This window comes from Camarhynchus parvulus, chromosome 10, assembly GCF_901933205.1.
Source record: "Camarhynchus parvulus chromosome 10, STF_HiC, whole genome shotgun sequence".
Taxonomy (NCBI): Eukaryota; Metazoa; Chordata; class Aves; order Passeriformes; family Thraupidae; genus Camarhynchus; species Camarhynchus parvulus.
This window is the reverse complement of record NC_044580.1, coordinates 1,573,490-1,626,220: the sequence shown is the minus strand read 5'-3', so window position 1 is coordinate 1,626,220 and position 52,731 is coordinate 1,573,490. Positions and strand designations below refer to the sequence as shown.

General features: G+C 52.3%; 2 protein-coding genes and 2 non-coding genes across 5 annotated transcripts; 2 read left to right on the top strand and 2 right to left on the bottom strand.

The window, feature by feature from the left end:
* The first annotated feature begins 5,592 nt into the window (after positions 1 to 5,592).
* Positions 5,593 to 38,529, top strand: ALPK3 (alpha kinase 3). 2 transcript variants are annotated; one of them, XM_030955229.1, is made up of 14 exons: positions 5,593 to 5,771; positions 15,329 to 15,367; positions 18,555 to 18,676; positions 25,231 to 25,348; positions 26,353 to 27,352; positions 31,118 to 32,960; positions 33,807 to 33,954; positions 35,024 to 35,151; positions 35,411 to 35,446; positions 35,564 to 35,838; positions 36,166 to 36,254; positions 36,490 to 36,707; positions 36,904 to 36,952; positions 37,103 to 38,529. In XM_030955229.1, the coding sequence occupies exons 1-14, from the start codon at positions 5,629 to 5,631 to the stop codon at positions 37,422 to 37,424; spliced, it is 4,530 nt and encodes a 1,509-aa protein (XP_030811089.1). In that variant the 5' UTR covers positions 5,593 to 5,628; the 3' UTR covers positions 37,425 to 38,529. The 2 variants fall into 2 exon arrangements, with proteins under 2 accessions (XP_030811089.1, XP_030811088.1); XM_030955228.1 differs by lacking the exon at positions 15,329 to 15,367 and having other exon boundaries at positions 5,606 to 5,771.
* Positions 38,530 to 39,119: 590 nt separating this feature from the next.
* Positions 39,120 to 49,425, bottom strand: LOC115907492 (sodium/nucleoside cotransporter 1-like). Its single transcript, XM_030955434.1, has 19 exons — positions 49,304 to 49,425; positions 48,423 to 48,545; positions 47,118 to 47,244; positions 46,894 to 46,988; positions 46,473 to 46,564; positions 45,898 to 46,087; positions 45,439 to 45,580; positions 44,595 to 44,708; positions 44,153 to 44,230; positions 43,749 to 43,829; positions 43,335 to 43,415; positions 43,069 to 43,194; positions 41,760 to 41,890; positions 41,403 to 41,571; positions 41,030 to 41,227; positions 40,459 to 40,540; positions 39,889 to 39,987; positions 39,337 to 39,448; positions 39,120 to 39,243 (listed from the first exon to the last, which is right to left on the bottom strand). Exons 1-19 carry the CDS (start codon positions 49,423 to 49,425, stop codon positions 39,120 to 39,122), a joined length of 2,286 nt encoding a protein of 761 aa, XP_030811294.1.
* Positions 49,426 to 50,700: 1,275 nt separating this feature from the next.
* TRNAH-GUG lies at positions 50,701 to 50,772 on the top strand. Its single transcript has one exon. It is a non-coding gene; the product is annotated as a tRNA-His (tRNA).
* An 895-nt stretch (positions 50,773 to 51,667) lies between these two features.
* TRNAH-GUG lies at positions 51,668 to 51,739 on the bottom strand. The gene has a single exon. It is a non-coding gene; the product is annotated as a tRNA-His (tRNA).
* Between the last annotated feature and the right edge of the window lie 992 nt (positions 51,740 to 52,731).

The window sequence follows — 52,731 nt, the reverse complement described above, 5'->3', positions numbered from 1 at the left end:
GCTCGCCACCATGCCGAGGCTGCCCGCAGCTCCAAGCCCACGAGTGACCTCTCCCCCTCCCCAGGGGTGTCCTCACGCCCACCCCCACCGGTGACCTCGCCCCTCTCCACCCTCCCTACACACGCGGCCTCCCCACCGCCACTGCTGACCTCAGCCTCATTCACACGGGCGTCCTTCCCTCCTCCCTACAGCGTGTCCTCGTCCCGTGCCCGTCCCCACCACCCCACTGCCCCGATACAGGTGTACTTGCCCATACCCCACAAATATCCTCACCCCTCCCCACGGGTGTTTTCACCCCCATCGCCACTGGTGACCTCACCCAATTCCCACAATAGTCCTTGTTCCTTTGCCACTGGTGTCCTTGTCCCCGTTCTGACTGGTGCCATTAATTACTTACCAGGAGTGTCCTCCCCACAGTCCCCCCTCCACTCCTTACAGGCATTCTTGCCCCTCTCCTCACTAGATGTCCTCCCCACACTGTCCTCCACCCCCTGATGGGTATACTCACCCATATCCCCACGGGTGTTCTCACCTCCCTCCCCACCAGTGTCCTCAGCCTCATCCCCACAGCCATCTTCACCCACATCCCCAGGGGTGTCCTCACCGTGTCCCCACAGGTGGCCCTGTCTGTCCCCCCATGATCACCCACGCTCTCATCCCCGCAGCCACTCTTGCCCCATGCCCACCGCCCTCACCCCCCGGCTCCACGGCCGCACTCACGTCTCTCCTGGGGAGCACGGCCCGAAAGGTTCATGGTGGAGCCAGCACTCCCAGGGGTGGGTGTGTAGACCCCCCTTCCTCCGAGAAGTCCCCGCCAGCTGGGCCGGGCATCGCGAACGGCCCAGGGGAAGTGGCGCCGGGCCAGCCCTCCGGAGGTTGCACAAGCCCCTCTGGGAAAGAAGGGAAGCGTGGAGGAGTCCACGGCGCTGTGCCGAGACTTGCACTGGCAAGGTTAGGGCAAGGTCAGGCTCATTAACCAATACTCATCACCTTTCCAGAGGCATCAGGACTACAAGGAAATTAGCTGGAAATGGTGGCTAGGAAGGACAGAGGTTGGCCAGGGAGTGACTGATTGTCATTCCCAAAGAACTTTGAAGTGACTGGGAAGGGAGTGTGACACAAAGCTCGGAGGAATGAACTCAGGGCAGACAAATTTGCATCTGGCTGGCTTCTCCCTATGTTAATAGTCCAAGGAAGCAGTCCCCGGAGACCAGGACTTCAGCATGGGCGGGACCATGGACCACTTAGAGAGGAAGCTGTGAGAGACTCTCTCTCTGCTACTGAAATTTCTCTATCCTGTAGCTATGGGCTGAGCAAGGAAAAGCGAGGCCATTAGGGATGTCTCTCCCAGGAGGCAGCACGGAATGGCACAAACAGGGGCATCAGGATGGCAGAGAGAAACAGTTGTGGCCAAGTGCTCGTGGATCCATGCCCTATGGAACCCAGGGCAAGGCTGAGCTGTGCCATAGGGTCAGAGGGACTAAGCAAGGCTGGAGGATGCATCTCTAACTGCTGCTTTTCTTTTATAACAGGTGGGGAAGAAGGTGGTAGGAAAAAGCCAAACCCAACACAACTGGTGGATCGAGGAAAGACTTTGTCCCTCCATGTCCTTTCCTTTGTGCAGAATGCGATGGTTACACTGCAATGGCAGGAAAACCTGCTGCACCCTGTCCTCTCAATCTGACCCAGAGAAATCCCTGCTCCAACAAGGACTGATCCTCTCTTTCCATGGATATAGGATAGGATAGGATAGGCTAGGCTAGGATAGGATAGGATAGGATAGGCTAGGCTAGGCTAGGCTAGGCTAGGCTAGGATAGGATAGGATAGGATAGGATAGGATAGGATAGGATAGGATAGGATAGGATAGGATAGGATAGGATAGGATAGGACCTTCTTTTGTGCTCATCTCCCCAGCTGTCTGAGATCACACAGACCCTTCTTTTTCCTATTTTCTCCAGGGTCCAGCTCCAGGCATTTGGAAATATGTCTATAAATGATTGAAAATGAAGGCTCTGGCTGAGTATGTGCCAGCAGCTCTGTGGCACATGTATCCTGCAGAGTTATTATCTATGCAACACACGTAGGTAATAAAAATGATCATTAAATTAACCCCAGCACTTTCCTATAGCTAAAGATGACACTTCTGCCTGATGCAGAATCTCTTCAAACAGCTGGAGGTTGCTGTGTTCCCTGTGGACTGTTTCTCCAGGCTTGAGAGAAAGAATCCTCCTCCAAATACCTCCTCAGGAAGCCCATTGTGCTCGTGCTCTGTCAGAGCCCTTCCCTGGCACTGCCTGTTAATATTTGGGGAAGAACCAGAGGTGAGAGCTTGTTGTAGGAGTGCAGGAAGAAGCCTGTCATTTTAGAAAGGGAGGAACTTAAGGGTGCAGGATGGGAAAGGGAAGGATTAATTGTGCAAGAGGAGTGAGAAAACATCTGTGACTGTGTGAGTCGGTGCTGGATTTGCAGGCAGAGGAAGAAAGCTTTGCTAACGAGGTCTGAAGCCTCGTTTCTGGCTGGCTCAGGCTCCAGCAGCTGAACGCATTTCCCCCGGAGCCAGGAGCAGAGGGCACTGTCACTCTCTGAGCAGACTGATGGGAGAGCAGATGCTGTGAGAGGAAGCTGTCTCAGCAGGCAACAGGCACAGGAACCATTCAGAGCTTGAAAGGGCAGAAAAGGAATATAAGCCCTGCATGTCAGGGGGAGGATCAAACACCACAGCAGGCTCTTTCTGTGCTCACCATGCAGGCTTCTCTCCACTGACGGGATGCAGCACCAAACCATGACATGACCAGGGTGGGAAGGGAGCTCTGGGGGTCTCTGATCCAGCCCCCCACTCTGAGCAGGATGTCAATCAGCTGCTCAGCACCCTGTCCCATCCACAGTCAACTGTCTCACAGAATGGAGAGTTCTCGTCTCTTGGGTCCCTGTGGTACTGCTTGATTCCCTTCACAGGGCAAGTAATTTTCCCAATATCTAATCAGAACTTTCCTCCTTGCCATTTGCGTTTTGGCCTCTCATTCCATCACTCTGCACCTCTGAGTCTGTGCCCTCCTCTGAGGTAGTGAAGAAAACAAGGAGGTCTCCATTTAGCCTTTCCCCAAAGCCTAAACCCCAGTTTGTCTCACCTTCTTCTCCTGTGTCAGGTGTCTGAGCTCCTTAGTCTTTTAGGTGGCCTTCACTGGACTTGATCGAGCATATTAGTGTCTTTCCTGTATTTGGGAATCTGAAATCAGACACAGTTCCAGGCCCAAAGCAGAAACCTACCTGTACTGGACACCCTTCTTAGCCGGTCTGGGCTCTGTTCTATCAGATCAATATGCCAAGACACTGGGCTCATGGTAAAATAATGTGTAATTCATATGTTGGGACTTCAGGTTTCCTGAAGTTATGGGACCTGAAAATCCTCTTTCTCTTTCCAGAGAAAGGGATGGGATCAGGAGAATGCCAGCTTGAGTCCTTCCAGCCCAGCATGCTACCTCTCACATTTGGGCAGCAGCCAGAGCAGAGCAAAGGGTGTGAGATCAGGGCATGCACACACTGAATATTCTTATGCAGTTCAAACATTTCTTGAACTGAAGGTTATATCTTCATACTGCATAAGCCTCAGGAGATTTTCTTTCCGCAGATTTGTCCTGTGGATTTTATTAATCCCTGTTGACATTGAACAGCCACAGCCATGTGTGGGAGTAGCCTAAAGCCAAGGGGAGGGGGGAAACATCTCCCTTTCACTATTTTACCTCCCGCTAATCTGACTTGTTCTCCTTGTCCCTCTCAGCTGTGTATTCCTCAGTCATGGGCACCTCAGTAGCTTCTTCCAGGCTGGAGAGTCTCAGTCCACACAGTTACCTTCATGCAGCAGCCAGCCTGGACCTTGGCTCATCCTTGCTGTCCTTCTCTGAGTTCTGCATTTGGGTTTTTTGGGCATCTGCTGTTTTCTGTTTGAGATGGATTATTTCTAAGTGACATTAGCTCACACAGAGTTCACTGCTGCCTATTGAAAATGGGTACTGTGGTTTCTCCCATGGATCATGTTCTGTTTGTTTTATGCAATTTCATCTGCTGTTTCACTGCCTGGTGAAGGTGAGGCCTTCAGTCAGCCCTCTGCGACCACCTTTCATATTTCCTAGGACCACATCCAAATGTCTTAGGAGGTCCACCTCCTTTGCATTTGCCAAGATCAAATATCCTCTCTGGTATCACAAATCCTGCAATTTACACACATGATAATGTGATCACCTGCCACTGTTGTGCATCCTGTATAGGTGATGCACACACTCTGGGTATCTGTGCATACCCTGGTGCCAGTCCCTAGCCAAAGTCACATTCCAAATCACAGTATTTGCTGAGGAAAAGGAATCAGGAATGTCCTGCACCAGCTGATCCATCACCTGTCCTGCTGCTTGCTGCCACATCTGCTGCCTCTCCTGCCCCAGGAGGATCAGCTCTAATCATGCTGTATTTCCTGGAATGGAGCAATTTGCCATAATTTCCCTGCTCCTGCTGCAGTCACTGCTGTGCAGCCATGGGCAGGCAGCTAATCCACAGTGAATCTGCTCCATCCATCATTCCAGTGCTGGAGGGATGCAGTGCCATCAGTGACATGTCTGCAGCACATGATGCAACAACTTGACAGGCAAGAGAAAGGTAGTACAAGAAAATAAGTCCATTTTATTACTCATTATATTTTCATTTGGTATTAAATCACTGCTAGTAATTGTTTGTGACATGTATCCACCTTTTACATCTCTCTTTTGTGCTGTATTTTATTACAGAGACTGAAGAAATACCATCACAGACTTTCTCTTGGGCATTCTGGGATAAAAAACTGGCTGCCAAGTCATGAGACCCTGCTGTGAGGATGTGACTGCCATGCCCATGCTGAGAGGTGCAGCCAGCCAGGCTGGGAGCAAGGAAGTGGAGGAGGTTGGAGCTGATCCTGAGAGATCACGGAATAACCTGGAAAGGACCCACAAGAACCATCAAGTCCAACTTCTGGCCCTGCACAGGACACCCCAACAACCACACATTGTGCCTGAGAATGTTGTCCAAAAGCTCCCGGCGCTCTGGCAGCCTTGGGGCCACAACCATTCCCTGGAGAGTGTGTTCAGTGCCAAACCATCCACTGGGGAAGAGCCTTTTCCTGATATCCAGTGAAAACCTGACACAACTTCAATGCTGTACCACTGGGTTCTATCAGTGGTCACCAGAGAGATCTTTGAGGTGTGAGAAATCCCCTGTGATGGGGCAGTTATTATAAGGAAAAGTTCACTTCTTCCAACCATCCTCTGGGGAAGAACCTTTTCCTGACATCCAGTGAAAACCTTACACAACTTCAGTGCGGTACTGTCGGGTTCTGTCAGTGGTCACCAGAGAGATCTTTGAGGTGTGAAAAATGCCCCGTGATGGGGCGGTTATTATGAGGAAAAGTTCACTTCTTCCTCAAAAGCTGGACTCGATGACAAGAGAGGAGAAGGAGGAGGAGGCCGGGCAGCCGGCCCGGGGAGGCCGGGCAGCGGCCGCCGCGTCACGATTGACAGCGGCATGTGCGGAGGGTCTATAAACGGCGGCCGTGAGTGACAGGGAGGGCAGCGACGGCCGCGGGGCACGGCAGCCGCACTCCGGCCATGAGCTCGACCCGCAGGGCCCTGGCGGGCCTCTACGGGCGGGGAGCGAGCCACATCGACGGGGCGGAGGAGGCCGAGAGCGCGGCCTGGGCCTCGCGGCCGGACCGACGGAGTTACCTGCTGGGCATCCGGCCCCAGAACAGGTGAGCCCCGGCCCGGGGGAAGGCGCTGCTCTGGGGCTGTCCCCGAGCTGGCCGCGGCCGCGGGTGCGGTGACGGCGGGCGCGGGGCTGGCGGGGCACGGAGCCGGGCCGGGCCGGGCCGGGGGGTGCAGCGGGGAGGCCGGGCTGGCCCTCACCCCAGCCGTGAGGTCTCGCAGGGGGCCGGCTGGAAGTGCCGTCGGCAAGGGGCCTGGCCGTCCCCGGGGAGCTGCTCCAGGGGAGAAAACCGAGCGGTGGCTCGGGCTCTCAGAGGAGCTGCTGTGTGCTGTAGCCCAGTCCCTCGCCTCCCCAGAGAGAGCTGGCAGTGTCGCAGCTATTGCCGGGCAGGGCCTGTGGACATGGCGCATTGCGTGTGGCTGAGCGAGTGTGTGAAGTGGTGGTGGAATCATAGAATAGAATCATGGAATGTCCTGTCCACAAGGATCATCGAGACCAGCTCCTGGCCGTGCCCAGGACACCCCAACAATCCCGTGCTGTGCCTGAGCTGGTTGTCCAAACACTCCTGGAGCTCCGGCAGCCTTGGGGCCATGACTGCTGTCCTGTGGAGCCTGTTCTGGTGACCCAACACCTTCTGAGTGAAGAACCCTTTCTGAATATCCAATAATCTAGTATATTTTATCCCCCTTTGTACAGCTTCATGCTGGCCCCTCAGGTCCGGTTGCTGGTCACCAGAGAGCAGAGATTGGTTGGTGCTGCCTCTCCTCTTCCCCTCATGAGAAAGCTGCAGACCCCAGTGAAGGCTCAGTCCAAGCTGTCCTTATGAAATCCTGACAAACACCAGTGCCTCCAGTTAAACTCAGGGAACAGCACTGACCTTCCTGCCTTCATTCTAGTGGAGTGCCTCGCCAGACAGAGCGAGGGGCCCGCTGGGTGCCTTATCTTATTGTCAAAAAGGCATTTCTGCACTGTAGATAGGGGCTGAGCAGCAATGAGATCAGCATTCCTGGGTCAGGGATGGCCTCCGGCGCGGGGTCTGGGGTAGGAATAAGGCTTTGTTTGCAGGGGGAAGGTATGACAAACATGCTGTCAGCTGAGCCTGACTGAGGTTAGCAAACACAGAATTACAGGGTGATATGCCAGCAGCGCCCAAGGTGTCGGTGATTGTGTGAGGCACTCAAAAAAGCCTTGAAATTGCTTTGAATTCGCTGGGAATGCTCTTCAGTCTATGAGCTCTCCAAATGAGTGTGCCTCTTCCCTGCTGATGGTTTATAAATAATCCATTTCCAGCGTGTCAAGCATTGATGCCTCAAGGAGTCAGACATTCATAAAAATAAATGCAGGACCAAAAGAGATAAAAAAGTGCTGCTTGGAAGTCAGGTGTTAAAACTGGGGTAACGCCAAAGTGAAGTTGCCTAAATTCAGTTCCTCTGTGGGGGTATCATGTCGTGCTGGGGTGTGAGCTAATCACAGACTGGCTGCACGCAGTGACATCTTCAGCACCACCAAATGTCCATAGAGGGTCTACAGCCTGTGGCCTCAGATCATACCAGGAACTGGAAATCTCTTAACTGAGCCCAGTGACTCCATTCTGCGGATTACAAGCAGAGAGGAGTTTTAATAAAGAAGATGTTGAGGTATATGGGTTGCCAACAGCTTAACTTTTATTTTCCTTGACTACTCTCAAATGGCAGCTTTAATCAGTTTAACCATAAAGGAGAGTTCATCCATCCAGCAAGAAATACCTTCAGTGCTCCCGGTTGGATTCCCAAAGTTTCCGCTGTTGGGGAAGGCAAGGAGCAGTGCAGCACCCATGCAGGCAGTGCTCCTGGTGTCTTCTGGCTGCAGCACCCCTTGAGGCTGTGCCTCAGGCATGGTAAATCCAGCCCATGGCTGCAGAGCTCTGAGCCCTGAACCTTTTGAGCTTTTCAACCTAATGCTGCTGTGGCTGCACCCCAATTTCCATCTGTGGGAGCCCAGTGCTGGCAAAGGGACTCTGCTGCCCCAGTTAAATCAGCAGCACATTCAATTTCCACAAATTCTCCAATCATTTTTCCAACCACTTATGTGCATGATCATCAAAGCCCGTGGTGAGGCAATTTAATTTTGTCTCATAAATCCACTGTCTGCCCCTTCTGTTGTAAGAAGCAGTGACTAAATAATGGCTAAATGGCAAAATTGACCTTTCCCTGAGTTCATGGCAACTTCGATGTTCTCTAATGAGTTAGGGAGGAGGCATATAAAAGTCTCGTTCCCTGCAGAGCCCTACAAATGCTGAAGACTTGAGCCAGGATTTTTGGAAACTGTTGCCTAAAATGCAGGGCAAGGGCTTGAATGAAGTGTGGCTTTTTATGTTGTAATTAAAAAATGTATCATAACAATTCTGGGAAGCAAATGAGTGGAATGGTGTGGCAAGGAGACTTTCAGAAAGCAATTATGACTTTAATTAAATCCAGGAACATCTGGAGAGCTTACCTGGGAGAACTTGAAAAGCACGATGAGCAACATGCAGAACAGCAGATAACACTGAGCAGCTCTCTAACACAACAGAATGGATTTGGATTTGTTGGTTTTGAATCTAACAAAGGCAATGAGACAAGTGATGCAGACACAGGATTGCTGTGGGAGGCTACTGTAGTGGTTAGGAAACAGAAATGGATATTCTGATCCAAAGAAAATGTGGGTTTTTTCAGGTTTCTCTGTTTCTGTCTTTATATGTATATATAGAGTATGTTTAACTAAAATATTTGCCTGTTCGCCACTTCTTAAAGCAGTAGAAAGTGTAGTAACGTGGTAGAGGTACACAAAGACGTGGAGAGATCTTTAAGAAAAGAAACTGAGGTTGGAAATTCCTGCTTCTGGGATGAGTTATAAACACCCTCTGCCCTGTGGATGCCAGCACAGGAATGGAGCAGTTGGAATGAGTCCAGAGGAGGCACCAAGATTGTCAGAGGGATGGAGCACCTCTGCCATGAGAAGAGGCTGGAATTGTTCATCCTGGAGAAGCTCCTGGGTAACCTGATTGTGGCCTTCCAGTACCTGAAGGCAGCCTACAAGAAGGATGGAGAGAGACTCTTTACAAGGGCTGGAGTGACAGGACAAGGGGGAATGGGTTCAAACTGACAGAGGGCAGGGTTAGATGGGATATTAGAATTCAGTTCTTCCTGTGAGGGTGGTGAGGCCCTGGCATAGGTTGCCCAGAGAAGCTGTGGCTGCCCCTGGATCCCTGGAAGTGTTCCAGGCCACGTTGGACAGGGCTTAGAGCAGCCTGGTCTAGGTCACCTGCCCATGGCCGGTGGTGGTACAAGATGAGCTTTAAGATCCCATCCAACCTAAACCATTCTGTGATTCTATGTTGAGGGCAGTTTGGATGTCTTACTTGGTCTCCCTAATCCTGTTGGAGGAAAGGGATATCATGTAAATTGAAGGATATGAATCAGGTAACCAGAACAGGATTTTTCTGGGTTTTAACTTGTAGAATTTTCCAGAGATGGTGCTAAGAAAGCCAGAAGAATAGAGGTGTTGAAAATGGCCATAGATAGAATATCATCCTTTTATTAAACAGAGTATTCAGGGTATTTACTCTTCATGCCCTTGGGAACTAGACTTTTGTAAGGATTTTCCATATGAGCAAACAGCTCAGTGTCTTTCCTTTGCTGTTCTTTTGACATACCTGATATTGGACAGTGTCACGAGCAGCTTATGGCCACAGTGACTTGCCCTCTGCTCTGGCTGCTGACAGGATTTTTTTTTATCTTGGGCTTGTTTTTTTTAAACAAACCTGTGATGTCTCAAAGCAATTATTTCAAGCAAGTAATTATTTCACTGTCAGTCCTGTTCAGGGTCTACCATAGCTGCATTCATGGGCCACAACCCTCAAGACATCTTTTTAGATGTCCTGTTTATAAGAACTAGCAAGTCTGGAGAGTGTATTGTGCAGAGAGATGCAATTTTATATAAAACCTTCATCTGAGTGCTAGGCAAACCTCTGCTGGAAGTGATCTGCACCTCTTACCTAATGCAGCTATCTGCTCCTCAGTCTCATTAGAGCCTTGCTTCCTTGCTTGAATGTCTTTCTTCTGTCACAGCTACATCATATACAGATATTTATAGAGTGTAGTGGCATTGCCTCTGAGCTTTTCTTGGATAACTCTGCTCGGGGTGGCACTTGAGCTCAGGAGAGGGCCTTGCCACCTGGCTCTTCTGGCTGGAAACCATTCCCAATCTTGTCCCTCTTGCTTTGCACATAATATCAAATGAAGGAGAAAGATCTGTTGCTATAATAAAGTGTGCTGAGGAAACTGAGGAGCCCTTGGTTCCTGAAAAGCAGGTTTAGTTCAGTGGCGTTCCCTCTTTGGCAGCTGGGTACCTGTAATGCCCAAGGGGACTTTGCTTTTGGCGAGGAATGGTGTAACCCCCTGGTCAGATGCCAGCTGAGGCAGCTGAGAGCACTCAGTCAGTCTGATTTGTGGGATGGAAGTGTCTCAAACTCTGGAAGGAGGGACAGCCAGTTCCTACAGGAAGGGCAGAGTTTAGGGCGTCAGTGAGTCATCTCCACACCCTGTGACCTGCAGGACAGAGGAGGCTGTTTCCCATTGCTGGAGGGATCTGCTTTGAGTGGGGCTCCTCAGCAGCTGTGCACTCTGAATAACAATCCCCAGCAATTCCAAAGGGAGAGTTTCAGCTCCCTTTCTATAGCCTCCTGTCCATATGTCCATATCCCCTAGGAAGCCAAGTGGAGCCGAGTGTGTAGGCTGATGAGCCCATGCCCTTCAGAGTCACCATAGAGATACAGAGTATATCACATGTGAGAGCTGTGCTCCTCTCAGGAAACCTCCTGAAAGGGGATGTTTCCCAGGCCAGGGATACCATTGTGTGGAGGGCAGAGTGTGGTCATCTCCAAACAAGGCACCTCTCATGCCACAGCAGAGGCAGTTCCCAGGAGATGGAATTAAAACCTGCTCTACCCTTGCTCTCTTTGGACAAGGGGAGGAAGATCTTGAGTGAGTGAGGTTATTATCTCACATTCACAGCATCGCCTGGTCCAAGAAGAGGAAGATGGAAGGGCTGTTGCAGGCAATTTTATTTTCGTTTTTTTTCTTTTCTCTGCATGGTGAGCTGCCAGGAGGATGTCACCTTTCCTGGGCATCTATTGTCCAATAGTTACTTTGCTTTTTTTTGGCCATTTCTCATCCCTTGGTGTGTTTCTAAGTTTAATTTGGACCATAGAGGCAGCAACAATTCAGAGTTAAAATACACAAATCTGAGCCATCTTCAGAGCATTACAGAGGCTGATACAGGAACGTGTAACTTAATTTATTGTTTTCCACCTTCTCTGTTAATGAAATCCAGCCTGAATTGTTACACACGAGTCCGTGTTCATTTCAGCAAAAAGTAAATTACCTGCAGAAAAAATTGTCACATTTCTGCATCTCTGACATCGATTCGGTCTGTGACCTTGACAAGCAAAGACTCAATACATCTGTTTTCCAGTCTGTGAAATAACAATGTGTCTTGTACAGCAACACAGCACCCAGAGCTGCTTTATCACGGGCCTGCTGATAGCTCCTGCCATGGTGTATGAACACCAGCACGCTCGTTCTGTGTGTGCAGGGAGTGCTTGATAAGGAGCAGGACACGTGGCAGGAAAGCAGCTGTGAGCACAGCCATGCCTACATGAAAGCCTCAGTATTTGCTTTTAAACCTTGAAAAGGGTTCACTGCTGACAGCCGAGTGGTTTGTGTTTGCCTCAAGTAGTATTAACCTTGAAGACAGGCAAGTTCATAGGAAACCTTACACTTGGAAGTCTGCATGTGCAAAACATGCCCAGTAATGTCAGGGATCAGAGAGCCAGCGAGAGGCAATGTCTGTAGGAAATTGCCAGTCCCTCTGTCCAGCTCCCAGGATGTTCAGGCTGCCAGGCTCTCCAAGGAGCTTTGGTGCAATGCTGATTCCCTCAAAACATAACCTGGACCTGTCAGCTTTGCTGTCATGGACACGTTTTCCTCTTTTTTTCCTTCACTGGACAGCTTGTGTGGGTCAATTTTCACGCTGTGGAAGAGCACTGAAAAATATTGATCACTGCTGCAGCTCGAACAGCTCGAGTCCAGGTGCTTGTCCGTATGAGGATGGAGCCACTGTTAAGCCTATTTCAGGGTCTCCTGAGCTCTTGCTCACTTCCATGTCAGGAGTGCACTGGAAGGAGAAAGATTTCTTTATCTCCATGATAAGAAATACAGAAAGAGAGTAATTTCATGGATAATTGCATGAGAGGGTTAAAAAAAGGTGTCAGACTGAAAATCTATGTTTTTCAAGCAGTTAACTTTTTGGTGCCAGTGGATGCCAGCCCAGACCATCAGCTTGAGTGGTTAAAAAAAGTGAGTGGTGTTGACAGTTCTGCCTCCTGCCCTTGCAAGACTGAAATTTGGCAAGAGCATGAAAAATGAGGAAGGCTGTCTTCACTTCCAGAGAAAATTAGGAGTAGTTGAAGGGCTAAAACCTTTAAGAGGATGATAAATGGCCAAAGGAGCTTGAAAGCATGTGATAAAATGCAATTTAACAAAGAACTGAGACTGGTAGAAGGGATGTGGTGGAGAGGTATAGTGCTGTGGTCCAACACTGTTGTGTATTTTCAGAACTAGCTTATAAAAAGCTGAGCTTCTCTTCATCAGTGGGAGGTGCCTGAGGAGGCTTCATCCCACCAGTGCTGGACATGCCTGGAGCAGATGTTTTTGAAGTCCACTTCCCCAGTAGGAGGAAGGGTTATACTGGAGGCCTTGATTCAATGCTTTAGATGTGTTCCTCAGGATAACATAAGCATTTGCCTTTATCCAGTAACTGCCGTGGCCCCGAGCTTGCTCGAGGGAGGCACATCCACTGCTGAGGCTGCACTTCATTAGCAGAGCCCTGTGCTGTGTGTGCTCTAAGTCCTTGGGGAGCCCAGGGCACAGACAGCCCAGTGCCAGAGAGGATCAGAGCAAGCACACTGGATATCTGCTGCCCTGCTCAGGAGCCCCACGTTTCCAGCAGGGTGGATTGGGTTCTGGTGGAGCTGTGCTGTCTCAGCTCTACATGGGTATGCTGGAACGTAATTGAAGTGAAGCGCCAGCTGCCTGCAGGCAGGGCACTGCTGGCTGCAGGATGCACAATTTGATCATGCTCTCTGGGGCTTAAATCTCTAGTCTGAAAAGCAAATTTAGCATATTGAGGTTAAACTTCAATTAATACATGATGGCCTTTTTCTTCTGATAATATGGAGAGACCCTCAGGAGACCCTCAGTTCAGTGTTCAGCACTGTCTCAGGATGTGCACTGAATAAAGCCCATGTTGTCTTAATACTGGGGATTAAAAAAAAGCACTGTCAGTGCTTACTGTTTGATCACATCCATGAGCACAATGGGTTCATGGCACAAGCAGCCTTTGTTCTGACTCCTGCTATTTTCTTTACATCCAAGCCAAGACACATCCCTGTTTGTCTTATGCAAGGAATCATGATTAAAACCACACCACTGCCTACACTAGCATTCTAGCTTGCAAGGATTTTGGGAACTTCCTTTTAAGAAGGTCTTTAGTATTCCTGGTGGGTAAAAAGATGTTTTTCCCTTGCAGTGGTAAGCAAAATGTTTTAGGGCAAGTTCAACCAGTGAGTTGTGTTTCCAGACAGACAGAGGTGCCTGGGGGCAGCCCAGAGCGCAGGGATACAGCTGCCCCTGGGATCACTTGGGGTGGTTGTGCTTGGGAGGAGTGTGGGAGGAGGAACCCAGATCCCCAGGAGGTCAGGATGGGGTGAGAGCAGCACGAGGTGCAATTTGAGCTCCAGAAGCTCTGAGGGTGTCTGTGAGTGAGAAGGACAAGGTGAGGTGCTGGTCAGTAAGGCAGGTAATGCAAAGCTGTGCCTGGTGCTGCCAGAAAGGGCATGGAGCTCACAGGGATGTTGCAAGCAGTGGAAGGTACAGCTCAAAGGACAAAGGACTCTGTCTGGCTTCTCCCATGGACCAGCACAGCACATGAAAGAGGGATCGGGTGAGTGAGTGATCCTCAGCCTGCTCCTGTGAGCACTTGATTTCCCCAGCTGGATCACGCCCAGCCTGCACATCCTTTGGCTGCATGACCAGCCCCTGGCACTGGGAGTGGACCAGGATTGTGTGGCTGGGGGTGGAGAGGGTGAAGCTGCTGCCAAAAGGCCAAGTGCCACCCATGTTTGTTGGGTTAAAGCTGCTCCCCAGCAACAGTCCAAAACTTCTGCTGTCTTTGCTTTCCTGAAGGAGTCAGTGAGCCCTTCGGATTTTTCTTCTCAAAGGAAATATGCAATTATTTGTGTAAAGTGTCAGGGCTTCAAGCTGAGCTGCTTCTTTTCTCAGTGTTCACATGGAGGTTCTGCCTCCACAGGTGGAATGTACAGTTGGCAGGACCAGTTTTCAGAGTCTCTTTGTGCTCATTTTTAGGGCAAGACTTGGAGTCCTGCTGGTTTCCACAGGACTGGGACTCACAGATTTGGGTAGGACACCTGAAGAGGTGCACCTGCAGGTGGCCCTCCATGTGGTTCTTTCTGCTGTCTTCTGTAGCACCATCCTAGAGCACTGAACTGTGGTGGTTCACAGAGGCTGAGAAGGTTTGATCTCCCTGCACTGAGGGCTCTGGCAGTCTGGCCTGGTACGTCCCAGAGGGGACTGCTGCCCATGCTGCAGCCGTTTCCAAGGCTGTATGGTGAGGTTGTTGCATAGGTGTAACATGTACCTCAGTGCAATTAAATCACTGAGTTTACATGCTGCTGACTAGCTTGTCCCTGTTGGTTTTGAACTTTTGATTGCCATGTGGGTGAGTCAAGGCTTGAGGAGCTGTTCTGACTGCTGCAGGTCAATGCACAGAGGTTGTTTCCTACAGCCTGCAAGGGGCTGCTGCCACAGTCCAGCAATGTGGCCCTTTGGCTGGGACATGAGTCCCTGAAGACACTCCTTTGGGAGAGCTGGTGACCACTGGTAAGTAGATCATCAAGATGTCTTGTGCAGGACCTGCGTGTTTGATTTTGTTCCCTGGATTGGTTAATGCTCCTACATCTTCCCACAAAGAAAGCAAAACGTGTAGATTCTTGTAGAAGTAGAAAAGTCTACTTCTTTTATTTTCATGTTTTGCCAGACCTTAGTGATTTGATTGGCAAGCTGGAAAGCAATGTGATCAGAGAGTTTTCAGCTTCTCCCAGGAGCTGTCCTTGGAAGCACAGAGGGCACCCAGCTCAGGCCAGCTGCTTGCCAGCACAGAATTGGGCTGGACGTCTCCTGTGCTGGAGCTGCCTGCTTTGAGCACAGTGCTGCAGATGGTGCATGGAAGGCTCAAGGTGCTGCTTCTTGGAAACCTACTTGTATAAATGTCCTGACACTGATTCTCTGTGGTTAACGACCATTTCATTTTTACAGCCTTTGATTTCAATTGACAATGTGGCTTGCTCGTCCTGGCAGGCAGCCTAAGGCAGCTGTACCTTCTTTTAATAGGAACTCTGACCTCTGCAAAATGACTCATCATTAATATGTCTCTGTAACGGTTTGTTTATTTCAGCTCCTTTCCGTGCTTCTCTCTCTAATGGTTTTTGTGCTGTTTTTTGCTTAGCTTATCAAGCAGCAGATTCTCTCCCTCCAGTTTAGGAAGGTAAAACTACATTGCATTAAACTGCTCTGACCAAACACTTTTCTGAATCTGTCTGCACGTGATTAACCTGTAATGTTTTGGTACTAATTAATTAATCAGTCAAGAGCCCTGAAGTGATCTAACAGCCTCATTCTGCATGATTTGATCCCTAATATTTGCTTGAACTGCAGAAAGAAAAGTGAATGTTCATCATAATTCCTGTATTAAGGTGCAAGAAATATTCCTCTTTTTTAGCCAAAGGATGGGTGTTCAGCTACTTCTTTATATTAAAGTGAGACTTCCATACAGAGACATTAAAAATTGGATGTGACTGCCCTGAGACATCCAGAGAAAAAATTTTCTTCCCCCTGCCATTGTTGTGAGGATCCTCATTCGCTTGGACTTTGCCCCAAAAGGCGCTTGTACAGCTGTACTTTGCCTTTGGCAAAAGAACACATTTGGAAATCAGTTGGCATTTCTGGTTTGCTGGATTGGCAGGTAGAAGAATAACCATGGAGGGAAAGGCCTCTCCAGAACACCTCTATAGCTCTGGGATTTCTAACCAAAAAGTCAGAAAAAGAAAATCATAACAAGAGGAATACACTTCTCAAATCTCCTTTTCCAACAGGCTTTTGTATGGAAATCCCTCTTTAATTGAAAAGGCTACTGAATTGCAAGGGGTCTCTTCTAGGCTCCAGGGCTTTTTCTGCCCCAAAGATGCAGCTCCAGGAAGGCCCAGAGAAAAAGTGGCTAGTGCTTTGTGTCCAGTTCTCGGAATACCCTGAATTACTGGTTTAGAAAGCAATTTGAATTGGACAAGCCTCCTTGCAGCTGGAGTGAGTCAGCTGAGAGCCCCACAGTGCCAGAGCCTTGAAATCCTGCTGTGACCAGCACAATGGTTTCTTTGAAAGACTCAATAGACCTTCCAGGCTTCCTGCCAGGCATCACTGGGCAAGTCCCTGATTCATCTGCTGAGCCTGTGGAGCTCCCAGCTTCCACCACAGCTGCTTTCCAAAGCCATTCAGTAGCCTTTGCTGGATGTATTTCACCTGGTTGTGGGATTTGCACTGAGTGGACCAGACTTATTCCTGGTGCTGGTGGCATGGTGCTGGGATTAAACTGGGTCCCAAGAGCCACTACGTGTGTGTGCATCACTTGATTATAAGATGCTGATCCTGTTGCCCTCCTGCTGGGCTATGAAATGTTGGTTGATGCTTGGGAAATTCTTTTATGTGGCTCTGAAAGGCATTTACTGGTATGGGGAGGGGGATCTGTACTGAAGGGAGCATCAGAACCCTACCAGTAACTGCCTTGTACTGGATTGTCTGCCTTGCTCCATGGAAATGGGCTTTTTTTTTTTTTCCTGGGATTGGAATTTGGGAAGGTTGCTCTGGTTTGAAACAGCTTTTGACTCCCACAGCCCATTCCTGGCCCCGCAGTTGAGTGAAGAGTTGCTTACCAGGACCAGTGTCCTAGTAACCATTGATTTCCACAGAAAAGAGTCTGAGCTGTGGGATCTGTTATTTTTATCCCACCCCACACTTGTTTGGATACAGACTATGCTTATAACCTTCGTTCAGTAGATGAATCAGGTTTGCAACATCCCAGGCTTCCCCTGTCCTGACCCTCATCCAGCACAAGGTGCCTGGGAGCTGAGTGAGTTCCCAGTGGGTTGTTACTCAGGGATTCGTCTCCCTGCATCTCTTACAAACCCATTTTTGCAGGAAGGCAGAGGGAAAATAATGGCATTGCAGCCTCCAGGTAAGTTTTCAGGGTGGATAAAACAGGCAGTTGCTGTGGCTGTAGCTCTCGTGATGCCTTCAGCCGTGTGTGCTTAGTCCCTGTCAGGGCACCTGCCCCCTCTGGGTCATGCTAAATGTGGGGTTTTTGGTTTGTCCTGACCCAGTTTGTTTCTTTAGCAGGTAGAGCATTAGTGGCAGCAGCAGGAGCATCCTGCCTGCGAGCTGGGGCTGCTTGTGAGGCTGGGATCCTCCTCATGGGACCCTCACCACACGCTCTGAGCCCTTCTGCTCATGGTGGAGCTGTGTCAGGAGTGGTTTGGACATTTATTGCACCCCTTGCATGTTTCTGAAGCTGATCACTTGTTTAAGGAATGTCTTTCACTGCTGAAAATTATATAAATAGAGCTGCCAGCTACCAGTTCTCTTGCAGGATTAGCTGTTTGTCCCAGCATCTTTGCACTTGAGACCTTGGGGGCCCCTCTCATAGTGTAAATGTGTAGAGTTTTAATTGGAGAGGGAAAAAACAAATAAGAAGCTCTTCCCTTCCAAGAGCCTCAGCATTATCTGAATGAAACCCCAATTTGAAATTAAATAATTTCAATAATTTCCCTTTAAATAAATAATTTCCCTTTATTTAAGAAAGCCCAGATTTTCTGGGACCTCTCTCAGTGATGCTGCAGCAGGGTTGGATGAATATGGTGATCTATTGCACTCATTGAACAGTGCTGAAACACCTGGAGAATCCATGGTCTGCTCTTGAGCATTACAGATTGCACTGTCAGGATAGTTCTGGCTATTTGGGTGCCCCAGCATGAACTTTGAGGTCAGAGCCTGAACTCCTGGAGTAGGGAGTGTGAGTGCCTACCTGCAGCAGTGAGGGGTTAAACAGGGAGTTCCTTCCCATTATTAGCAATTCCTGGGTTCAGGAAGCTGCTAGCCAGCCTCAGAGCTTCCTCAGTGAGCTTTTCTTCATTCTAAGAGGGCTGCTGTGTTCAGGAGACACGTGCAATTCACACTTGGCCTGAAATGACACAAAGTCTTCACAAATAAAAGAAAATCCCAGTGAACAGAACAACTCTTGAAACATTTATGGTTCAGAACTGGGAATTGACTTTGTTAGGTGGAGCTCTAAGCTTGCTGGCTGGCCAAAGAGATGTTTTGGTATAATCAAGAGATAAAACGGCTCTTCATTCATCCAGTGGGTCAACATTGATTGCCCCAATAGCCCTAAGAGCTAAGACAAAGGGAATGGCTCCCAAATGTCACTTCAAATTGACAGTCGTCTTAGGAGGGAGAAATCAGTCCAATGCCCTGGCACTGGGCTGGACCTGTGAGCAAGTGTAGAGATGATGGGAGGGAAGAGGGCATGGACAATGAGAACACAGGCTGCTGAGGTGAGACACAAGGTGGACCCTTTGATTTTTCTGGTGCTTTTATCTCTAAGAAATGCTTCTTGAATCTTCCAGGAGCACCTTCTGCGCAATCATTTCTCAGCTGACGGAGGAAACACAGCCACTATTTGAAACCACTATCAAATCCCGTGCTGTGTCCGAGGACTCTGATGCTAAATTCACGTGCATAGTGACAGGTAACAGTGTCTTCAGTGAATAACCTGGTCCTGCCTCACCTGCTGGACTCGTGCCAGTTAAACTCTGCAGCAAGTGATAACAAGGATAACAAGCCCACCACAAGCAGAGGTTCAGCAATTGCATGGTGATTTTAGCTTCAGTTTAAGGGAGGTGGGAAGCACCTGAGTGTGTAAAGAGGCAAAGGCATAAGCTAACATCTGAAAGAGCAGAAAATGGGATATGCTGGTTACTGCTTGGACCAGCTACATTTTGTTGTCCTAATCTCTGCTTCTCTAATCCTGGCCTCCATAACTCAGGAATGTGCAGTTTTGAAGACTAAGGCTCTCCTGCTGGAACCAATACTGCTGGCTGTAGATGGTTAGAGCACAGCTACATTTGTATCTGTGATGAACTTCTGTGTCTGTCAACATCTGAAATAAAAACTGGTCACTGCCCAATGAGCTAAAATCTCCCCTTGGGCAGGAAAGGGTTAAGTCAAGAAGAGGAGGAGGAGGGAAAGGCCAAAAAGGAAGGCTGGTGCTAAGGCCTTGTGGCATGGCAGCACATTGGTGTAGAGGCAAGTAGCTCCTTTGGTGATGAGATTTTGTTCTTTAAATATGGAGACTCTAAAACCTCTTCTCTCAGTGTACTTGTTAACAACTCCATGATCCTTCCTGACCTCACTAGTATTAATTACTGCAAGAGGTTACTCAGTGAGAGACACTTACAAACAAGTTTGCAAGTTCTGGAAGGAGGAGAGTATATCCAGTGAGCCTCTTAGGCACGAGGACCAAAGCTTTCCTAAGCAAATCTGGTTTGCTGTTAGGCTGGAAATAAGGAAGCACAGTCTCAGTCCCTCTGAGAACTGCCAGCTATGAATTCTTGGCTTTTCTCTCATGAATTCCCTTGTTCTGAAGGCTGACCATCTGACTTGCAGGGGTACGACTGATGTGTTGATTTTATTGAGGCTTAACTTCAGCAGACCCCTTCTTGCTGCTTCTAGACCCAAAGAGGGCTGCTAGGAAATGCCTCCAAACCACTTTATTTGGGGAGTCATTAGAAGGGCTCTTTCCATTCCAGTTTTCTGAAAGCAAAAGCTTGACATATTGTGCAGTACCACGGAACATGCCATTCTGCAAGTGTCAGACGTGAGAAAATGTTTAGTTGTGTTGGGAAATCCGGAGTAAAAGTCCTGGCTTATCTCACTGGCTTAAATCTCCACCAGCTGCACCTCTGAGGTTGATGGCTCCTTCTAACAAATTCCATCTCTTCCTGGTGTGTTGTACCAGGCAGAAAACTTGACCTGGTGCTGACCTCATTTCCTGCTCAAGTATAGGAAATTGTCAATGAGTCTCTTTCAGCATGTGTCACAATATTTTTGTGCTTGGTAAACTAGGTTGGGGAGATGCCTCTATGCACTTAGAAATTTTCATGGAAACATTTTTAAAATCATCTTTGGACCACCTTTGCCAGATTGGCATCTCCTGTATGTGGTCCTGTGGAGTGCTTTAGGAGCTCAGGATCTCTTTGGGAGAGAGGGGCAGGAGGTGTAGGGCATACCCTGGCTGCAGAGCCTGCCTGGTAGTTCAGGTATCTTGCCCTGCCGTGATGTTTGTGTTCAACTGGGAGGCGTTGCTGGGAGCAAGGAAATGGCAGTGACATCCCTGGCCAGTGACCAGAGTGGAACCAGTTCAGTCCCAGCACTGTGGCTGCAGGCCAGGGACACTTTGATGGAGGCAAAGGGCAGACAGTCACCTGCTCCTGTTTTGACGGTCAAGCCGCAAATATGGATGTGTGACCTACAATAGCATCTTACTAATTTTTTTTTTTTTGCCTCTTCTTGACCAATAGTGAGAGTTACAGGCTAGTCCAACATCTGGGAATACTTGGACTAGGACTTGCTGGGCCTGTCCTAGGAACACAGAAGGATGCAAGAGTTTGAAGAACCAATCTCCAGAATGTGATGAGTGGTACAGGCAGGAGGACAGCAGGTCAGGCAGAGGCAGATTCCTGTGTGTGGAGGCACAAACTTTTCTTTCCTCCTGATGCCTAGTTCAGCCTGCTACTGGTGTCCCTGCTATGTCTGATTTGATTTTTTGGGTCACATCCTGCATCAGTTATGAGATGTTTTCTTTTTTCAGACAAAATTAGTTTCATCCTTTGTTCTCGAAGAGATGTGAAAAAGGAAACAAGAACATTTCCATTAACTGTGCACCTTCATCCCACATCTCTGTGCTTTCCTTTGTGGGTCTGTCTGGACTTCAGGGTCTCAAGGGTCATCACAGCTCATTTGCACTGGGTGGATATTGGGCTTCTCTCTTCAGAGTGGCCCTTCATGGAGGTGCTGCCACAAGGATTTTCCAGCTTTTTAGTCACTTCTGTGCAGCATTGCCTGGGAAGGAGAGATGTTAGCTGATGAAATGGGGGAAGCTGCATGAAGGGGCCTAGGTCTCTGGCTGCTTAGGGAATGAGTCCAGCCAGGACAGGTGATGGCTGGATCTAGCCAAGACCATTGTATGTCAGCACCAGCCCACTGTTGTACAGCTGCCTTTTCAGTGCCATTTCAGTCCTCCTCAGCCAGGTTCAACCCCTCTGATCTGGCTTCACAAATCTGTCTCAGGGGCTTGATCCCATCAGTGCCTCCATGGTTTTATTGCAGAGTACAGAGAGGAGAGGGCTCTGCCCATGGCTTGGGGAAGAGAGTTGGGCTAGGGTGGGTAGACAGTCACATGCTTTGTGGATGCAGTTTTTAATCAGGAGTTCCACTCGCTGCATTTGTGGTGACCCCCTGAGGGAAGTGTTTGAAGGGTGAGACTGAAGTGTTTGGATGAAGACTGTCAGGAGACATGCAGGGGCTGTGAGAGGGGTTTGGGGATGGGACAGTGACTGCAGGAGCAGAGAGTAGGCTGCTGGGAGATGAGGAGGTTTGGCTTTGGGGCCAAGGACAAGGGCAGGATGGTGAATGAGCACTGCTCACGGTGGCATGGGGAGCTACTGCTGTTAGTATCTGTCCCTCCTGTTAGCATTGCTAGAAGCTTCCTTGTCCTTGTGTGCTGGAGGGGTTTAAATCCATGAAGCCAGGAAGGGTAATATCCTACCAGGAATTGTCTTCCCAAGACTTTTGAAGCCCCTGCTGTATGTAGCTTATGTAGAGCAGAAACTGTGGATATTGTTTAATGGTTCTGAACTCTTAGCACCTTCCCAAGTTTCAGAAGACTAACTCCCCCTCCTTTCCTGCTCCCCAAAAAAGTAAAAAAAAAGAAAGCAACTTGAAATAGAGTTTCTCTGGATGATTTTGGATAGATATATTCAGAACTGTTTTGGATAGATATTTTAAGAACTGTTTTGGTTACAGTCACTAAGCTTTGAAGACTTCTCAGATTTTGACAGTTTTTAGGAAAAGAATGTTTGATCTAAACCTGGCAATCTCCATGAAAGAAACATCCTTGCTCTGAAAAGTCTCCAGGATGCTGTGGTGGCTGGAGCAGTGCTGCTGGCAGGCACACACACACACATGCTGAGGATGTGGAGCCTCTGGGTGGCTGCTCTTCCCAGCGCTGCCCAGCCCCACCGTGTCTGCAGCTGCAGGCTCTGCCTGGGGGCTGCAGGGGCCCAGCTGCATGGGGGCTGCAGCAGGGGCAGGTCTGGGAAGGACGAGTGTGGATCTGTGAGGGGGTCTGCAGCAGAGGCAGGTCCGGGAAGGATGGGTGTGGATCTGTGAGTGTGTCAGGGTGTCTCATGCTAAGGGTGGCATCTGGTGCCTCCATCCATGGATGGAACCCTCATCCCACTGGGCAAGCTGTGGATGCTGTGCCTGCAGGGGATGCACCGTGCAGGGAATGATGCCTGACTCCTCTTCCCCCCCACCCTGGACTGGGGGAATTTATTCACTCAGCAGCCCAAAGATGGATGTCAGCAGCATCAGCAGCAGCTCCCCTCCCTGTGCCAGGGAGATTCATCCCTGCCCAGGCATCTTTCCATCTTGGCTCTGATTACAGCCCCTGGGAAGGGATGGATGATATTTGGACAGGCAGCTGGGGCCACTGTACCTGCGTGGGAGGTGGGAAGCCTTTCAGCATCCGCCTGCCTGCAGACTGCAGATCCTGCCAGAGCTTGCCTGCAGCTCTCTTGGGCTGCAGGTGACACTGGTGACACTGTGCAGTGTGAGCTGGTTGTGGCACTGAGCTCTCGTGGCCATGGCTCCTCAGAGGGAGCAGGCAGCCTCAAGGACACGAGTGCTACAAGTCACAGGGAGTTGAAGCTTAGCAAAAGAAGAAAAGCCTTTCCTGGAGCCACTGCATAAGGATGGAAATGGCAGCTCTTTCCAATGGCAGCTCTTTCTGGCAGATGTCAGCTGGGAATGGAAATCAGCTGTGGAGGCCACGGTGGGGGGGACATCACAGAGCTTCTCGGAAACTATCAGCTGAGTTCCCAGAATGAAGGGCTGTGATTGCTGTTTCCTAGGGTGTCGGGAAAATCTACCTGCCAGCTCCCTGCAAGATGGACTGTGGGGGCCTTCTGAAGATCTTGCTTGCAGAGCAGCCTTTGGGAAGGGTTGGATTGCTCTGGGCACAGTATGAGCTTGTGTATGGAGATAGTTTTGGTCATCTCTGGAGCAGAAAGAATTCACCACAGGCTCATTTAGCCCAGGCTCCTGCTGCCAATATTATTTTATGGAAAATATTAGCAGCCATGTCAATCCCTGATGATGCCATCACTGTAATGCTCTCATGGCTTTCTCCAGTTCCTAGTTCAAGGCTCATTTTCTTCAGCCACAAGTACCTGAGGGCTTTGCATGTCTCTAGAAACTGGTTTGGGGGGTCAGGGCAGCAGCAAGGAGCGGGCTGTGACAAGAGTGGGGCAGAGGGGGAGGACAGAGAGCCTTGCAGGAAGGGTGTTGGGAGAAAGTCATGGCTTGGCTTCCTGTAGAAGAGGAGAAATGAGGCACTACCCAAAAGAAAGCCAAAGCTGCTGATGGCAGCAGTGGGAGGGGATTGAGGCAGCAAAGCATGTGGGAGACCTACAGACTGCAGAGATGCTGGGGCAGTGCAGAGTAAGAGACCTTAGAGAAGAAGGAACAATAGGGTAAATTCCAGTCTGTGAGGTGTCTGGGCTATGGGGGTCGATGCTTCTCATAGAGGAGAACAGGGAAGAAAAGCTGCTGAGACTTCTCTTCCCAGCCATGTCTGGTCCCAGTGGACTAAATCCTTCGAGGAGCCAGTGGATACTGAGGAGCCACCACAGGCAGGGGGTGGGGACAGGGAAGCCAAAGCAGTACAGGAGGAGATTTGGCATTTGCTGCTTTTCTGGGCAAAGGCATATTGGATTGGCCAAAGCCTGGGTGAATTCCTGCTCACGAGTCTCTGCTTCTGGACTCTCAGTCCTGCTCTAGGACCTTCATGAGAGCAGGAGGAAGCTGGGCTCAGGCATTGCTATGGGCTGACAACATCTTTGGCTGGTGCAAGGAGGACGGTTGAGGTCCTGGTTGGCCTGGAAACCTGTGGCTTGGTATCCAGAGAGCACCTTGTCCCTGCTTTCTCATTACTCCAGAGCCATTGGGTTGGGACCCTTTGGATATTCCTGGAAAGCCCTCATCGGCCCCATGCCTGGGATGTTCATGGGAGCTGACCCTTGCCACATTCTGGGGTGCTGTGGGTGATCCTTGGGCTCTGGTGGAGTTGAGGAGAGTGCTGGACTCCGTCCTTTGGCCCCACAGAAAGCCTGCAGGGACATTTGCAGCAGATAAGCTCCTGAGCAATCAGCTATAGCCTATAGCCAAGGCAGGATGTGACCACTGACACTCTCATCCCATGCCCTGAGGGTCAGCTTGGCTGGGTGGTGAGCCCTGAGTGAAGTGCAGGAACCCCTGCTGGCTGCTGGCTTGAGCAGTCACTGCATGAAAACTGCACTTAATCTGAACTAGAGCTGCTGTCAGTGAGCAGTGAGGGCTGTGGCTAGCACTGGTCCATATGGGACTCACATGCTGATCCAACACCTCTGCAAGTGGTGGAGAACGTGGCTGTGTGCCCAGCCAGCCTGCCAGCCAGCCAGTCACACACATCATGATGTCATTCTACTGAAAAGGCAGGTGACATCTGTTGTCAAGTGACATTTGTAGGACACTGAGCTGACTGTGATGCAATCAAGGTTGTTTCTGTTCAGTGGAAAGTTTCAGATCAGCTTACAGGCTGTGACACTGTGCAAAATGCTGCGAGCTCCATGGAGGGGCCTGTTCTCCAGCCATAGCCTTGGCCTCATCAGAACATCCCTGTTCACATAAAAGTGACGGCATGCTCACCTTCTCCCGGCCAGTGTTACAGGAGACGAGCGTGTGATCCACTCCCTCTGCTCAGGAATGAAGTGCTGGGATTTTTTTCTCAAAAATAGCCCTATTCCTAGGAGTGATAAAAGTCTGAGATAAGCCCATTAAGTTTCCACTGTTTCTGTTGTGCCATTTAGGAATGTGGTGAGCCCAGAATAGCATCTGCCCTGGTGTGCTGCTGCTGATACCATGCTGCCTGTGCTGCTGTGTGGAATGTTTCACTGTCTGGTGTCCCTTCCCTGTCCTCCCCAGGGTACCCACAGCCTGAGGTGACGTGGTACAAGGATGATGAGGAGATGGATCGCTACTGTGGCTTACCCAAGTACGAGATATTCCGTCATGGAAACCGCCACACCCTGCAGCTCTACAAGTGAGTAAAGGAGCTGGAGAGGGCCTGGGTTTGCTGATGGGAGCTCTGGGTGTGTTCTCAGTGGCTGGCTAAGCTGTCAACAGTGATAGCCCCCCCACCACTTGGCTGGCCCCTTCTGCTCCCCACTGTGAGTTCAGAGCTGGCCCTTTCCCTCCAGCTGTGGCTCCCCAGTCACACCAGCATGAGATCCATTACTGCATCCAGGGGTAGCTGCCATGCTGGAAGCAAGAGGAAGGGAAGAAGGAGTCCCTCTCTCTGGAGCCTTCCAGTGCTGAGCATTAGGGATGACAAAGGTGAGCAAGGGGAAAGCACTATCTGCCTCCAAGGTGATGGTCCAGGGAGTCAAGTTTCTGGAGAGCCAGGCACACCTTGAGTCCTGGACTTGGGATGTCAGACAGGTGTAGCACTGACTGAAAATGCAGAATGTCAGTGTTGCTGATAGTCCTTGTGCTTCTGGCATGAGCTTTTCTGCTCTCCCACTGTGCTCCAGGTGTCCATCAGAGGCTGGCCCACCTCTTCCAGGAGCAGGGATCTCTGTGGGTCAAGTGTCCTCAAGGGGTGACAATAGGGATGCAGGCAGGTGCTTGTGGTGCCTGTGACACGGGGTGGGAAGACTTTGGTAATATGGTAGGGTAGAGGAGGAATAGGAATGTCTTGTGGGCTGTGTAGAGCTGAGAGGAAAAGATCCTGCAGAGGACTCTGACCAAGAACAGTTGGGAAGCCTGGTGCTGCCTGTTCTCCTCCACCACAGCCCTCATTCCAGAGTTACAGCCCAGGGTGGAGCTAGAACAAATTTATCATAAAACTTACTTGTTTGTTAGTGTGGGGAGCAGGCAGAGCCAGGGTGGGAGGCCAGCCCAAGGCCTCCAGATGCCCTGTGGGCACCTATGGGCCACATCTTCTGGACTCTGTGGAGCAAGAAGTAGGAGAACATGCATGCCTGTGAGTCCAGCAGGCATCCTCAGGAGGATGGGTAGGTCTCACACACAGCTTTTGATTTCCAGGTGCCGAGAAGAGGATGCAGGCATTTACCAGGCCTCAGCTAGAAATAACAAAGGCATCGTGTCCTGTTCTGGTGTGCTGGAAGTGGGAACCATGACGGAGTTCAAAATCCATCAGAAGTGGTTTGACAAAATCAAGAGAAAGGCTGAAGAAAAGATGCAAGAAATAGAACAAGGCAAGAAACGAGGGAAAGAAAATGTGGAGGTGGAGAAGTTGCAAGGAATGAGCCCTGAACGGCTCCAGAGGAAGCGGAGGCTGGCTCGAGATCAGAACCTCCGCTCAGGAGACTCTTCATGGGAGAAGGAAGACACAGCAAAAGTGCACGTGGCGGATTCACAGTCCAGGTTACACAAGGATATTGCTGAGACAAAGGAGCAGCCACTCAGTGCGGTGCCAGGCTTCCCAAACAAACTGGTGGCACCTCTGAAAGCAGAGGTGACCACCAATGGAGATGCCACTTTGGAAAGTGGGGAGGAGAACGGGAACAGCTTTCTCACGTACATCTATGAGACAGTGGAGGACTTGGCAACCAAGCCAGGGGCGAAAGACTCTGCAGCTAAAAAGAAAAAGAAGGTGGAGGCTCCTTCAGCACCAAAACAAGAGGTTTCTAAGCGAGAAGAAAGTGGGAGAGACAGGGCCAATCAGTCTTCAAATCCCAGGTTTGCTCCTCCTGTCCCCTTACGCAGGAATGCGCGTTTGCGAGCAGCAAGTGATCAAGAAGTGGAAACCAGTCCAAAACTCAAAGAGCCTGGGAAAGCTGTGAAACAGGACATTAAACCTAATGATGACATGTACTTCTCTTTAAAGGACATGTATTTTGATAAGCAAGTGAAGCCAGCGGCAGGGAAGGAGGAGGTGGGAGCCAAGGACGAGGCCGGGAGTCAGGCTGTCCTGCAGCCTGTGGCAGCCAGCAGACAGACAGAGGATGCTCCACTGGCCTCTGAGGTGTTGGAGGGCCAGAGAGGCCAGCAGCAAGAACAGAAGTTGGAGGGAAACAAAGAGGTAACTAGAAGAGACAGCAGCCATTGTAGGGGTGGCAACAAGAAAATATCCGTGCTGTGCATTTGTGTCGTGGCACTGGGCCTGGGAGGCTCCGTGCACACGACGGGATCTGCTGCCCAGGCTCTGCAGGTCTCCACTGGTGAAAGCACCCAGAAGGGCTCTTTGGATTTTGTGAGCCCAGACAGCAGAGCTTCCACCCCATCTCCAAGCAAATGTCAGCTGAGGTGCTGAGAGATGTAAGTCGGGGCCATTCGAGCAGCTGGTCCCGGTGGCCTGGGGCTCTCCGGTTTAACCAGCAGGCTGACCTCATGCGGAATGTTTTCAGATCAGGTCGGCAGGGAGCACTGAATGGGTATTTATAGCTGACAGTGAGTGCCTTGTGATGGCATCTGTTCAGTTCAACAAGGAAGCTTTAGTTAAGGAGCCCCCCATGCAGATGAGGTATGGGTGAGCTGCACCCTCAGGGCCTCGAGTTTTGTTTACAGTGCAACATTTATACAGTAGATCTGGACTATTTTTTTCATCCATCCCTGTTGGGAAAACTCTGTTGGGAGACTCGTTGTGGTGGTGATGAAGTGCTTGGGCACAGCACCTGCTTCTGACCCTCAGAGCATCTCTTAGTCAGCTGCTATTTTTGTCACTTAACCTGAAGTATTTGCCATGAAAATATTAGACTGGAAGCTACTGGAGTAATTTCCCCCCATTTTTCTTTATTGACCCCTTCTATCATAAAGGATTCTCTGAGTCCAGTTTGCAGGTGCTGTCAGGATCTGGAGTTTGGGCTGTGGTAGGTGCACACTTTCAGCAAAGACAAGGCTCTGGGTGCAGCACCTCTCACTTGGTAGGTAATGCATGTATTTCAGAATATGGAAAAATCCACAATGTATAAGGGACTGATGGGTGCTCCGGTGGAAACAAAAATCCTTTCTTTCTCTCTTAAATTTTGTTGGCCATTGGTGGGTGCAGCTTTGCTGGTAAGAACTTGCTGTGTTCTGCAGTGCACACCTGGTTTCTGGCCTTGCTGCTGCACAGTGCTGTGAACTCATCTTCATCCTGACTCACCAGGATCACATGCTGCTGCAGAAATTATTGCTGATCAGGCCAGCCCATGGCAAAGCCATTTGTTTCTCCCCTCTGTGCTCATTTTAACAGCTCTGGCTCTCAAAAAAGATGGAAAAATGCTGGTGTGCAGCAGGCGTGGGCTGTCATCCCTGAGCCTTTGACATGCATCAAGATTTTTTTCTCTTTAAAAGCCCTATTCACAGAGGGAAAACTGTGACTTGTCAGCTGGTGTGCCTTTGAGGAGACAAAAGGGAATGCTTCTGATTTGAATTTGAATGCATCAGCTTGTTGGTGCTGCTGGGGAAAGTCCTCAAGCTTTTGTGAGAGCAAATAAGCTGATTTAAAGCCTTTAAGGCGGGTTCCAGGCATGTTTCAGGATATTTTTACCCCGCAGGACAGGGGTTACTTGTCTATTTCTTTTTTATTCTTTCTCTTAAAAAAGAAAGGTCATAGGTGAGTGTTTTCCTAGCCTTGGGACATAGCTGGGCCTTATGCTCAGGACTTCTCTTCTGAGCTGGATTTATCTGTAGCAAAATGCCAGAGTGTACCCAGGCTCTGAACATCATCCTCTACAAGAGCAGAGAAGAAACCAGTTTGGCATGGTAATCACTCTTGCTTAAATTTTAAACTGATGATTTTATTATATTTCTTGAATTTTATGGGTAGGAACGGCCTCTAATGGGTGCTTCCTCCACCCTTCAATACTCATGCCCTAACAATTAGAGAAGGACTTTGAAAAAGGGCATGGAGTAACAGGACAAGGAGGAACGGCTTTCTACTGTCAGAGGGCAGGGTCAGATGGGATATGGAGAAGAAATTCTTGGCTGAGAGGGTTGTGAAGCCCTAGCACTAATTGCCCAGAGCAGCTGTGGCTGCCCCTGGATCCCTGGAAGTGTTCCAGGCCAGGTTGGACGGGTCTGGGAGCAACCTGGGACAGTGGAAGTTGTCCCTGCCCATAGCAGGGGTGGAATGAGATGGACTTTGAGATCCCATCCAACCCAAACCATTCGATTTATTTGCTTGGGAAGGGGCTTGCTGAGAGAATTCTTTTCCTCTTTTCCTCTTTTCCTCTTTTCCTCTTTTCCTCTTTTCCTACCTTTCCTCTTTTCCTCTTTTCCTACCTTTCCTCTTTTCCTACCTTTCCTCTTTTCCTCTTTTCCTACCTTTCCTCTTTTGCTCTTTTGCTCTTTTCCTCTTTTCCTCTTACCTTTCCTCTTTTCCCCAAGCTACCAAATGAAGCAAAAGCAGCACGAAATAGAGATCTTAAGTGCCCCAGCCCTCCTTTCCCATGGTGTTCATTTTGGGGGGCTTAACGCTCAAGTCAGGAACCTCAGAAGAAAATCCTTAGCAGCAGATCCTACAGGGTGGAAGGGGGTCCTGTGGTGTTTTTGAGGTCCCCAGACAAGGGAAGGAAATGATGAATCTGACTCCATGTTCTTAGAAGGCTAATTTATAATTATATTATATTATTTATATTATATTATATTATATTATATTATATTATATTATATTATATTATATTATATTATATTATATTATATTATATTATATTATATTATATTATATTATATTATATTATATTATATTATATTATATTATATTATATTATATTATATTATATTATATATTATATTATAGAATGCTATACTAAAAGGATAAAGAAAAAAAATCAAGAAGGCTAAAAGATAATAAAGAAAAACTCGTGACTCTCTCTAGAGCATCCACACAGCTGGACCATTATTGGCCATTAAGTTAAAACAATTCAATATGTTAGATAAATCTGCAACCACATTCCCAAGCAGCAAAACACATGAGAAGCAAATAAGATAATATTGTTTTCCTTTTTCTCTGAGGCTTCTCAGCTTCCCAGGGGAGAAATCCTGGGCAAGGAGGATTTTTCAGAAAATGGTGACAGGGTCCCATTGTGGGCATGCCCTGTCCCTGTGCCATTGTCCTGGTGACACTCCCAGAGCATCAGCCTGGCAGAGCGGGCACGCACGATATCACTGCCTCCCCTACAAAAATAGCCTGTGCTCCTTGGCTGGAGGATTTAGGCAGTTCTCCTCAGGATAAAGCTTGGCCATCACAGCAGGCAGCTCGCTGACACGTCTGCTGGGTGCAGCTGCGGTCGGAAACATTTGAGCTTCCCAAACGTCAGAGAAACAGAATGGCTGAATAGTGCTGATAACGTCAGGGTGTATGGTTTCCCTGTAAATCATTTGGGCAGCCTCATCCTGATAGAGTGTGACATGCCAGCTGCCCCATCTCACAGTGCACGTAGGGGAGCACTCAGTCTGCAGAAACAGCAAGGGAATTATGCAAGGTGTCAGCAGTGGCTGGTAAAAATGGGAAAGTTTCGTTCTTTGGGAAGGCGCAGAGTCAGAGGAGATTGGATTAAAAGCCACTGAATGATTTAGAAAGGCAGATCTCTTGCCTCTGTGCGCAGCAAGGGTGTTGAAAGGCAGAAGGGCTGGAGCTGAGTAAAAGAAGAAACATTTTGTACAGCCTGACAGCTGGGACCTACTCCTCTGGGATGATGGTGAAACCAGAAGACCCTGGATGACAAAGTAACGCTGGTATCGGGGTAATTCCCATGATTCAAGAAGCTGGGCAATGCTGTATGGTACAGGTGGCCCACAAATACAACTGCACAGACCCAGGCAGTAACATGATGCTAATTTCCTTCCTTTTTTTTTTAACTAGGTTGCAGCAAGAGTTGGACAGTCTCCTGGTGACCTAAAGCATCCAGTGTCCAGTCCAACCAAAGAGACCAGTCAGCAAGGCAGTAAGCTAGAGGAGGTCAGGAACGAGGTGCCTGTTTGCCAGGAAACCAGGGGGGCTGTGAAAAGGACAAATCCTCGGTTTAGGCCTCAGGAGCCACCAAAGCCACCAGCACGTTCTCCAGACCATGTGCAGTCTGGCAAGGAACACCCACCCCCCAGGAAACAGGCAGAAAGACATTCCCATGCTCTTGAGGGCAGAGAGACTCAGCAAGGACTGTTAAATCAAGAGAACAACAGCCAAGGTGGGGAAGAATCATTGCTAAAAAATTTGACTCCTCCAGAACCTGGAGAAAACACTCCTCTTGAACAAACCCCATGTCAGACAGTCAAGGATGGGAAGAGCAAAGAGGCAGGAGCTGAGCTGTCTGGGAGCCATCCTGGTGTGAGGACAGGAGGGAGTGAAGCAGCAGAGCCATGTCTTGGGGCTGTGCACAGGGAGGCAGCAGGGACACCTTTGGGCCATCAGAACACCCAAAATGAAATGGCAGCTCCTGCTGCAGTTCCTCTTGCCGAGGAAGAGCCGCTTCCTGCTCCTGCAGTGAGGCCATCAGTGGCTCAGGAGGCACTGCTGGCATCTCACAGAAGCCCAGGGATGGAGGCCACTGCAGGAGAGGTCCCATCTGGAGCCCAGCTGCTGCCTCCTGCAAGAGGAGGAACGGAAATCACAAGGACAGGTGGATCTTCCCCACGAGAGATGTTTTCAGCCATCACTTCAGAGGAGGAGAATGCCAAGCCAGTGCCTGTGGGACCTCAGGGGAAGGAGGGAGGACTCTTGACAGCCACAGCTCCATGCCAGGAACCAGCAGCATCTTCAGGGACTTGGGAAGGAGTCTCTGAGGTTCAGCCACAGGTACCACTGGTCCTGTCCAGCTCTGAGAGATCTCAGGAGATGTCTGTGGAGGAGAAAATGCAGCACAAAAACCTGGTTTCGTCCTTAAAGAACTACCTGCTGCTACTTCTGAAAATGTCAGATAGCAGTAAGGATGCCACAAAAGGGGACACTGACTCTGGGGACAAGGAGCAGCCGAATGCAGGGGAAGGCATGATCCCAGAGATAGGCATTGCTGGCCTTAGCCCTCGCACCTCAAGGAAAGTTTTGGAAAAAGTACAAAACAACCAGCTCTTCCAGACAGCAGAGAACTTGCCTCTGACCCCCAGGACATCCAGACGGATCACAGGAATGATTAATGAGGAGTTTGTCACCAGCCAGGAGATGCTGGCTTGCAGGCCTGTGCCTCCAAAGAGACGCACCTGGGGGGCTCCTGAGGCCGAGGGGCCACCCCCACTCTCAGTGCCCTCCATCGTGGTGGGCAGCATGCCCACAGCAGAAGTGGCTCCTCATCTTTCTGATTTGCCTCCAGTGAGCTCTGAAGAGAGCCCTGCTGACCCTCTGGCAGTGCTACCTTGTGCCACACCAGAAGAGCTCGCTTTGGGGGCCCGGCGCAAAATATACCTGCCCAAACCCAAACAGGTGGGGGTGGAAGAGGAGGCAAGCCCAGAGAGCGTGGGCCACACAAGAAGTCCAACTGTTTCACCACGGCAGTCCAGGAAGAATGCATCCCTGTTGCATTCTCCTGCCCCAGCTCCATCCTCTCCCTCAGAGCAGTGCTCTCCAACCCTCACGAGGAAGATGGCCACCTTGGAGGTTCCCAAGCTGTACGAGGAGCCTGCAGGTGACACCGGCGGTGACAAAGAGGTCCCTGGAGATGCTAAGCCAGAAGCACAGCCAGCAGAGTCCCAGAGTACTAATAACCCATTTAAAGGTGAGGGAAGAGAGAGTCCCTATGAAGCTCATTCCCTTGTTGCCTACAAAGGGAGCCAGTAATAGTCAGCTGGGGCCACATGAGTTTTGTACATTTGTAGGGTTTTCAGCATCAGCCTTTGGCTGTGTGAAAGCCAAAAGTCTCCCTTGAGACTTCTATCCCAGTGCAGGGAGGGATGAGGAATGCAAGAGGCAGCAGTTCTGACACTGGTTGTCTCTTACAGCCTGGGCTTCCTCAGCCTCAGGGATCATAGAATACTCTTGGTTTTGGTCTCTGTATTCTGGGCCTCATCAAGCCTGATGCTGGTTGGGGATCCTGGTTGAGTGGAAAGTGTCCCTCCTCATGGCAAGAAGTGGTCTTTAAAGTCCCTTCAAACCCAAACTGTGATTCCATGGTTCAGTGGGCATCACAGGGCACACACTCCTCTTCCATCTGTGGTCAATGCTAATTTGATCCCTTGTGGCATCGAATTAAAAAAGGCATAATCCTGGGGATCAGGGAACCAGGTGATACTCTCACAGGAATCAGCACTCTTGCAAAGCAAGGGTGACCATGATAAATCCCTCCTTCAATAGATGAATGTTTCCTCTAATATTCCATAGTGGTTTTCTGCCTTTCCTCTGGCCAAGCCTCACTGGGTATTGCAGTGCTGCACTGTTGAGCAAATTTGTACCACTTGTATCTCATCTCTGAGAGCTCTGAGACCTTCCCTGGGGAAGGCAGAGCTACATGTGCTGACATACACTGATGCCCAAAGCCCTGAGCAGCAGTGTGGGTGTAGGCTGCCTGTCCCCAGAGCTGCAGCCAGCACTCTGTCTCTCACCACCCATCTTTTTGCACCCTTAGCTCCACAGGTGGTCCGTAAGATCAGAGCAGAACAATTTTCTGATGCATCAGGAAACCTGAAACTTTGGTGCCAGTTCTTCAATATATTGAGTGATTCCAAGCTGACGTGGTACAAGGACGAGATCCCTGTAGCTGAAGCCCAAAGGAGGTAACCTGTCAGTTCCACATTGTCACCTGTCACATCCTGCTCCTTACCCTGCTGGGGTGAAGGTGTCACTCTTGCCAAGGCAGCATGGGAAGCTCAGTGCATGGCACAGTGCATTGTGCACTTCATCATATCAGTGCCCACAGAGGGAAGGATTGCCCAAATGGGGAGTTCCTGACAAATTTATCTTATTCATGCTCCATCTGGAGTGTCTGCTTTGGGTACCCAAACCTTGGGAAGGGCAGAAAAGGTGTTATGCCCATCACAAAAGTCAAGAGCTGGATTTGAACTGCAAAACTGGGACCCCAAAGGATCCACATGAGGGTGGCAGCCTCCCAGCAGAGCTGGGAGGGTCTTCCATGCAGCCACTGCTGGGAAAAAGCAGCTCTGGCTGTGCCCTCTCTATCCATACTTGGCACTGCTCTTGCACGGGGATAGTTCATATATTGATGGTGCATATTCAGACAGCTGGGTGGCTGGTTGTATCCTTTGGGTCTACTATGAAGAGCAGCTTGTTCTCAAGCCCAGAGGATTTGTGTAGGAGCATCATCCACATCAGTTAGGATTTGCCTGATGCCATTGGTGTCCCCTGAGCTCCCTTTATAATGAGTTGATGCTAAGTTAGGTGATTCTGGAGTAGAAATTGTCTCCTGGGGCAGATATTTGGCCTGGGCGAGATGGGAAGGAGTGGCCATTGCTTTCCAGCAAACCAGAGCAGAGCCTGCTCAGCCAGTGGGTCTCAGGATGAGGGTCCCACCTCTGCTCTCTGTGAAGCCCTGACCCAGCCTCACTCAGGGACAAGTACCTTTATCAGTCTGTAGCTCAATCCTGGCCAGATTTTGCAGGGCTTGCGTGGAGGATAAGCATCTCTGCTAGTACAAAGCACAGGGCAGGACTTGTGGTGCTGTGACATGCTGGGGGAGCAGCTGGGCTGCCCTTGGGATGGCTTTGTTTGTAGCCTTCTTCCATCCCCCCAAGGGCAGGATGTTGCCCACCCACAGTGCCTGTTGCAGGGCTCCCATGTGGCCCCACCACCACACAGGGATGTGGCCATGCTCCATTTCTTTTCCAGTGCTGGTGATGAGGGCCAGGCAGCTTTGGCTGTTGTGCAGGCATCGCAGAAGGACTGCGGAGTCTATCGGTGTGTGATCAGCAACGAGTATGGCACTGACTCCACAGATTTCCTGCTCAGCCCAGAAGGTGAGGAGCCCTCAAGAGCCTCTCACAGCTTCCTGGGTGTGCTGTGGGGCAGTGTGGCCAACTGCAGAGAAGGCTTGGTGCCAGGCTGCAGTGAGGGAGCCTTGGCACATTCTGTAACACCACCTCTGTGAGGTGCTTCTGCCTCTGTGTGCCAACTGATTCCCACCATCCTACCTGCCATCCCTAGTTGTGCAAGTGCATGGGGCAAGGTGGGATCATGGCAGGACCTTGACACCCCTTTGCTTTCTGTCTCCTCTAGTGTTGTCAGGATTTATCCTGCGCGAAGAGATTGAAGGTAAGGGCCACGTGATGAGCTGTGACTCTGCCCCTTGCTGAGCGGGGCAGGCAGCTCTGGGGCAGAAGCAGGATGTGCCCATGTTGTCCCCTCCTCACCAGCTCTTCCTCCCACCAGTTGGAGAGGAGATCGAGATGACACCCATGGTGTTTGCCAAGGGTTTGGCTGATGCAGGCTATTGGGGGGATAAGCTCTTCGGGCGCGTGGTGAGCGAGGACCTGGAGGTGGGCGCTGGTTTCCTGCGCAAGGCCTGCCGCGCCAGGGCCATCTACGGCCTGGAGCCTGTCTTCGAGTCCGGCCACACTTGCGTCATCAAAGTGCACAACTTCATCGTCTTTGGGACCAAGAATGAGAACAGCCTCATCGAGAAGAACTATGATATCACCATCCAGGTGGGTCTCCCCTTGTGGGCCATCATCCACCTTTCTCCCTCTCACCCTCCCCACCTGTGTGTGAGTTGGTCCCAGACAGTCCCCAGCTCTGTGCCCATTTTTGCTATTTCCTTCCACTTTTGAAATGTTCTGGGGTGCTCTAGCCAGGGGGCTGGACATGTTCTTGCCATTCTTAGCTTCAGCTCTTCCATCTGAGCAATGTGGAGTTGCTCAGGACTATTCCCATCACCCTTTGATCACCAGGACAGGGAAGCAATTGGCAGTGGTCCCAGGGAGGCAATGGTGCATGATGGAACAGGTTCTTGACTCTTCTGTTTGCACTTCCAGGAATGTAAAGTCCAAAACTCCAGTCGTGAGTACTGCAAGATCTTTGCTGCTGAGGCACGAGCAGTCCCTGATTTTGGAGCAGTGCCTGAGTAAGTGATGTGCTGCAGCTCCACTGGCTTGATGCCCTGGCAGAGCATTGCAGGGGACGGTGGGAAGCTTCCCTGTGGGTGTTGGGGCATCCCAAAGGCGGTGCACTCTACTCCCACAAATGGAAGGGATACTGGGAGGAAGGCAAAAACCAGGGTTGCAGACTGTGATGTGAATCTCCACTTGCAGAGGAGGGAGAGCTCACCATGCTGACATTGTCTGTGAACTCCCACACAGGATAATTCCTCTGTACCTGATTTATCGTCCGGCCAACAACATCCCTTATGCCACAATGGAGGAGGACCTTGGCAGGCCCTGCGAGCAGTACTGTGTCACTGAGAGAGATGGCAGCTTGGTGGCACGAGGCACCTCGGAGATTGTGCTCAAATGCTGCACTTTCCAGCATTGGGTTTACCAGTGGACAAATGGAAACATCCTTGTGACTGACATGGAAGGTAAGGGGATCTCCTGTGTAGTGCCCATGGCCCATCACCACCCTCCAGCCTGGGAAAGAAAGAAAAGCCCCAGGCTTGCCCTCCTGCCTCTCTCCCACCCCATGCCATGGAACCCTCTACCCAGGGCAATGACATGCCCCTAGTACTGGTGGCTGTCCTTCTCTGGACAGAGACTGGTTGTCCTATTAAATTACAGGAGTGGGCTGGAAGTTGACCAACGTGCGGATCGCTACCAACCTGAAAGGGTGAGTGACTGCCAGCTCTGGAGCAGGGTGGCCCTGGCTGTCCCCAGCTCTGCCATGGTGGTAACCGTGGTCAGGCTCCATCCTCACCTCCCTGCCCTGGTGGGACATCTCCTGGTGCAAAGCAGGAGCTGAGGATAGCTGTGTTGGCAGGTACCAGGGGCTGAAGGAGAGCTGCTTTCCCTCCCTGCTGGAGCAGTTCCCGGCCGCTCACAAGTGCAATCACTACTGCAGCATCCTGGGCCTGAAGATGCTGGAGCCAGCCAAGCCCAAGGGCTCCAAGAGTCCCTGCCTGGGCAGGAAGTCTGCCCAGTCCAGCCCCCAGCTCCAGAAGAAGGTGCTGACAAGTCCTCAGAGCACCCGCAAGGCTTCTGTGAGCCCCAAGAGCTCCCGGAGAGCTGCAGAAACAGGGGAGGCCTCAACAGCCTGCAGATCCAGGTCAGGAGAGAGCAACAGAGCTGGCTGCCCACAGTAGTCAGAGCTGCTGCAGCTGAGAGTCCTGCTCTGGCCCCCAGCCTGGGCCCAGCACATGACCAGTGTGGGAAGGGAGACCCTGGCAGTGGCCTTCTCCATGGGGCTCCTGCCCGGCCCGCAGCGCTTGCATTGTGTGGTGTGTGCTAATTGTGAGTGGCTGGGCCGGGCCACGGGGGCTGTGAGCCCCAGGCCACCTGCCCAGTACCTCTCTACAGGAGCTGCTGCTGGAGCCTGTGGGGCCGTGTGCCTCTCCATGCTCGGACTCGCTTTCCTCTCTCGACTTTCCATAGGCCTTCCTTAAGGCACGGGCAGAGCTTCTCCCTCGAGCTTTGCAGGCTCAAGGGAGAATGTCCTTGCCTGGCTCCCCAGCAAACTGGGAGTCCTGGACACCCTCGTGGTTCCCAGCACCTCATGTCCCTCTCTGTGTACCCATAAAGTGACCAGGCCAAGCCTTGCCAGCGCTGTCAAGGATGAGAACCCCACCAGTGCCCAGGCAGTCCCCAGTGCCCTGGCACACCCTTTTTCCTGCAGAGGGTTCCAGCAGTTGCTGCAGGGCTCCTCTGCTATGGGGTGGGGCTCTGGGGTATTGGCTGGTTCCAGGGCAGGTGTTTGCCACAGCAGCTGCATAGGGATGGGATTTTGCACCCCTGCCTTCCCCTGCTTCCCAGGGAAGTCTCCCACCCCGTTGCTGGGTGGCTGCTGAGGGTGGCTGTGCTGCTCTGGATGGTGGCTGGTGCTATGGTAAGGATGCTCTACCTCACACGGGATACCAGGGAGCAGGACAAAGGGGCGACTTCCCCTCCATACCAGGCTCTGCCTTGGTACGTGGGGGTGTCTAGCCCACAGGAATCACTGCTCCTTGCCCCCCTGCCATACACAGACCCTGTATGCCCTAGCCCCACAGCACAATCTGGTGCTCAGCATCACCCCTGCTTGGCACATGCTGGACTCCAGCAGCAGCTGGCAGTACCCGCTCCAAATCCTGCTGCCCCTGGCTGGAGGCAGTGATGGACAGGCACAGGAGCTGTCTGCTCCATCACCCTGCAGAGCTTCCCCTTCCCCAAGGCATTGCAGGAGGGTGCTGGGTGCCAGCACCCTGCAGGATGGGGTCCCAAGCAGTGGCTCAGTGCAGCCTGGTGGAGAGAAGGGGCTGGGCTGGGAGCGTGGTGTGCTCTGGGCTCCAGGTCCTTTGTCCTCGGGTGACTGTAAGGTACCGATGTACATAACGCGGCTGCGTTGGGACTGGGTGCTCTTGAGTGCAATAAAGCGAGAAGGACTGGCCTGTTCCTGGCACTGTGGTCCCTCTGGGAGAGCTGCACCCAAGTACAGTGGGTTGGCTTTGTGTTCCATCCATGGCCCGTGGGGGAGAAGAGGGGGGCTGGGGTCAGAGCCTTAGGCTGCCAGCAGACAGTCTGCAGTGGGCATGGGGTGCAGCCCCAGCAAAGGCCCTTGTGCTATGTGCAACAGCCATAGTCAGGGGTCAGAAGGGATTTGAGGACAAGCACACGAGGGTTGCCATAATTTATTTGGGAGCTGCTCTCTTGTGTCCGCAGGGCCAGCACCTAAGGGTGCAGGTTGCAGGGTGCACGCAGCTGTCTGTCGGCACTGGAGTGGAGAAGACCAGATGCTCAGGTTTCTGTTGGGGTTTTTTCTGCTTTTGGGGATAGGCCTTGTAGGCCCTGGTGCTGCCCCAGTTCTAGAATGTCCATGCACAGGACGTGTGGTTGTAGTATGCACAGCACTCCTTGAGCCACAGCACGCTCCCTGCCTGCTCAGCCCAGGATCCCGTGAAGGACAGAGTCCCATTCTGGAGCACCGAGCTGGAAGGAGAGACACAGGGTCAGGACAAGCTGCTGCCCCAGCAGCTGGGTCCTTGGGCAGGACCAGATGGCTCTGGGCTCCCTCACACCCACCTGGCAAAGAGCTGCTTACAGCAGGTGTACATGGTGTAGCTGGTCGAGCTGAAGTTGGTGGTGCTGAAGAACATGGCGCAGTCACCCACCTCTGTTGGCACGTAGAGGAGACCTGGGGGACAAGGTCTTCTGCTGGGACTTAACAGGGACCATGGATCCAAATTCCATACCGCAAGCAAGCTGTGAGCTCTGTACCCCACGCCTACTCACAAGTTCCACGCCCTGACTATACTTGCTTGCAAATCCTGTACCTGGGACTTTGCAGGTCCCACCTCACCCCCCAAGACTTCAGGGAGCTCCTTGCCATACTCCAAAAGTTGCCCTTGAAGTGTTCCAGCTGAGAGGAGGATGAGGGGCCCCAGGAGAGCTGTTGGGCTTGGTGTGCCCTTGGCAGAGCCATGAGGGGAGAGCAGGGTTTGAAGGCTCTGGCAGAGCCGTGGGGAGACAGGCCAGCCACCTCCATCCCTGAATGCTGCATTTGTGGGGTCTTCAGCCCTGTGCCTGCCCCTCCCTGGATCTCTCTGGCCCTGCTGCCAGTGGGCAGAGACCTACCTGCCAGGCAGGCATTGAGCATGGAGACACACATGCCAGTGAGCAGGGCCCGCAGCACCACGGCGGCCAAGTCACTCTTGCGCTGGGGCACCATGGAAGCTGTGGGGACAAAACAGACAGGGGGTCAGCTCCTGCTGTACACTGCGTGGGGGACAGATAGGGACATCATGATAGCCTCCTCAGTCCTGAGCTGGCTCTGCCTCAGTCCTGAGTGCCCTGCCCACCCCAGCCCCTGCTGTCTGGAGGATGTGGTGATCCCAGCCAGCACCCAGTCTGCTGTCTGTCCGTCCTGGCAGAGATCTGTGCCCACCCAGCACCTATGGGTGATCCACCAGAGCCCTGAGCACCCCCAGCACAGGAGTCTCTCTGCTCTTTCCCCTGTGGCTGGGTTATACCCAGGCTTGCCCATGGGTACAGTGCAAAATCATCCTGGTTGCCTCATGCAAATCCCGGTTTTTATCTAGCAGAGACCAAACATGGAGGCTTGAGGACAGCAAATTCCTCCTGCCTCAGCTGAGCTCTTGCTCCCCGACCCAGGATCCCACTCCCAGAGTGCCCAGGCACACTCACACAGGCCTCCCAGCGTGATGCCAAGGGAGCTGAGGTTGGCAAATCCACAGAGGGCAAAGGTAGTGATGCTCTCGGCTCGCTCCTGGAGGGCACAACAGCAGGAGATAGTCATGTCTGCCCAGGAGCAGCCCCAGAGCACCCAGAGCTGAGCACCACATTGGAGCTCCCAGATAGACGTGACAGAGAGAAGTCCCCCACCCCAATCCCTTCTCTGTCAGCTGTTTTTGGGAGCAAAGATGAAGGCTCTTCGTGGAAGAGGCTGGGCTGGGGGGACAAGGGCCCCTGTAGCACCATGATCTTTCCATCAAGGAGCAGGATAAATGGGAAAGGGCTTCACTGACTCCTTCTTCCCACACCCAGCCATTAGTAAACACCAAAGTCTAACTGGGCATAAGTGCCCTCCCACTCCCAGCACCATTGTCCTTGGTTCAATGATCTTAGAGGACTTTTCCAAACTAAATGGTTCTATGATCCTCTCCTGCCCACCACCACCTGCCCAGCCAGGTGCCATGCCCCATTCCAGCTGGCTCTATCCCTGCCCTGTGCCTGGCAGGGTGGCAGGTGCCCTCACAGATATCCACTGCTTCCGGCTCCCATCCCACTCCTCCAGGCCCATCAGACGGTTCTTCTTGTACGTGGCCAGCTGCTGGTACGCCACAAACTCGTTCAGGAAGATCTTGATCCCCAGGAGCTCAGCCACCAGCGGTGAGTCTGCCCAGTCTGCCCCCATGAGAAAGGCCAAAGGCATGAGGACATAGGAGCAGATCACCTGGGAAAAGCATCCCAGAAGGGAATGACTCAGAGCTGACCTGCACGGCCGCCAGATTGGACATCCACTGCCAGCGTTCACCAAAAACCCAGCAAGGGTCTCAGCAGCCCACTGAGGCAGGGGGCAGAGGTGGGGATGGGTGGGGGATGCAGGATCTGCCAGCTCTTGGGGATACCTGGAAGGTAAGACCCTCGATGTCTACCATCTTCCCAAACCAGCGCAGGGCAGCATTGATGAACTCCAGCACGGCCAAGAAGCCGATGAGGTTGGCTGCAATGTTGGCCACGAGCCCCACGGAGTTGGCAGCCCCATTGCTAGCAGCTTCCAAGATGTTCTGCTCTTCCCTGCATGGAAAAGGACCCCAATGTATTCATCTGGCTGGGCATCCCCCATGCCAGGTCAGTGCTCACTCCATGGATGTGTGCACACCACAGGCCCTCCCAGCCTCGTGTGCCCCGAAGTGCCACCACGGCTTCCCCGCAGTACACGGACACGCGCAGCCCCACTGCACTGCCCCTCTGCTCACACTCACCCTCGGGAGATGCGGATGCTTGCTTTGCCCTTGAACTTGGACTCCTCCACTTCAGGGTAGACAAGTTTGGCCATGCCGAGGGCACAGGGCGCAGCCATCACAGAAGCTGCAATCAGTGATGCTGCATCAATCTGCAACGTGCACACCAGAGGCATAGGCACCTCTGCACAAGGCTGCGCCCCGTGAGCTGCCACCCCAGGGCATTCCAGCACGTGCCTGGCATCAGCCAGTGACACTCAGAGCAGTTCAGGGCTCTCCACTTGCTGAAGGTGGGAAAATTGGCTGTTTTCCCATCTAAGCAGCCATGCACATGGGGCAACTTGCCTGCATGGAGGCAATTGCTGGAGCTGCAGCGATTGTAGCCTTGGTGATGTAAATCTCCCCTGCTGTTTGACTTAATGGTTCTTGTCCCGTCCTTGTCCCTTTTTATTGGTATCAGAGCAATATGCTGAATAACGCTGTTACCTTCTACTTGCTGATAAAGGGCCAAGCTCCCAGCCTCAGCCCTCCCCTGGCAACATCTCATTTCTCTGACTTTTCACCTTTGGTTCCCCATTTAAGGACACTAATTAATGTTTAAATAGCAGGAGCTCAGGCAGCAGGTTAAGGGAAAGGTTTGTTCAAAGCACTGATAAACTGGAGAGGGCATCCCTGGAGGCTTGGTGCCAGACGTGCCCAGGCAATGCTGGAGGAGCAGGGATTCCTCCCTTGGGAGGAGGGGGGCCTGGGTATTGCTGTTTCTGTTTAAAAGGGGGTTGGAGGGGAGACACTGCTCAGTGACAGCCAGTGAAAAGGTGAGAATCACAGACACAGTTTCAGTTGAATATAAGGAAAAATTGTTTCTTGTGTCTGAGGCACCTGTGGGGTAAACCAGAGAGGTTGGGGGAGATCTCCATCTGTAGGATGTTCACCACCAACCTGGACAAGGTCCTGGGCATCCCCTCAGTTGCCATAACCTCAGTTGGCAGGAGGGTGGATCAGAGACCCCCCACCAGAGGGTCTTTCTGGGCTATATTATCCCGTGGTTCTGTGGGATTTGCTCTGCACACTGTGCAGGGACACAGGGTAGGGGATCCCATAGCACTGCCTTCTACCTGGCAGGGCTCCAGGGCTCTGGCCAGGCCAGGTGGGGCTGGATCAGATGTCTTTGGGACAAGGTGAGTCTGGACACCCTGCTCTCATCCTGCTTAGGGAAGGGCAGCATGAGGCACCTGCTGGGGGTCTTCCCTCATCCCCAAGTCCAGGGCAGTTCTTGCATGTCAGTAGCCTGTGGCAGGGAACATGTGGATCCAGCTGCTCGTGCACTCACCCCAAAGGATATGTAGGCGCCCATGACGCTGCCTGCGATGGTGGCGAAGCCACCAGTCATCACAGAATGGATTTCTGACAGGGTCATGTCTGCGAGGTATGGGCGGATGAGCAGCGGCGCTTCAGTCTGTGCAGGAGGAGAAAACCCTGCTGTCCTCAGGATGGGACCATACAGGGCCACAGGTCTCATAGGGAGGGAGAAGACCCTTTCTCTAGGGCAGGCTCAGCTGCAAGCACTGAGGAGCTGCTGCCAAACCAGGACCTTACCTGTCCCACAAAAATGTTGCCTGCCACGCTGAGAGTCTCAGTGGGAGTGGTGCCCATTGAGATTTGAAGCACCCAGGAGATCTGGGGAAAGACAAGGCCATTGTGAGGCCCCAGGCACCCTGCCACCATACCCACAAAGCCAGGCACTGCTTGGCCCCTGCAAGGAGGTAATCCTGGGAAGCACCTCCAGACCAGGTGGAGACATCAGCTCTAGGGTTCAGATTTTTAAGCTTTCTGAGAAGGACGTGCTAGAAAGACAGGGGTTGTGTCTATCCTTTTAAGCAGGACAAATCACCCCAAATTAGTACCATGACAATTTTTCTGGGACATCTCTCAGCTGACCATAGTAGACAGAGAACCCAACAGGTTCTTCCCCTTCCCACTGCCATCCCAGATCAAGGAGTGAGGCCCTACCTTGAGAATAAGCCACTGCATGACCCCGAGGTAGTAGAGGATGGACATCACACAGCTGAAGAAAACAATGATGGGCAGGGTCTGCAGGCAAGGCACAGGGTTAAGGGAGAGCTGAGCCACACATCCCAGCGCCCATGGGCACCAGGCTGGGCATGGTGTGGTACAGCCCACGCTGCTGGGGTGCCACAACGCTCAGCCAGGCTGGCAGGAGGGACAGGGACCAGTGCAAGTCCTCCGTGGCACTGAGGAAGTCCACAGGTGGATACACAGCTGAAGGAGATCCATCTCTGAGATGGTTGAGCTCTACCACAGCAGATCTGGCTGCACTTTGCTCTCCAGGACCCAGCAAAGAGGCAGACCAGAAGAAAACCTCCCCATGCCCCATTCTCTATTCCTTGACTGACCTGGAAGGCAAAGACTTCTTCAATGAGTGTGTTCCCAAAGACAAAGCTGGAGCCAGCTGTGGTGTAGCCCAGGAAGTACTGCAAGGGAAGAAGTTACACTGTAGGACAGAGATCTCCATCAGGTCCTTCCCTGATATCTCATTCTGCCTAATGAGGGGCTGTGCCCCCAGTCCCACAGCTCACTTCACTGCACACCAGAGAATGCCCCTCTGAGGCCTAAGATGGGGATCCTGGTGGGCTGTCCCAAAGCCACAGGGCCCTGCTACAGCCTGGAAGGGAGAGCACACCGAGGGCTCTGGGCTGCTGCAGAAAACCAGGGGAGAGTTGGCTGCCCTCCAGTCCCGAGCATGCAATCCCTGCCATGTCCCCTCCCCATGCCACACTCTGCTTTTCCTGGTAATCTCAGGGTACAGGCACAGGATGGGATGAGTAGATGCAGTACCTGGACCTGGTCTCCCAGCCACTGGAAAGCTTGTGTGCCAGGAGTCGTTCGCAGGACAAAGAGTCCGAGTAAGAACTCCAAACCAAGACCCCAGAAAACGACTCTCCAGGACACCTGGGGACAAAAAGCGGAACAGGAGCTGAAATGTTTCCAAGGCCTACAGGCTTCCCCCTCTGGTTTCCAGCTGCTGCAACAGCAGCACATGACAAACACCACACACTGCCCCAGCGTGAAGGTCATGGGGAGACCAATAAAGTGTTACAGAAACCAACAAATGTGGGTTGGTGACAGAGCCAGAAATGAGTTGGTGAGACTCTGGAACTGGCTGGAACACAACCTGCCAGGCTGACCCAGGATACAAGCACAAAGACCTTATGATGATTGGTAGCACAGACCTGCTAGATTGAAACTGTTTGTTCAATAACCCTTCAGAGGAGCAGGATGGAGAGACTGCCCAAAGCATTGCAGCAGTTTGGGCTGAAAGCCACCAGGATTTCAATCACTTCTGACCAAGGCTCCTGAAGCCCAGGTGTGGGTCAGGTGCTGGGCTTCTGGGTCTCATCCGCTATGAGGGACATGGCAGAAAACAGGACAGAGGCATGCAGGGGAGCCCTGGGTTGGGAAGTGGGAAGGAGAGCAGTGGTACAAAGAGCAGTGAGGTGGCTTTGGGGTCTATCCATCCAACCAGTTCAGCTCCTCAGGCTGCACCCAGCTCTGCCCAGCTCTGCTGGGCTTCTGCTTCCTCCAGAGAAGGGGATACCAGGGGGAACAAAGAGCTTCTCCAGTGCTGGGTGTTCACCTCCTGCAAGGGGCCTGATGGTCAGGTCACAGCTGGAACACGTACCGCACCATGGTGCTTGGAGCAGGCAAACAGGAACAGCACCAAAAAGCAGAAACCACCTAATGAGATGAGCTGCTCTGGGTTTCTGCCAGTGTCCAAAACCAGCCACACAATCAGGCCTGCCAGAAGGGCCACCCACAGGAGCCTGCAGAGGAAACCCCAGACTGTCAGCAAGGTGATGTCCCCATCGGGAGGGAAGCTCATGAAGGGCAGGAGCCCACTGTGATGGAATTGCCACTGTAAGGTCCCTGTATCTGCAGAAACCTGGGGCTTAGGCACAAGCGAGGGCGGTGAACAGCCATCACTACCGAGGCAGAGCAGACAGACATCTCTGCAATGCTTTTAAGTGGTCCCCAGGCTGGCCATGCTCGCCCTTTGTGAGGTGCCAGCCTGGCACATGCAGAGCCATGGGAGGGAACCCAGGTGCTGGGAGGGATCTGGCCCTTCCTTCTCCTGACTCACCATTTCAGCCACGGCCAGGCCTTTTGGAAGCACTTCCCAACGGGGCGGAGGAGAAGCAGAACCTTTGCCCCGCAGTGCTTCTGGAAGACCTCCCAGCAGATGAAGAAGACAACCACAGCAGTTATCACCACCAAGGGGAGGGCTCGCTGGAAGTTGAGGTAACAGGCCGCAATGAAGTAGCACAGGTAGGCTGGAGAAGGCACATTGGGAGTCAGAAACATCAGGGCTGTAGGATCACGGGTTCATAACTCACTGGGGCCAGCCATGAGGGTCATTTCCTCCCAGCATCCTTCCCTGGCCACACTTGAGGATCCCATCTTTGTGTGAGGAGAGCTTAAGAGCACCACCCCAGCAGGGAGCAGAAGGGGCACAGTAAACCCTTTGGGCAGGTGGAGAAAGGGCAGGGGGACAGTGAGGTGAATGAAGGTAGAACTGGGCAGCAGTGGTGGGGTGAGGAGGGGGCAGTGAGGCTGCTGGGAGTGGATACAACCTCCACACACTGGACAGTGTTCAGTCAGCGGAGTCTGGAGGCACAGCCAGCCAAAGGGGTGGGGATGTGGAGTCTCAGTCCTCACCTACTACAAGGAGCCCCAGGACAACTCTTCTCAGCACCTTGGCATGAGCCTTGCAGAAATGCTGTGCCTTGGATGCTGGCTGCAGGGCCTTCCTGGGGAGAGTCACATGCCAGAGACAGGAGAGACGCAGAAGATGGACAGGGAAGATGAGCCCAAGGCAAACCACCCCAAGTGCACCAACCCACCAGAGCCAGGCCATGAGCGTGGCTCCCTCTGGGCACTGCCAGCAGCAGGAGGTGGTACAGGTGGGAACCCCAGCATGCTCACCATCACCTGTTATGGGGACAGAGACCTGCCAGTGGCACCCTACAGGGCCACACAGAGCCATCAGTCACTGCCCCCACCTCAATTCCATCCTACTCTGCTCCCAAACCAGGTTTGTACTCCGGCAGAGCTCACATATCTGTGCAGATCATCCCACCTGCAGTAGGTGGAGAATCTCCCTTTCCTTTCTCTTCTCTCCTCTTGGTTCTCACTGCGTGGACCACCACATTCCTCATAGTGTCTGTTCTCTCCCTGGAAAACATCATTAACTGAGCACCGGGAAGGGAAGGGAAGGGAAGGGAAGGGAAGGGAAGGGAAGGGAAGGGAAGGGAAGGGGGAAGGGAAGGGAAGGGAAGGGAAGGGAAGGGAAGGGGAACTTACCTCAAAGCTGAAAGCTGGGTTATCTGTGCCCTTGTCAAGGCTGTCCAGGGTTATCTGGTTTCCTTCCATCTCCAGGAGCTCCCTTGCTTCAGTGTATACAGGAAACCCTGGGAGGGCCCGATGCTGGCTGGGGAGAGCAAAATGGGATCACCTCTGGGAAGCTCAAATGTCCCACTCTGCTTTTCAGTTTTGGGGCCCTGAGAGGAGAACACCCCTGGCAGTCAGTATTCAGAGCAGGTCCTGCCCCAGCACATCAGGGGACCATCCTGTAGGGTCCTCAGGCCATGGTGCTGGTGGGCTGCATTCCTTGTTCTGTAACTCTAGAGAGGTCTTTGCTGTGCTTCCAAGGAATTATTGGAGAGGACTGTATGCAGCAGGGAATGCTGGTACTCCCCCTCCAAGTTGGTGACAGTGTCCACCAGCCTCTGTGAGCCTCTTTGTATTGGAATAATACCAATATAGCCGGACAGGGCGTGCCTGACCTTGTCTGGCCCTTGGTGCTGAACCAAATAGCGGCAACTGTGGTGTTTTCACCTCAGAGACACTTTTGGCTGGCTGGATGCTGCAGCTGAGCACGTGGGGCCAAGTCCAGGCCTTCAGGAGCTCTGGTGGTGGCAGGATGGAGCCTCTGGCAGAGAAGCTTTATGGTGATGGTGAAGGAAAGGAGTCGGTTCTGATGGAGAGTTTTGATCCAGAGCTTTATCCTGTCCCGCGGGCCTCTGAATCCAGCAACAGAACTCCCTGACCCCGTGGTTGCTGTTCCTTTTAACCCCAGGAAGGGGAGGAGGGAAGGGGTAGGGATCCACCAACCAGGTACAGGAGGGGAGGTCTCAAGGGACAAAGGACACCTGGATGGCCCAATGTCCCCCCAGGGGTAGAAGGCATCCTTTGAATCTGCCAATCACTCAACACCCTTCTGGAATTCCAGGATTGACAGACAGTGCTCCAGGGAAAGGAAGGTGACTGACACACCTGGGAGGGAATTATCAGGGGAGGGACCGGGTTTGTGAGGTAAACCCTGAGATCACAATGCAACATCTTTGCAAGAGGGATTTTTCAAAAAGTATCCTTCATCCTCAAAAGGTCTTGGTACAACCAAGTAAGATGAGGAAGAAGATCCTTTCATGCTGGTAATTAACACAGTGAAGGAACGAGGGGTAGGAATAACTGGTAGTTTGCATAGGGATTGGTCCTAAAAGAGAATCATACTGGGAGAACTGGTCCAGCAAACCCAGAAGAACCAGTGTTATGCCAGGGCAGGAACCCTTGGAGCATCCCATTTGGACACCCACCCAGTTCCCCTACCTGGAGAAGGATGAGGGAAGAGCAGAGAGTCGCAGGCGAGGCAGTGATTGACTGTAGAAGCACTTCTGTGTGAGGACAGAGGCAGTAAGATGTTGTCTTTGCTTTGAGGAGAATTGCAGAGCTCTGTGTGAAGAAGGAGGAGATCACAGGGTCATCGCCAGTTTCTCTCAGTGTCCACTGAAGGGAAAGACTCAGCCCCAAATGCAACAGGTGAAGATGGCGAGTTTTGGAGAACATCCTCCTCATCATGGGACCTCATGGCAGCTGAGGGTGGAGTGGCCAGGGCTCCACAGGCTGGCAGAGCCACCACGGGGAACCACTGGAGTGTCCTGGCCCTAGTGTGTCCCTGGGTTCATGGCTCCAGCAGGGCAGGACCCAGGGCCATGGTGGGAACCCAGGGCCTCCACCATAGCTGGTGCTCCTGGTGCTCAGGGATGTCTCTCCAGGACCCTGGCAGAGATCAGGAGGACCCCCCTCCCAAGTCCATCACCCTCCAAGGACACTCCCCAGTGCCCATCTGGGCTCAGTGACCCCTCCAGGATCTCATGGAGTTCCAGGACCACCCCAGGTCCCTGGCTGTGCCACCATCTCAGGCTCAGTGCCTGCCAGGGCTGCTGCCACCTCCTTGTCCCCCACCCTGCCAGCCCCAAAATCTCTTGTTTTGGTGCAGTCTCATTGGCTGCTGTCCCCTCGGGAGCAGGACCACACGGACGGGAGATAATGAGGGAGGGAGTAGACAGGTGTCCCCAGTGCCCCCTGCATACCTGTGTCCCTGCTCACTCCTGCTCCTTGCGTCCCCCGCAGCCTCTGGAGCAGCGTGGCCGCGGCACCCCCTGCCCTGTGTCCCTGCGCGCCGCTGGCCTCATCCCCCCAGTCCTCACACCCCCGGTGGCCTCGTGCCCTCCGTGTCCTCACGGCTCCCCCGCCCTGGCACCGCCGTCCCGCGGCACTCACCGTCAGCCCCGCCGGCCCGCAGCTCCCGGGCCCGTGTCCGGTTACCCATTAACAGCTCGGTCCAAAGAGCTGGGCTGGGCCGGGCAAGGGCAGGCAGGGGAAGCCCAGCGGCGTGGCCGCGCAGGGCACCGTGCCATCCAAAGGAAGGGCAGCCGCGGGACTTTCCCCCTTGACAGAACGAGCCTGCAGGAGAGATATTGAAAGTAGAAATCAAACTTTTACCCCACCCCAGGAAATGCTTCCCAAAGGAAAACAGAGTGTGCCACACACGGCCTCCAAGGCTTCAGTGGCATGAAACCATGTCCCCTGGTCCCCGAGAAGGATGGGGGGGAAGCCAACAAATGCGTCCCTTTGCACTGTGTGTCCGAAACCCCCTTTTCACGCGGGATGTTGGGAATCCTATGCCCAGGTCTGTGCACTCCGCCGGTACCTCCCGCTCTTTGTTTGCACAGGGAGCGGTGATGTGGCTCCGAGGGTGCCAAATCGGGGCTGGCAGGAGTCAGTTCAGGCATTGGTGATTAGCGACGCCACGGGGCACTCAGGGCACCACGTGCCACACACCGCCCGTAAACAAACTGCTCTCCGTGCCGGGCCGCGCCTCCGCCCCGCGGGTCCGGACAATGCCCCGCTAGAGCTGCCCAGGGCTGGGGAGCGAGGGCGCGATGGCGCCGGGCAGCGAGAAAGGGCGAAACCGTGAAAGCTGAGGCCGCGACGCTGGGCTGAGCTGCCTCACCGCGCCTCGGCGAGGTCCCCGAGCCCCGCGTGTGGCACTCGCGGCACAACCAGAGCCAGCCCCGCGTGTGGCACAGGACAGCCAGAGACAGCCCCGTATGTGACACTCACAGCACACCAGAGCTGCCCCCGCTGTGACCGGGGACAGCCAGAGGCGGCCCCGCTGTGACCGGGGACAGCCAGAGGCGGCCCCGTTGTGACAGGGAACACCCAGGGCCGGCCCCGGTGTGACCGGGACAGCCAGAGCCGGCGCCGCTGTGCCTGCCGTTCCCGGTTCACCCAGGGCCAGCCCCGCTGTGACCGGGGACAGCCAGAGCCGGCGCCGGGTTGAGAGGGGACAGCCAGAGCCAGCCCCGCTGTGACCAGGGGACAGCCAGAGCCGGCGCCGGGTGTGAGAGGGGACAGCCAGGGCCGGCGCCGGGTGTGAGAGGGGACAGCCAGAGCCGGCGCCGGGTGTGAGAGGGGACAGCCAGGGCCGGCGCTCCTCTGCCGCTCCCGCCTCACCCACACCCGGCCCCGCCCCGACACACGTCAGCGCCCTCAGACCCAACTGCCGCCGCGCCCAGCCGCCCGCACAGAGCCCCGGTAGCGCGCCGTGATCGTATAGTGGTTAGTACTCTGCGTTGTGGCCGCAGCAACCTCGGTTCGAATCCGAGTCACGGCATCGCCCGGCGGTACCACGGCACACGGGCTCCGCTTTTTGACTTTCCTCCCCCCGTGCTCCGGTTTTTTGTCACGTCGCACCAATATTTCATTTTTCTTTCTTTTTTTTTGTGTCGGTTGCCGGCGGGGCTGCGGAGCTGAGCTGGGCCCGGCGCGGGGGGGTCCGCGGGCGCCGGGAAGGGAAGGAGCGGAGGGGCTGAAAACAAGAAAATATCATAAGATGAAGAAAAGAACATAAAAGTAGAAATAATAAATTCAATAATAAAATTCAATTTTAAAATACACGAAAATAAGACTAGAGGAGAGGAGAGGAGAGGAGAGGAGAGGAGAGGAGAGGAGAGGAGAGGAGAGGAGAGGAGAGGAGAGAATGAGGTACAAAGTAAGGGTAAAACTGAAATAAAAATAGAATTTTAAAATTAAGTTAAAAGAAAATATGTATTTAAAAATTAATAAAATTATACCACTATATTAAGTAAAATAAAAGTAAATAAAATAACTACATAATTAAATTTAAAGTAATAAAAAATGAACTATTAGAATAAAATATAATAGAAAAAACAAAACGAAAAATAACATTTGATGACATGAAGGTAAATAAATAAATAAAATGTAAAAATAGAAGAGAATAAAGAAAATTCAAGAAAATATTATTAAGAATAAAACAGTAAAAATTAAAAACTAAAATGAAAATTAAATTATGTTAAACAGATAAAATGAAATAGAATTAAATCAAAATAAATAAAGTAAATAAAAATTTGAAATAAATTACAAATAATAAAATTGAGTTCAAAATAATAAGAGAGAACAACAAAACTGAATTATGAAATAGACCAATGCAGAGACTAAAGGGGAGCAGTCAAAAAGCGGAGCCCGTGTGCCGTGGTACCGCCGGGCGATGCCGTGACTCGGATTCGAACCGAGGTTGCTGCGGCCACAACGCAGAGTACTAACCACTATACGATCACGGCGCGCTACCGGGGCTCTGTGCGGGCGGCTGGGCGCGGCGGCAGTTGGATCTGAGGGCGCTGACGTGTGTCGGGGCGGGGCCGGGTGTGGGTGAGGCGGGAGCGGCAGAGGAGCGCCGGCCCTGGCTGTCCCCTCTCACAGCGGGGCCGGCCCTGGCTGTCCCCTCTCACAGCGGGGCCGGCTCTGGCTGTCCCCTGTCACAGCGGGGCCGGCCCTGGCTGTCCCCTGGTCACACCCGGGGCCGGCCCTGGCTGTCCCCTGTTCGCAGCGGGGCCGGCCCTGGCTGTCCCCTCACACGCGGGGCCGGCCCTGGGCGCTCCCGCTCCGTCCCCCGCGGGCATTCCCCGGGCGCAGCTCCGGGGCTCCGTCCCGTGTTCCCCGTGCGGGGCCGGGGCGCTGGTGAAGGGCCCCGGGCCGAGCCCCGGAGCTCTCACGGCCCTCACCCACTCCCTGGCCCCGGCCCCGAGCCTCGCTCCGTGTCTGACCCCACTGTGGCGCCCATCCCCTCAGCTTTATCCTCTGCCTTCGGCCCAGCTCCCTGCTCTCACCCTGACCCCGATCCTCGCCCTTCCCTTCATCCCAGCCCTCCCTATCCTAGGGTAACCCCGCTCCTGAGCTGTAACCTCACCTCTCTCACTCCCGTGCTTATTTCTCAGGGAGTAAAGTTTCTCCTAACCACAGGATTAATGACTGGGCACAGAGGGATGGGAGAAAAGAGAGGGACTAAGGATGTTATGCCCCTGAAACAGCAAGAGGTATCAATCTGTGCTGGACTCCTTGTTTCTCCTCCTTGAGCACATATCGATATCTAATGGCTCTGCTCTCACCACTGCTGCTGCTTTCCTGCTCCCAGTACTAAAGGTTCTTTCATTTTCAAAGATATGCAAAGAATTCCAAACACCTGGGATCAAAAAGATTTCCTGACATAAAATATTTTAGAGTTATCGCAGCATGACTCATTCCTTCTGAAGGGCTGGAGCTGGTCATAGAAACA

Bases quoted from the DNA above. Each gene is read 5' to 3' on its own strand.
- LOC115907492 (XM_030955434.1), bottom strand. From the start codon at position 49,425: ATGGGTAACCGGACACGGGCCCGGGAGCTGCGGGCCGGCGGGGCTGAC. The intron at 43,195-43,334 runs GTAAGGTCCTGG...CCTCCTGCACAG, and splicing joins GCAACATTTTTGTGGGACAG to ACTGAAGCGCCGCTGCTCAT. The intron at 41,228-41,402 runs GTATCCCCAAGA...TGCTTTTCCCAG, and splicing joins TCGAGGGTCTTACCTTCCAG to GTGATCTGCTCCTATGTCCT.
- ALPK3 (XM_030955229.1), top strand. From the start codon at position 5,629: ATGAGCTCGACCCGCAGGGCCCTGGCGGGCCTCTACGGGCGGGGAGCG. The intron at 15,368-18,554 runs GTAAAACTACAT...TGAATCTTCCAG, and splicing joins TCTCCCTCCAGTTTAGGAAG to GAGCACCTTCTGCGCAATCA. The intron at 33,955-35,023 runs GTAACCTGTCAG...TTTCTTTTCCAG, and splicing joins GTAGCTGAAGCCCAAAGGAG to TGCTGGTGATGAGGGCCAGG.